We start from the raw sequence: 72089 nt of genomic DNA on the forward strand, positions 1-72089 counted from the left end.
GATAATTCTATATTGGTTGCAGCAAGCAGGATTTCCTTGTTTAAAAAGATATTCACAGAATAATGATCTCCCACAATGACACAGACACTAAAGTGAAGATAAAGTAAAAGAGGAGAAAAGACAGACAGATGAAGCAGTAAAAATCCTAATCACAGTGGCCAATCTTGCTATAATTACTCAGAAAAAAATGTCCAGTGAAGCACCCCATATCTCCTCACTTCCTCTGTCTTTGTGAAAGGAAGCCTCTTCTGTGACAACCCTCCACCCTTCGACAAGACAGAAAAGAACCTGGTGTCCCCCATTCACTGTCCCATGGGTCCTCCCTGATGCCTGAGAGACAGATCATGAAATCTGCCAGAAGAGACAGATTAAATGGGAAATGCGTAAAATGAAAATAAGGAGAAACCAGAACTATAAAATAAGTCAAGTCCATTCAAAAATTACATATGTCACAGCATTTTCTCTCCTGGATAAGAAGTTAGTTGTGTATCAGTGGATCATCAGAAATCATTTGGATTTGCTCCAGTATGTGAGTAATCTTCGTACTTCCTTGCAATGTCAATTCATGCTAGATTTTTTTTCAGATAAATTGGGTACCTAAAGACATATCTAGATGTCCAACGAGATTTTTCAAAAGCCATTTTTCTCTTTTGTTCCATACAACTAAAAAGCCCAAAGTAGCACCCTGGATGTGAAGTTTTTTAAGCAAAAATGCATCAAAAGGGCTAAGAAAGTCAGTGACTGTATTTTTCTTATCTGTAGTTGAAATATACATTTTAAAAATTATAAATAAATATAAAAATTACAAAATATTAAAATATTTAAATAATTAGCTCTATATATTTTACTCTGAAATTTAGACATAGCACACACGATTTCCACCAGTGGAAAAGAAGAGCAAATCGTACCTTCTGGGAGACAACAAGCAGTCTTTCTCTTCAGGCCTTAAGACACAGAGTATGAGATAAGGTGCTGGAAGATGCAAAGATGGACACATTCTGATATATTTCTTCTCGCCTTGCATTAGAGACAGATTATTGTCGGTTCATTGCTATTTTGCAGTATTGTCTTCTTCCATACTGCGGAGCAGCGCTTTGGGGAAAGGAGTATTTTAGATTTAGAACAACATGTTCTTTGGTTTTCCTCATTCGTGTGACCTTGAGATAGTTCCTTCATATTTCTCTGCCTCCGTTTATCTAGAAAACAAAGATGTATTTTACGTTAGTGTTGCATGGAATTAGCCACAGGTGCTCATAAAAGCTTCTAGTTTCATACATTACAAAACCTGCTAGATTCCCTCTAATGTTTCCTTCCTGGAACACCCAAGCAGACCTTGATTGTAGTTATTTCTTCTTCTCTGCTGTTGCCTCCCTCATGCAATAGAATCCCCTTTGCCAAAAAATAACAGGTTTAACTTAGGGTCTGCTGACCAAGTGCACCTGGCACTTAGTTCTGTGACAGAAGAAACGTGTCCTACTCTTGCAATGTACCCACGGTGGGAGAATGCACCATGACTGAGAAAAGTCATGCTAAGAAACAAAGAAGACCCGGGAAACTACAGGCCGGTCAGTCTCACCTCTGTGTCTGGCAAGATCATGGAGCAGATCCTCCTGAAATCCTTGCTAAGGCACATGGAGAATAAAGAAGTGATTGGAAACAGCCAACATGGCTTCACCAAGGGCAAATCGTGCCTGACAAATTTGGTGGCCTTTTACAATACTGCCACAGACTTGGTAGACAAGGGCAGAGCGACTGACGTCATTTACCTGGACTTATGCAAAGCATTTGACACTGTCCCGCACGACATCCTGGTCTCAAAATTGGAAACTCATGGATTCGATGGATGGACCACTCGGTGGATAAGGAACTGGCTGGATGGCCGCATCCAAAGGGTTACAATCAATGGCTCAATGTCCAGGTGGCGGCCAGTAACGAGTGGTGTTCCGCAGGGGTCGGTACTGGGACCAGTACTATTTAACATCTTTGTCGGTGACATGGACAGTGGGATAGAGTGCACCCTCAGCAAGTTTGCTGATGACACCAAGCTCGGCGGCGCAGTTGACACGCTGGAGGGAAGGGATGCCATCCAGAGGGACCTAGACAGGCTGGAGAGGTGGGCTCGTGCAAATTGCATGAAGTTCAACCAAGCCAAGTGCAGGGTCCTGCACCTGGGACGTGGCAACCCCAGGCACAAATACAGGTTGGGTGGAGAATGGCTGGAGAGCAGCCCTGAGGAGAAGGACTTGGGAGTGCTTATGGATGAGAAGCTCAACATGAGCAGGCAGTGTGCACTGGCAGCCCAGAGAGCCAACCGTGTCCTGGGCTGCATCAGGAGAAGTGTGGCCAGCAGGTCTCGCGAGGTGATTCTGCCCCTCTACTCTGCGCTCGTGAGACCCCACCTGGAGTACTGTGTCCAGCTTTGGAGTCCTCAACACAGAAAGGACATGGACCTGTTGGAACGGGTCCAGCGGAGGGCCACGAGGATGATCAGAGGGATGGAGCACCTCTCCTATGAAGACAGGCTGAGAGAGCTGGGGTTGTTCAGCCTGGAGAAGAGAAGGCTCCGGGGAGACCTTATAACAGCCTATCAATACCTGAAGGGAGCCTACAGAAGAGCTGAAGAGGGACTCTTTGTCAGGAAGAGTGGTGACAGGACAAGGGGCAATGGTTTTAAATTGGAAGAGAAGAGATTTAGATTAGATATAAGGAAGAAATTCTTTACAGTGAGGGTGGTGAGGCACTGGAACAGGTTGCCCAGGGAAGTTGTGGATGCCCCATCCCTGGAAGTGTTCAAGGCCAGGCTGGATGGGGCTTTGAGCAACCTGCTCTAGTGAGAGGTGTCCCTGCCCATGGCAGGGGGGTTGGAACTAGATGATCTTTAAGGTCCTTTCCAACTCTAGCCATTCTATGATTCTATGATTCATTCTATGATTCTAAGAAGCCCATGTTTACAGCTCGCATCCATCTCTTGTCACATGATGTACATGGTGCTCCTTTCCGCACTGCCCTGGGAGGATGGGTTTTAAGTTTTGGAAAAGCAGAAGCTTGAGCACTCAGAAGATCTGATCCCAATCCCTGAATCAATAACCTTAGGGTAAAATGAGGTACTTGTTTTAGGAATGGCAGCTCTTAAAGGTGAGGCCAGTCTCTGTGTTTCTCTAGTGTATGGTGTATGTGTCCTTCTTTACAAATTTTGCCATGTTTGATTTTTTATCTGTCAAGAAAATTCTGTGAATTACAGAAGTGTGTTCACTTTTCCTGACCTTTTAAGTATGTTTTGCTTGGATAAACTTTCCAAGCTGTTTCTTCTACACATGTTAAAAACTTGTACAGACATGGGGGAGACAGGCAGGTGATGTGCAGAATGCTGAAAGGTTAAATGGCAGGTGTGCAAAACACTTGTGTGATTTGCAGAATATATGAGAGACAACCATACGTTGTTCTTATTACAAGAAGGAAAGGAGAACAGGAAAATACTCTCACGATCCAATTGTCTGTCGTCTTACTGTAAGGATGACTCATCTGCATTCATTTTTTAGCATTAAACTATTGAACGTTTTTATTCTTTGTGATCCAGGTAGCTGATGACTTTTATCCCTGCATGCTCATATGCATTTCATTTTTCTGTGTTTCACACATCAATAAAGTCATCTAAATATAGCAACTTCAAGTGAAGCTGCGCTGCCAGGAGTTAATGGACAAGCACTGACGTGACCAAAATTAGCTAAATGAGAATTGTTTTGCGGCACCTGAATCCTAAAGGATAGATGCTTACCAAGAAATGGGTAAGCTTTTCCAATCTTTACCCCTTAGCAAGATCCAGTTCAGAGAATCAACCAGCACGAATGAGGCACCATGAGGTGCTCTCTCAAGCTGATGGCATGTGATGGGTTTGCACTGGTTGCTGAGGATGGCCTCTTGCTGTCATAGCGATGACAGGCACACATGAGACAGGTTCCTGTAATGACTATGTAACGCTTTTGTTTCTCAAAGCCTACCCTTGCAATGCAATGAAGTTCCTTGACGCAGAGAGTGTCTCCTGGGACTCACACTGAGTGAAAACTTTCAGATGTGCCCAAGCGTTTGGCAGACGGGGGGCAAGAGCACAGGTAAATCTGTAGCACCCCCCCTCCCCCATCCTGTGGCAAGGTGGTTCACAGCTTAACTGCGCGCTTGTCAAAGGAGTAGCACTACCATGGGCCAAATTTTCACTTCCCTATTTACCTCCTTTCTCAAACATTTGTGAGTGTGCTGAACAGCACAGGCTCTGGCCCACAGGTGCCTTTTGCCCTCTGTGGAAGACCCTTCTGCACGGTGAAAGCTGATAATTTCTTCCTGTCCTCTGTTGCACACATCTTGTCTGAGAGTTATGAATAAATACACAGACCTTTCCTTTTAACAAGTAGCGTGTATTTTTTTAAGAACTCCTGCAGATGCATCTCACTGAATGCCTCTTGGAAAACCAAGTGGATGGAGTCTACCTGCACCATCCTTGTCGACGTGCATGATGAACTCCAGCAGAGGTGTGAGACACGACTGCCCCTTACAGAGGTGTGGTGACTTTTTGTTAATGTTTGGCATTTTTTCCCTTACACGTTGTAGCAAAACCCCCAAAATTAAGTATATTATTATACAGCTATATTCAGGAACAATATATTGTTTGTATTCTCTAATATGGTATGTTGTGTTCACTGATGTGATTCCTCTGCTAGAGACTCTATTAACTCGACTGGCATGGATGCCATGTTTACTCTTTGGTAGCTCCTTAAATGTCCCTTGGAACTGCTGTTAAAAAAATCCACGTAATTAGTTGCTGTTACAATTATTTCTCCTCTCTTTGCATTTCTCTCTCTGCTAATGCAGTAGATGCATACTTTCAGCCATTGCACCTCACTCCAAGGTTACAGGAAAATATTTTTATTGTAGCCTCTCAGTCACCTGTGAAATGAATAATAGAGCCAGAGTCTGCCACTCATGATGAAGTCAACGTGCCAAATCACAGCTTTTCAAAGCTATTTTCTATAGAAAAATTACCATGTTGCCGCAGTACCAAAGTTTCAACTGCAAAGAGCAAACTGTCTTCTTTTAGCCAGGCTGAATGGATGATGTTAGACTCTTGCAGGTGGTGTAATTAGGCAAAAAAAGTCTGCTGTGAAAAAAAAAGACCACTAATGACCTAATGCACACTCCAAATAAGAGATCACATTGGGCACCAAATTGAAAACATGAATTTTTTTTTCTCACATGAACACTGTGTACTATAAAGTACTGAACAATCCTGGGAATAGCAGCTGGATATACTTGTACTCAGGTTCAGACAGAGTATTTGGGTACTGGTGCTCGGGTTAAGGCAGAAGTGTGCTAAAGGGGTGGGTGAAATATGCTGTGCAAAGTAGACCGCCATCCAGTGTTTTGGATGATTTCCTGGAAATGGGTGATCCCCAGCAGAAGAAATGGCCTTTGCATGCCTAGGCAAGTATTCGGGCTGTTACCCTGCCAGATATAGGGATGGGCACAGCGTGGGGACACATATAGAATCATAGAATTGTCTAGCTTGGAAGGGACTTTCAGATCATCTAGTCCCACCATCAACCTAACTGATAAAAACCATCACTAAACCATGCCTCTAAGCACTATGTCAACCCGTCTTTTAAATACCTCCAGGGATGGTGCCTCAACCACTTCCCTGGGCAGCCCATTCCAATGCTTAATAACCCTTATATTAATTATAATATTTGTGTCTTAAAACTGGTAGTTGGGACTACACCTTCAGAGGCACTGACCCAGTTTCCATGGGTTTCCTAAACTCTGAGAACGGCTATTGGACTGAGCTTTGAAGGGTGAAGGTGGAAGAATGACGTATGTGGCTTAGGTAAGAGAAGGCACTAAGTCATCAGTGTTTTCAGTGCTGGGACATTTTGGGGTTTGGGCAGAAGTATCGATGTGGACAACTGACTAAATTTCACAGAAAGGAAGCCTGATGTGCCTCCAAGCTTAGATAAGGGCTGAATGGTAGCTTATAGGATCACTCTACAAGCCTTTGATGCCTTCCTTCTGCAAGTCCCATTTAAAAAGCTCCAACCCTTGTTCAGATTACCTTGTAAACCCTTTGTGCTTTGGTTTCTTTGTCAAATGGGTAGAGTCATATGTATCACCAACGGTAATGTGATTTGAAATGACTGTGGAAAAGGCAAATATGTTTATTCCAGGTGCCTGATGCCAGAACTCAGAAGAGCAGCAAGTGAGACATGCCATAAAAAGGCAGAGCAGAAGGAGGAAATGCAGAATGACACGGGACAGAAGTTAAAAACACTTATAAAACAGGAACTGGCTAAAATAAGGCCAAATTCTGTCTCTCGGCCCTGAAATAAAAATCAGATTCAAATAAGCTTTCATAGTAACAGATTTCTCTTCAAGATTGTGTGAAGATTTCTATGCTAGAGATCAGGAGTTGTGCAAGCGTTTCTTACCAATGCATGTAAGCAACCTGTAAGAACACAAACGTGTTAGATTAAACCTCAAGGCGCCATGTGCTGGGTAATCCACAGAATCACATTAATGGCTGTGTTTACTACAGCCTAGATGACACATGGTGTGCACACGGGTTAGAGAGCTTTCTTTTGGTAAAACGTAAAGAAATGCAAATGCTGTTACTTGGACTGCGCCCAGGGTCTAAGCTCAGCGGCCACATTACCAAGGAATCAACAGTTTTACTGTGGTATGAAGAAAGATCAATTTTAAAGGAAAAAAGTCTTACTGTGGAAGTATACTTAATCAGTGGCACAGTAATGAAGACCATGCTTGAGGGTTTAGCCTGGAGGAGAGAAGACTGAGAAGGGATCTTATCAAGGGTTATCAATATCTAAAGGGCGGGTGTCAAGAGGATGGGGCCAGACTCTTTTCAGTGGTGCCCGGCAACAGGACAAGGGGCAATGGGCACAAACTGGAACACAGGGAATTCCACCTCAACATGAGGAAAAAATTCTTTACTTTGAGGGTGGCAGAGCACTGGAACAGGCTGCCCAGGGAGGTGGTGGAGTCTCCTTCATCTGGAGACATTCAATATCTGCTTGGACACGTTCCTGTGCAACCTGCTCTGGGTGGACCTGCTTTGGCAGGGCGGTTGGACTAGATCATCTCCAGAGATCCCTTCCAACCCCTACAATTCCATGATTCTTGAGTTAAAATGCACTAATAAAAGTAATGGTATAATTTAAAGAACACGCTATCCTCTAAATGGAAAATACAGAGATCCCAGCAAAATAAGATGTTCACTGTAGACATCTCTAGGCCAGCGTCTCCGTTGGCTGTCGTGATCTGCTCACACACAAAACTCTCTGGCCCATATCTCTTTTCTCTGCCTTTCCTCCTTGTACGTCAGCAGAATTACCCTTCAGGCTCACGTCTGACCAGGAGTGGTGTGTCCATGCCCTTCATCACCGTATGACTGGAAAACTTCACTCAGCAGCCCGTGACAGTATTTTTTTTCTGAGAAGCACGGAAACTTAAGCCTGTGATTTCTGAAATACTTGGGCTTTCGGTCGGAAAATTTTCCTGCTCCTTTCCCTTGTAGAGACAAAAGCCCAACATACACAGGCTGTTGTTTTTTTCTTTTTTAAAAAAGGAAGGAGCTGTGCGGGGTGTCGCACCCCACTGGGATACGCCTTGGGAAGAAGGAACCCGGTGCAGCTCAGGAGGCGAGGGAGAGGTGTGACACTGCAGCCCGTCACACCCATCGTGACATGGAGGTGGCACAGGCCGTCGGACCTCTCTACCAGGGGCCCAGGAACACCCGACTGCTCCCCAGCTGTGGGGAAGAGCCATCTTTCCCACATGAAATCATACACATATGTAAGCACGTACTCTAAAGACGTGTAGACGATTAAATTCGTGTAGCCACGCACACACACGACCGTTATACCACAGGCCTATAGGACTGCAGGGACGCCGCAGCTGCCGCCCTCACGACCGCCCCGCCCCCACGGCCACGCGCGCGCCCCGCCCACCGCGCTTCGGGGTGAGTTGTCCCTCGGAGGCCGCCGTGGAGGTCAGGTGAGCGGCGTCACGTGACGGCGGTGGCGGAGGGCGGGGGAGCGGAGCGGAGCGGGGCGCAGCGCAGTATAGTACAGTGCGGCGGCCTTCGGGTGCCCGGGCTACCGGGGCCTGCCGGGCCTTTCCCTCACCCAGCCCTCACCCAGCCCTCACCCGTCGGCGTGCCCCTGGGGTGAGTGAGAGCTGTCCTCCATGGGGGCGGGCGGGGGGTCCCGCGGTCGGGGCCTCTCACGGGGGGTCGTCCCGCGGTCGGGGCCTCTCACGGGGGGTCGTCCCGCGGTCGGGGCCTCTCACGGGGGGTCGTCCCGCGGTCGGGGCCTCTCACGGGGGGCTCTGGCCGGCCCGCGTGAAGGGCTCCGCGGCTTCCCTCAGGGCTTGGGCCCCCCTGGGCCCCTCATGAGGCGGCCGGGTCTGCGAGTCTGTACAGGGAGCGGCAGGACAGGGGCCATGTTCCTTCTCCCTCCTCACTGTACTGCCCCAGGTGCCTCTCGGCTTCTTCGGCTTGTGTGTACTGCTGAAACCCTGTCACCCACCCTGCCCTCCTCTGCGGCTCAAAGGGTACTTAAATAGTGCTGTCCGGGTCATGTCAGAGCTCGGAAACCTTCAGTGGTCATTGAAAGCCATAGTAAACGGTGTCGTCTTAGTGGGTGTATGCTGGCAGAAGTAGTGTCAAAGGGAGGACAGTTCTGCTGCTCCGTTTCCTCGGGGTAGTTCCTTTTTTTTCCTTTTTTTTTTTCTTCCTTTTGTTTGAAGCGTATTTTCAGTCAGTCATTCAAACGAGGTAGGCTTGTTAGGGATGGGGCAGAACATGCCGGTTTGCTCTTGCTTGCTTCTGTAAAGGGAGCCAAAAACGTCCAGAAACAGGCTGCATGGAAAGGCTTGATGCAGTTTAGGTTGTAAAGAATTCCTGCTCCGACTGGGTCTCAAGCTTCTGCAAACACACTTCTTGTTTTGGCATCAAAGTCAGGTGGAGATTAAACCATAAAGAAAGGAGAAAGGAGAAGTGGTGAAGGTCACTGTTTATGGTAATGTAGTATGTTCTGAGGAAGAGCTTTTGTATTTATTTCTGAGTTTGCTTTCTGGACAATGATAATTTGAATTTTCTTGTTAGTCTGTGTAACTTGGTTGTTAATTTACATAACTTGTTCTTTTCTCAAGTTGTTCATGTGTTTCTAATGTCTAAATACTCTTAGACAAATACCTGAACAAAGTCAGTCCTAATGTGTGGGAGTGGCACTGAATTTCAACCCTGATTTGGAAGAAAGACAGCTTCTGTTATCTGCAGGGCTACTTGGACATTGCAGAAGAGTAGTTTTTATTCAAATAACTTTGATTGTTTAAGAGTTTAAAAGACTGGGAGTTATTTAGTAATGGTATATATCTTTTATTTTAGCAAACTTGTGATTTGTTACAGTTTAGCATGTAAATATGGGTTCCTTTTGTTTGTTTCAGGGAAGTCATGTTTTAGATGTTTTACAAAACTTTGATTTCTCAGAATTTTCTCAGTTTTAGGGAATAGAACATGTGAAAGTAGATTTTTCTTTTTATTTCTTTAAGATATTGGACAGATACTCAGCTCTTTAATATTTTAATAAGAGGTCTCAAATCTGACTTGCATTTCTAGGTACACTTTAATTATCAGTTAAGATGGATATCCGAGGTGCTGTAGATGCTGCTGTCCCAACAAACATCATTGCTGCCAAAGCTGCTGAAGTTCGGGCAAACAAAGTGAACTGGCAGTCTTATCTCCAGTAAGTAAAAACTTTTCACTTTTTTTTTTTTCTTTTCTTTCCTTTTCTCTTAGGCGTTAGACTTTTTGGGATTTTGGGTTACACTGGAGTATTAGGTTATAGGGAGGAACAATCTGTCTTGATCCCATGAAAATACTTGGAAAAAGTCTACATTAAATGGAAATGGTTGGTGAAAATTTTCGTATGACTTGTCACAAAAAAGGGAACTATTTTGTGAACGGAATGCTGTAATAACAAGTAATACAAGTTTGCACAAATGTGTGGTAGAACTGTCCATTTTTTTTCTCCTTATCGTTCAAACACTATTCTCAATTTTTTCCTTATTGGACAAATACTGATGTAAGAGAAGTTTACAGTAAGAGTTGTCTTATATGTAGGTATGTTATCTCTATTGCTGAAGTGCCTTATATGAATAAAAGTTGTACTAGCAAAACTGACTGGTAGTCCAGGAAAATAAGCTGCACCTCAGCTAAAGGAAGAATAGTGATGGAGAGCAGTTGAAACAAGTAAATCAGGGAGTAGGCTAAAACAAATACTTGACTCTGTGGAGAGCTGTGCTTGCCATTTCAGACAAGCTCAGAGTTTACTTTGGAAGGTATATAATGGCAGTGGAAATAGTGAAAGAAATATTGTCCAGAGAGCTTATAGTGACAAGCTGAGGGAAATAAATTTGTGCATGAGGTAGGGAACAAGGAGAAGAAACAGACTTTTACTAGTCCTCTGTACTCTGAAGTGTAATGCAGGATTCTTGCATCCCTGCATTCCTCATGACGCGTACCTATGAAGAATATTGGTAAAGTGTAAATTAGTATTATCCCTTGAGGGTCCACATATTACTTCAGTGTTAGTTGCTTTCTAACTGAAGTAGCAGAAATCTTGATGATTCTAGAGGTACAAGCCATGCTGATGATGCTTTGTGATTATTAACATTATATGACTTTGCAGAAGATAAGTTTTTATTCAGATAGCTGTGGTCGCCCCACCTCAAGTACTGTGTCCAGTTTTGGGCCCCTTACCATAAAAAGACACAGAGGCGCTGGAGCAGGCCCAGAGAAGGGCAACGAAGCTGGTGAGGGGTCTGGAGCACCAGTCTTATGAGGAGAGGCTGAGGGAGCTGGGGTTGTTCAGCCTGGAGAAAAGGAAGCTGAGGGGAGACCTTATTGCTCTCTACAGCTACCTGAAAGGAGGGTGTAGAGAGGCGGGGATTGGTCTCTTCTCCCAAGTCACAGGCAATAGGACAAGAGGAAACGGCCTCAAGTTGTGCCAGGGGAGGTTCAGATTGGATATTAGGAAAAATTTTTACACTGAAAGGGTTATTAAGCATTGGAATGGGCTGCCCAGGGAAGTGGTTGAGGCATCATCCCTGGAGGTATTTAGAAGACGGGTTGACATAGTGCTTAGAGACATGGTTTAGTGATGGTTTTTATCAGAGTTAGGGTGTTGGGGTGTTCTCTGTCTGGCGCTGAATAAAGATGGGGGAGTTTTGTTTATTTATCTGTCAGCAAATTTCTATGTAACTTCTTTTGACCAGAAGACAGCGTCGATGGTTCTTTTTCAGATTCTAGATGTAGAATTGGACTCGCTTTACTTCTGGAATCTATGAAAGAAGAATGTACTACTTATTTCCTCTCTTTGATAGATTAGCCAGATTTTGGAGGCTACTGTAGTACATATGGCTAGTGTTTGTGACCCTGTTGTGAGTGTTCAATGCCTGATGTCCTCCGTATGTCAATGACGGTGTGTCCTGTTTATTATTGCACTGAAATGAATGTAATCTTTGTGTCTTGTATTTACTGATAACAGCCTGGCTGTCTGGTTAAAGTAGCTTCAAGGATGAACTTTTACAACAGGATTGTTTGGACGTGATGATGTTTTCGAGGATTTGTTGAAAAGTCAGTTAGTGCAGCTATATTGACTCAGTTCTGGGATGAAGCACACTAGTAATGAGTGGAAACTGCTTTCTTCTGATACACTTGTTAGAGGCAGGTCAGATGGTTTGTTCTGGTCTGTAGAGTAGAAGGAAGATGGGGTGCTGATGGTTTTGAAGGACACTTCTCTTGCTTTCTTCTGAGCTCCTGTTCTGGCAGTCTGCATTAAACTTATGTATAAATATATGGAGGCGTACTTCAAGTCATCAGGCGTTTTTATATTAGAGGAAGGATTTTTGTTTGTTTTCCCTAAGCTAACACATCAACTCAAGCATGACATAATTTGTGTTCCATAAACTATAGATAGCATTTATGTAGCTAGAGAAGTTCACATGAAATTCTGATGAATTTTGTGGTGTTTTTTTTTTTTTTTTTTTTTCAAATCTGGCTGTGACAGTTGTACATGTATAAAGATGCTTTAAAGACTGCATCAGTGGCAACAGCGTTGGAGTCTTGCTCACACAGGAAGGCGTTCTGAAGTTTTCTGCTCTCTATTCTTCGGTGCAAAAGTAAAATGGCTTACTAATAGTGGGTCAGACTCTAGTAGTCTGACTTCTCTTGTAGAGTCAATTTAAGCTAAAGATTAACTGGCATATTGTTTATTCCGTCTCTGAAGGTTATAACAGTAAACTAAACGTCAAACTACGCTAACACACAACTGCTGACTTCTGATGTTTTCTGTGTGTACTGTTGGCACAAAAGTGAAATATTTACCTATTACAGCTGTACACAGTACTGGTTTCCCACTTTGTTCACCGCTCGCTTCAAAATTAGGCTGTGGAAAAAAACGTTTTATTTTTAAATCCTAAAATTTACACTTTCTTTATCTTGAATTCCAGCTAGAATCTGTGTCTGAGGGAGAAGAAAGTAACACAACTTGGAACAGTGGAAGGTGATGTGTAGTTTCTAGCTGCCTTCTGGAAACTAAATGTTGTTTAGGCCATTAGCTCTGCAGAGACTTTCCTGCCTTTGGGTCTTTGGGCTTGTAAATGTTTAGAGGTGTTGATGCCATCTGAAAAATATGGTGCATCGCTGTTGTGTACCATGTGGTTGCTTTCAGCGTTTGCCTCAGGGTGTCAGAATACCTTTGGAGGGTGCATTTTCTTGCTTGAAGCAAGTTTGGTTTTGCTTTCTAAGGGTAGTAAATGACTTCTGTGGAAAAGCGATCTTGTTTCAGACTTTTAACTTGCATCTTACTGCACTGTAGGTTTTCTAGGTATACAACATTTGACAATACTTCATATTTCATCAGCTGAGATACCTGATGGCTGATTTGTACATGGCTTCCCATGTGTCTTTTAAGTACTTTACATATATGTTCATGGATTCTGATGTTAAAACATCTATTTTAGTTTCTGGGGGAATGTTCTAAAGCAGGTTAAATGTCTTGGACTTTAAAAACAAATCTTGTCTTAGAAGAAAGATAGGAGTTTCCTAACTTGTGTGGTTTTTGGCTTTTTTTTTGTTTTGTTTTGTCTTTTAAATTTAGTTCCAGTCTTGCAGGGTACATTCAGTCTGTTTTACTGTTTTAATTTTGTAATGTTAAAGCTGTTGAGCAATTGGATCAAATGAACGTCCTTTAGGTACATGGGAAGTACTGTAGATACTTGGATAAAAGAAATTATGCCTTGACATGATGGCCTCATATGAACTTCATATTTGCTACAGATTTTTTTAAAAAAACCAAACCACCACCAAGCCCCCAAAACTAAAACCAAACAAAAAAACTCCAACTAATCTCTGGAATGACTTTTATTATGTCATTCAAACAATAAAAAGGAACAAGAGCTGATGGAGGAAGTGCATAATAAAAGGAAGGAATCATGGGTTTCTGAGTCATTTTGAGAGAGACCAAGAGGTTTTAAAAAATGGTGGTCTTACAAATTCATGCTTTCTAAGTCTTACACAGCTTCAGTTCACTTTCCTGTAGCTAGTGGTCTCAAAGGCAGGCCTTAGTTTCTCAAGCACAGCACCTTAAAATGTGGTTATAGGACTCCTGGTCTAAACCTGATATATCCAGACAACTGAAGCTCAAAGTGACTCTTACCTGTTGACAAAAGGCTGTATAGACAGATCCTGGAAAATAAGAAATTACATGGCTGTTAGAAAGAGGGATGGAGGGAAGCTTTGATTACTTGAATTGCTTCCCTAAAGGTGCTGAGAAATTCCTGCCTCTTTGAAGAGGGGATAAGGAAAATGCGGTAACAGCATCATGGTAGCCGGAACCCACTGTCTGAGGCTGATCTGCATTTTTGCATGGGTTTTTTTGCACTGGTTGCTAAGGTTTACTACATAGTCAGCTATTTGAATTTTAAAATGAGATGATTAATAGTTTTATTAATTTCAAATTCATCCATTTCCATTAATCAGATGTATGAGATCCTTGATAACATATTAACAACTTGTTTACAAAATTGTCAAATCCCTTGTACTGTTTTGTATGGGTTGGAAAGTATCTTTTTGAATGGCACTTACAAAGCAATAAAGAGTAAACCCTAACTTCTTTTCTTCTCAAGGCAACATTAATCCATGCACTTTTTTCTTTTTTCTTTTTTCTTTCTTTTTTTTTTTTTGGTGGTCTAATGTAGGATGAAGGCAAAAGCTTGAAAGCTCTTTTTCCTTGACAGTTGGCAGAGCTGTTCCAATAGCCTGGCTATAAAGAAGCATATCTCTTCCTAGGCTGAGACTTTTTCCAAGCACTAAAGCTAAAACTTAAAGGTTCACCTTATGTCATCTTTGAAGTGCATCCTAAATCGCAATATTCTTATAAACAGGCAGATCTGGTTACTTTACGTTGATATCATCCACGAGTCCCTGGCTTGGCCAGTGTTGATTGAAACATGAGAGGCTTCTAGTTATGGGTCGTTAAGCCCAGTATTTGTGGTGGATGGATTGTTCTGATCTTTCAACAACTACTTAAATTCATCCTTAAGAGGCAAGAAAAAACACAAGTCAATCTAAAAGGCATATGGTAGCAGCACGGTCATCACTGGCTAATTACTTTTTCATCTATAATTAGTTATGTTTTAGTAGAAATTAATTGAGGACTATCATTTGGTTTATGAATCTTCCATCTAGTAAGTCTTAATTGCCTTTCCTCAGTGCATGTGAGGATATTTCACACAAAGGAGCTAGAATACACGAGTAGTGCATGTGGTACTGTACTATGCATGTTCTTTGCTTGAAAAGTTAATAGGTAAAAGATGACTCTGTGATGGGGCTGTCCTCAAGACATAACCATTTAAATAAGAGTAAAGGTAAGAACCCATTTGTTTCTGTGAGCCAATTATTTAAAACAAAAAAGTGAACATTTCCCATAAGTTTACAAGGGTTGTAAAGGACCACCTCATCGGGGATGGTCTGGAAACTGACCTGGAATATGGAAGAGATGGATTAAAAGAATCCATGCTACATAGCTTTGCAAAGTGGAAGAGGCATTTGACTCAGTGGAAATGTAAGAGGAGATGAGTCTTGGAAATAACTGATGAAACAGAGCAATGTCTAATACTTTCATCTCTTGTGACTTTTGTGTAGATGATGTGCACATTTTTCTTCTTTCTTGAAGCACTCCTGGTATTAACTAGTCACCTATTAAAGTCTTGAATGTTTTCAGGACTACTTGATTTAAAATTAGTTTTCTTACCTGAAGAGTACATGATTATACCATTTTGACAAGTTTTTTATTTGTTTTGATGGTAAGTTTTATATTATAAAAAAACCACCCCCCGTATTCTGCCAGCTCTCCAGCTGAGTCAACAGCTTTCTGAAATAGCACTGATGATGGCAGTAACCCCTTGAATTTTAGGTTAAAGAGAAGATCAAGTAGAGATCTGTTAGCTTATACGTGTCCACAGCAGTTTACTATATCAAGTCCTCTTGCTCTATGTTTGGATGAGCTTACATGTATATCAGTTTTTAAACTACCAGGAAAAGCTGAGATGTTGTAATTGGTGAAAGCTAAAAATGTATTTGGAATCAAGTTCTCTGTAGTCCTTAAAATTCTCTTCAGTGGTTATGGCAAACTCAAAGTAACAATTAATTTTATTTTTCAGCACTTCTTTCAGCTAGGACTAGACTATTATTCATGTTGTGTGTTACAATTTTGGCATGATGTGCTAGCTGTATGTATTTCAGTTCTTACAGCTATTTCCACTGACCATTGTGGTCAGCCTCTGGAAGTTTAGGAATTATTTAGGGAATGCTGTTTAGTGGAGGCGAGGCATAGGGAAGACTTAAGGGAGATTATTCTGTCACTAGTTACAAATTCTTCATATATGAGACATTTTGCAGAAAGGAGCTCTTTGTGTTCTGCTGTGGGATATAGGATTGGTAAAGCAGTACTGTTGAGATAGCAATTCGAAGAAAATAAGGTTGGCTTGGTGGGTTGACCTTGGCTGGCTACCAAGTGCCTACTGGGCTGCTTTATTACTCTCCCTTCATCAAAAGGACAGAGGAAATATGACGAGAGAAGGACAGGGAAATCACTCGGCAATTATCATCATGGGCAAAACACGCTCTACTTGGTGAAATTAAATTAATTTATTGCCAATTAGAGTAGAATAATGAGAATAATGAGAAACAAGAACAAATCTTAAAAAACACCTTCTCCCCGGACCTGTGTTCTTCTCAGGCTCAGCTTCACTCCTGACTTCTCTACCTCCTTGTCCTGAGTGATGCAGGGGGATGGGGAATAGGGTCTGTAGTCGGTTCATCATGCTTTGGTTTTGCTATTCCTTCCTTCTCACGCTGTTCTGCTCCACCACGGGGTCTTGCCCACAGGTTGCAGTCCTTCACAAACTGCACCAGTGTGGGTCCTGTCCCATAGGTGCAGTCCTTCAGGAACTGACTGCTCCAGTGTAGGTCCTCCCATGGGGTCACAGGTCCTGCAAGAAAACCTGTCCACTGTGGGCTCTTCTCCACGGGGTCACAGCTCCTGCCAGGAGCCTGTTCTAGTGTGGGCTTGCCATGGGTTGAAGCTTCCTTTAAGGCATACCTACCTGCTACAGCATGCAGTCCTCCGTTGGCTGCAGGGGGGTATCTGCTCCACTGTTAACCTCCATGGGCTGCCGGGGGACACCTTGCCTCACCATGGTCTTCACCATGGGCTGCAGAGAAATTTCTGCTCCGATGCCTGGAGCACCTCCTTCCCCTCCTTCTTCACTGACTGCAGAGTTGTTCTCACTCTTCTCTCTGGCTGCAGTTGCTGATGCACAGTGACTTTTTCCCCTTTTTAAATGTGTACACACAGAGGCGCTACCACCATCACTGAGTGGCTCAGCCTTGGCCGGTAGTGGGTCCGTCTTGGAGCCAACTGGCCTTGGCTCTGTCAGACACGGAAGCTGCTTCTGGTGCCTTCTCATAGAAGCTGCCCCTGCAGCCACCCCGCTACCCAACTCTTGCCATGTAATCCTAATACAGTTTGAAATAAGTTACTGTTCATGGTGCTTATGGTTTTATATTTTGCTTTTCAGAGGGCAGATGATTTCAGGCGAAGACTGTGAATTTATTCAAAGATTTGAACAGAAAAGAAATCCAGAAGAAAAACAGGAGTTGTTGCAAACAGAAGGCAATCAAGTAACTTTCCTTTCTTTTATTAATCTATCTTTTGAGGAGGAGGATGGAAGGAAATTCTTGTACCAACTCTATTTTAATGTTGCCTATATACACTTAAGATGTTATGGAAGAAGTATAAAACTTGCTATAACCTTTTTTTTTTTCTAGATATAGGTTGGACATTATTTTAAAAACCTATTAAATGATTATTAAATGTCATCTGACTTTGAAGGATTTTGTGGGACAAGCTAGCTCAAATCTTTCCTCATCCCAGTTTACTTAATCATGCACAGTTATACTTGAGTCACTTTTTTTTGAGCTGACCCCCCCCCTCCCAAATTGTATTGTGTGACTGCTATTGAATGGACCATAGTTTGCATAGTGGCAAAAAACATATATGGTGAACACTATATGCCACTATATAATTACAGTGTAGCAGCTCAAGAGTTCCATTTTTCTTTCAGTCTTAGTTGAATGGGGTGAAGGGGAAGGAGGAAGTGTAAACAGTAGTGTTGTGACTGTTCCTGAAATTGTAGAGTTGTTCAGGAGGCAGAAAACAGCTCAAATATGAACAAAGCTTTGTCTACAAGGTATAGGCAGTGAACAGGTAAGAGTGACCTGACTCCCCTCCCTCCCTCCATTCACGTTGCTGAAACTGTTTTATACTGTGTCTAAATTTGTTGGTGTTTTGTCAATTTGCTTGCTGATTCTCCTCACTACCATAAAAAGAGACTTTTCTAATCAGTCTTTCAACAAAGCACCTTGCAGACTTTCACTAGTGAGTACTTGTTATTTCTTTTGAAAGCCATAAAACAATTTGTAAAGAGCTAACGACCCATGTGACAGAAAATTTTCTTTGTCGTGTAATGCCAAATGTATTCATCTCTTATTGCAATTGAATAAGATGTTGGGATGTTCAGTGCTTATGTAAGACTTAACTGTGAATTAATGAGGTCCTGTTTTATATTATCAAAAGGAATGAAGATAATTTCTAATATTAATTTTAATGTCTTTCTTATTTTTCTAGTGTGCTAAAACATTTATAAACTTGATGACTCATATCTCCAAGGAACAGACGGTTCAGTACATTCTGACTATGGTTGATGATATGCTGCAAGTAGGTCAATAACCTATCTTATTTTTAAGTCTTTAAATGCATGCTTGAATGTTAGCCCTTAGCCTAATTCAGGTCTCTTCAGGTGTTTGTCATACTGTATTAAAAATATTCTTTTAAATTTTCAGATCTTGTCTTCAGAAGCTAAATGTTAAGATTAAAGTTGTATGGGTAACTTAGTCTTGTGTAAATATGTTCATATTCTGGAAATAAAACATACCTGTATGACTGACTGTTGGCTCTCAACCATGTTTGATGCAAAACTTAGATGTTAAGGGATGATTTGTGACCTCTGCCCTTTCCTGGATAGGATATGACTTCTAACTTGAAGTTGCTGAAGCTTTTCCTGGAAAGGTGTTTGGCCACCCTCAGCGAGAAGGTGTAGTTTGTGCAGCTTCAGGTATCCAACATAAGTTAGACTGTTTAGGACAGCATGTCCTGAAATTCTCCGTGGTTTATTTATAAAACAGGAACTTTTGATTCAATGAAATGTGTATCTCTTTGTAGCTATGGGATACAGTGACTTATAAGAGTAGGCTATTAAATTTGGTATCTGGACTGCTGTGCTGACCTGGGTAAGTCAAGAGGAGTCTTAATCAGAGATCCTGCTTTTGCATTTCACAGAATCACAGAATATTTTTGGTTGGATGGGACCTTTGAGATAATCGAGTCCAACCAACAACAACAAAAAAAACCAAACCAAAACCCAAAAAAACCCCCCAAAAACCAAACAAACCAAAAAAACCCAAAAAACCAAAACCAAAAAAAAAGCCACCCCAAAAAATCCCAGAACACCAAACACCAAAACCAAAACAAACACCCACAACCACACCCCACACAACCCACAAACAGACACAAACCAACAATCTTGGGCACTAGAGCATGCCCTGAAGTGCCATGTCTACATGTTTCTTAAATACCTCCAGGGATGGCGACTCCACCACCTCCCTGGGCAGGCTGTTCCAGTGCCTGACCACTCTCTCAGTAAAGTCATTCTTCCTGATATCTAATCTAAACCTCCCCTGCCGCAACTTCAGACCATTTCCTCTGGTCCTGTCATTATTCCCTTGGGAGAAGAGGCCAACACCCACCTCTCTGCACCTTCCTTTCAGGTAGTTGTAGAGGGCAATGAGGTCTCCCCTCAGCCTCCTCTTCTCCAAACTAAACATGCCCAGTTCCCTCAGCCTCTCCTCTTATGACTTGTTCTCTAGACCCCTCACCAGCTTGGTGGCTCTCCTCTGGGCATGTTCCAGCACTTCAGTGTCCTTCCTGTAGTGAGGGGCTACACTTCACTCTAATAGACTAAGAGAAAGTAGGCTTCTTCACTCTACCAGGCTAAGAGAAAGTGGTTGAAGTAATGATTTAACAAGATGAGTTGAGTTGTGCAAGTTTTTCTCCTGGTGTTCACATAGAATGTCTGGCTGTTTGACAGTTTCTCTTCTGCTGTTTTATGTTATATTTAATACAAGGTTACAGTGAAATGTGGTGATAACTTAACCACTTAGGCCATTGCTGTAGGAGGTGAACCATGTGAGTTCTCCTTTCAGCAATACATATAAGATGGGGATTAGGTGTTCTTTCAGGCACCTGTCTGCACATTAGAGCCCTGAGTGAGTGCCCTGACTGCTAGAATAATGCTGATGGTGGCAGTTTATTCATGCCCATCTGCAGCTTTGTCACTTTTTGACCCTTTCCTCTCTTCTTTAGATGTACTTTTCTTCAAGTGTGACCCAAATATCAAGAAGAGATGACAGAAGGGAGCCTCAGTGTCATGCCTTGATTAGGACACTGAATTGGGAGTACCTTGATTTGCTTTATGCGTTTGATGACAAACTTTGTCTTAGCGTGTGAGAACTCTGTTTATTATGGCTACTTTTGTGAGGAATGCATCCATGGCCACAGAAATAATCGCTTCATTTGCCCTTCTTTGGAACTTTTTGTGAGTGTTAGTACGTCTTGTTTTGCTTGTGACATTTGCCCATAGCCTATAGCTACAGTATGCGATAGCTGATCCTGTGCTGTGGAATTAGTGCCACACAGGTAAAGGCTTTCACTGGCCCACTCTCGAACAATTGCATTAGTTCTAGGTGGTCATGGAAAGTAGTTTTGGGTAATCTCTTATTTGCCATATTAGTTCTGTCATATGTGTCTTGATAAACATGTTTTCTTGACTTTATGGTTGTGCACTGACGTTTCTGTATTTAGGGCCTTGCCCTGCCACAGAAGTGGCATATGCGGAATTCTTAATGTTAAACATAATGACTTTAAGTTGTCCAGGCTTTATAGTGATACAGGAGAACAGAGATGTCAGTGCACAGTATATATTTCTTTTTGTTTGAAATTGGATGCCTTTTCACTTTAAAAATTCTGCTGCAGCGTCTGAAAGGCTGCGCTGCTCTGTGTGACTTCATTATCCAGGGGTGTCTTGTGTGCAGGTGTCTGCCTGGGATCATCCCAGGGCTACCTAACTCTCCATGCAAGGCTGAAACAAGACTTCTGTTTTCTTTTGGTTGTGTTCAGAGGGTAGAATATGCTGTCAGTCATGTCTTAGGAACCCTTGGTTGTACATTTTCAAGGTGTAAGATTCTTTCCAGAAAGCGGCATATTGGCCATTGACTCCATGACTGTGAGTTTAGTGCAGGGTCTCTGCAGACTGCGCGAGCAGAAGAATCCTCAACAGTGGATATGAAGTCTCCTGTGTTTGCCCAAGTAGTCTTAATTCAGTACGTGCAAAGATTTGAAGTGACAAATTGCTCAAAGATTGAACAGTTGCCTCTCATGGTGGCACTGACTCTTTCAGTAAAATTGTTTTGAGGAAGGATGGTCACTGCGGTTTCATAAGACAAATAGTAGTTGAAAGCTACCTTTGATAGCTGAAACTTGAGAAGTTATTGTAGGTAACATTATCCAGCTTTTGTCTGTGTTTTTAATGACTATCTGTGGTTCTTCCATTACATTTCTGTGCTTTTCTTGGGAGGCTGTAAATATCGTATCAGCTGTGTTTCGAGCACACCAAAAGCCTACCTGGGTGTTTAGGATTATTCCAGCAGTACTACTTATGGGTTTGATCATCGTTCTAAGAAAGATTTCTTTTGGAGGCTGTCAGAAGTGAAATTAATATGGCGACTGCCTTAGAAGAATATCTGCTGTAAATATCTCAGAAAGAAACTGTACTGTTTATTTCTGAGTGTTAACATGCTGGAATCCCTGAGGAAGTATTTCCTATTCTATTCATATGATAAATACTTGGAACAGTTTCTCTGGATTAGTGACCCTGTCACACTGCACGGTCTGTTACTTGTGAAATCTTTAAGACCCTGCACTGTAGTTGGTGCTGGTAGCAGTACCACCCAAGTCAGCTTCATTATGCTTCTTCAGAAATGACAGATGCTAAATTATTCAAGTGTTGACATGAGAGCTTCAGGATTTCCATTTTATCAGTGTAGTCAGTAGCTGCCTAGGAAGGTGCAGCACTACGTATTTCAGGGCCGAAGGCAGTTTTCCACTCCTTCCCTGCACCTTAACAGCAAGCCAGATTAGTTTTCTGATTAACAGCACGTTGAAGTTGTTTCAGCTTTTCTGCTTCCAGACCTGTCTGTCTCCTCCTTACTTATGTTGTAAACTGAACTCACTGATCTAGTTATTGTTGATCTTTTTAGCTAGACTGTGTAGCGTATGTGTTGATGCTAACAGTGATTTATTTGATCGAACTGCCACTTTCTTTCAAACTAGCCCTCACAGAGTGGAGGCTCTCCAACAAGGCACTGTGTTACACAGATCTTATTCTTTTTTTACTTATTTCATAGTTTGAACAGCAAATTTTGAGAGGATTTTTGAGTGCTTTTGGACACATGCCATATAGAACATTAATCATTGTAAGGGTTATGACTGTCAGATAACTAGTGACACCTGACCTTCCCCAGTCAGTGATGAGGACAGCAATCTCCAGCCAATGTGGTGCAGTAACATTGGTCCTTTCAGTGAAGGGTTGGTTCCAACTCTGATGCTCGGTAAGACGCCAGTGTTTGGATCATGGATACATACAGGTTATTTTGTGCGTAACGGATTACATTCCAGCAAGCAGGCTTGCCTAGCTGATTCTTTGTCTGTAAAATTACTAATAGGGTGCTGAATTGATGGAGGAAAGCCCTTCAGCCAGGGGAGTTTGAAAATTAAATTCATTGGGTAGTGGAGGCTGAGATACTATTCTCATGTGAGTTTCAGTGTTTCAAATGGTTTTACCTTCCTTGATAGGAGTTGTATACTTTGTTGTAATAGCTTGACTTCAATGGGAGACTTCTTTTTAGAATGAAAGCTTACTATTCACCAGGCTAGAAATTATATGGAAATGCTGGGGAAAAGCAAGAATCCAGGTATTTGATTTTTCTGGAAGACTGTCTATATTGTAGGCTATTAGGAAATAGCAGAGCTCCTCTTTCTCCTTGAGGTTTGCATGGCCTTTTCTCTGGTCTGCTTTAAGGAGAACCATAATAGCTGCTTTTCACGGTGGTTATTAGGTGAAATGCTTGAAGAAACTGTGCGTGGCACTTGTTCAGGTACTTGTGGTCTCTTGTTCAGCCTAGAAGCCATGGAGAACAGACTTCTGGTGACTGTGTCCTCTCTGAGGTATGCAGGTTGCCTGAGATAACAGCTCAACCAGTTGTAGCCTCATCTGGGAGAGAAGAGCTCTCTCCTCATTGAGAGGAATGAAGAGACAGGACTAGTTTACATCTCTGAAGTTTCACTTGTAGCACACGCAGCCACGTTGAACAACAGGCTTTTGTGTGGAAGTAGCAATATGTGGAAAACTTTGTATGGACTTCATTCAAGCATAATTGATTGGGTGAGGAGTGGTGTTCCTCTGGGAAATGGCAGTATTTAGCTAGTCTCTCGTTTCTCTCATTTTGCTTGCTTCATCAAAAGGATATACCCAGTTTTACTCAAGCAGATGTTGGACTACTGAGATATAACTAGGGTTTCAAAGTTTGCTTCCTCCTGGCCCAAATTTCTAGCCTTAATGTTGGAATGCTGAAATGAACTGTATCCACAAGTAACTGTCAAAATGAAAAATTTCCATGGGCTGTTACGGTGTCAGGACACACTCTGATAATGTATGCCAGCATAATGAGGAGTAAATACCTACTTTATGTTGAATGCTTTTACAAGTCTCTGATCTTTTCCTTTCTCCCAATATTTACAGGAAAATCACCAGCGTGTTTGTATCTTCTTTGATTATGCAAAACGTGGTAAAAACACTGCGTGGTCCTATTTTCTGCCGATGTTGAATCGACAAGATCTTTTCACTGTTCATATGGTAAGTTTTAAATGAACCGGTCTCTGAAGTTGGTAGAGAAAAATGCCAGTTTTGTTTTCCTTTAGAAGAATTTGGAGTTTGAAGCTAAACTACTGCCCGGACTGGAAAGTTTTCCTCTTGCAGTCTGAGTCATTCTTAATACAAGCTTCACTTGACCACATTTTAGATAGAAAAGTTACATTGTTTATTGGCATTGTTTTTTCTGGAGATTTGAGCAGGTTTTAAAGGCTCAGAAAAGCAAGGATTTTAGAATTATTTAAGCACAGTAAGACATGACTAGAAAAATAACTTTTGTCACAACTGCCATGCTGTACAAATATTAGAATTTAAATTCTCATACTGTGAAAGAGAAATAGATTTACCTTGATGAACCTTATTCTCTCCTGCTCAAACTACTATAATGCTACTTGAAATCTGCTTAAAATGGTTTGTAAGCATACTGGGGAAGAAATAATTTCTGCTGTTGTGGTGGGTTGACCCTGGCTGACAGGAAAGGAGGTTGTAGAGAGGCGGGGGTCGGTCTCTTCTCCCAAGTCACATGCGATAGGACAAGAGGAAATGGCCTCAAATTGCACCAAGGGAAGTTTAGATTGGATATTATGGAAAATTTTTACACTGCAACGGTTATTAAGCATTGGAACGGGCTGCCCAGGGAAGTGGTTGAGTCCCTGTCCCTGGAGGTATTTAAAAGACGGGTTGACATAGTGCTTGGACATATGGTTTAGTGATGGTTTTTGTCAGTGTTAGGTTGATGATTGGACTAGATGATCTGAAAGGTCCTTTCCAACAGAGGCAATTCTGTGATTCTATGAAAGCCCCCACCCAGTTGCTTGCACAGTCCCCCACAGCGGGACTGGGGAGAGAATTGGGAAGCCAGAAGCGAGAAAACTCATGGGTTGAGATAAAGACAGTTTAGTAAGTGAAGGGGGGAAAAAAGGGAGGAGGGTAGGAACCCAAAATAAATCCACCAAAAAGAAGTGATGCAAAAGCAATCACACAACACTAGTAGACCGATGCCTAGCCAGTATATCTCTTTGGTCAAGCTGTCCTGGCTGTGTCCCTCTCAGCCTCTTGGCCCCCCCTGCCCCCTCCTGCCTACTCACTGCAAGTGTAGAGTCAGAAACAGAGAAGTCCTTGATGTTGTGTGAGCGTGGCTCAGCAACAGCTAAACCATTGGTGTGTTATCAGCACTGGGTTTTGGTCACCAGTCTAAACCACAGCATCATATGGGCTGCTATGAAGAAAATTAAATCTATTCCAGCCAAACCTAGTATGACTACTTGCATTGTATGGTATCTGCTGTGCTTCGAGCCACTGAGTGCTGCTGGTGTATGTGGAGTAACTTTTCTGGAATTTTTAATATTCTTCTGTCATCTGTGGTGAGAACCAGCCGTTTCATCTCAGCAATTTTTTTTTTCCTTGTGGGAGGAAAAATACGTTTGTATTACTGTAAATTCCTAATGGAGACCATAGTTTCTACCAATAAAACTTGTATTATGGCTTGAAAAGGGAGAAAAGTGCATGGCTACGAATTGTTCTTCACTGCATATGTTTATGCTGGCATGGTGTGGTAGAATCAAATCCGGACTGCGTTATGCCGTGGTGGCAGTACTGGTACAAGGAATTTCAGGCAAGTCGTGCTGTTTACCCTTAGGTGTGGCCAGTGGGACTGTGTGTGTGGCTGTGCTGTGACCTGGATAGTCACCTGGCCTGTTTTCAAGAAAAATGTCAGGCTTGATTGTAGTGTGTGTGGTGTGGTTTTTTTTTTTTTTTTAAATTTGACTGATTAATTGCAGGGCTGTGGAATCAGGTTTTACTTGGTGTGGGTGATGGAGGAGGCTGTTGGGGGATTTTTGGTTGGGGTGTGTGTGGTTTTCTGTAAAATCGCAGTCTAAGCAAACTTGGACAGTATTGACTTGTCAAGTGTTTAGGCAAAGTGTAATTTTTCGACCCTTGCAGTGCAGATGAATTAGTCTCCTTGGAATGGTGGCTTTCAAAGGTATAGTATGGAAATTTCTATGTGCAGTATTTCTCTGCTCACAGATGTGTTATTTGGATATTGTTTTCTTTAGGTACTGCAAAAATACACAACTTTACAAGTCACAGAGAACCTCATGTGACACAAATCCACTTTAAAACACTGTTTGCTCCCTTATTATGCCTTTTTAATACTCTTTGTGCATACATTTTTTTTTCTTTAAAGCACATGAATGTTTTCAAAACTAAGTTTTAGGTTTGTGGTGGTTTTGTAGTGTTGGGTTTTTTTCTTCCTTCCTATACACACTGGGAGACTTTATGCAGATGCAGTGATGTGGCATCAAGACAGATAAAAAAACTTGTCCCCTGTGTCCAGGCTTAAATTCTTCTTGCCATGGTCTCTCATTCAGGGGTCAGACAGCAGTTTTAACTCAAGAGCACGGTAAACTAGAGATCTAATACCTCATGATTTAAAGCTGAAGGGATTTTTATAGGATTACTTGGCTGCATTCAGAAGTGCATTTGATGCATTTCAGTGTGGAGATTGTTGTCCCAGGCTCTTGTAATCCCTCTAGAAATCAGTGGTGGTAGTGCTGCACATCTGAATGCAGTGTAGCGGAAAGATGTCTGGAATAGTCTCCTTGCCGCATCACAGAGCTGTACGCAGGGAAACGAACCCCTCCTTCAGTAGTTTCTTGGTTAGACTGCCTCTTTATATATAAAATGACTCAAATCTTCTTGAAAATAAGCTGCAGGCTGCAATGCAGTTACTTCAAACGTTATTTGGAAAGGCTGACACAGAAATATGGTCTGCTATACCTGGTCTAGTGGGAGGTGTCCCTGCCCATGGCAAGGGGGGGTTGGAACTCGTTGATCTTTAGGTCCCTTCCAACCCAAACCATTCTATGATTCTATGAAATATACTCGTTATGTATGTTCTTGTGCCATGGGCATCATGAAAGTTCTTTAGCCGACTACGTTTTTACTCCTCAACTTCATTCTTAAATTCTACCTTTTCTTTCGGTTTTCTGGTCTTCTTTTTCTGGGTTTCTCCCTTCTTGAAGGTGACTTGCTTCAGTTTAAGTACAAAAAAACTTTAATACTTTGCAGTCATTTGTGTTGGCATATGCCATAGTTGCTTAAATAAGTAAGCCTGCTCATGTATGTGTTAGGCCATTAAGTGTCTTACTGTTGATGGGTTTCTGACTGAAATGGTGTCCTACAGCAGTAGCCCATTGATAGCTCCCCTCCATTCCCTTCCAAGTTCTTCGTTGGTGCCTTGTGAGCTTCATCAGCTACAGGTGTCTGATAGCAGTATGAAAATACACCAGTTCCGAGGAAGTAGAAGTAGCAGAATGCTGAAGAAAAAATTACTGGGCATGAGGACTCCCCTACATAAAAACCAGGCAGATTTCTGTAAGGTGCCATCTTCTACCTCAACTTGGTTTCTAGAGCTTGCAGGACTTCACACTGAATTCTGAAATTCTGAATGCTGCATTTGAAAAATATGTTTATTGCATTCTTTTTTCAGGCAGCAAGAATTATTGCCAAACTGGCTGCCTGGGGGAGGGAACTTATGGAAGGCAGTGATTTGAATTACTATTTCAACTGGATTAAAACTCAGCTCAGTTCACAGGTAAAAAGCTATTTCTGTTTAAACATTACACTAATTTTGGAAACTTTTTTTCAAGAATATGAATGTACAGATGTGGAAAAGAGGTATGTTTTAATTTTAAAAAAGAAAACTAAAATTTTACTTTCTCATTTTTAAAACTAAATATCCTTTATTCAAACACAGTTTTTAACTTAATATTTCATGTTTTCTGTTCTAGTCCTTGAAATGTAAATTAAACAAAAAATAAGGCTTTTTGCCTTTTCTGTTGGTTAACATTGTTTTTTCTTCTGGACACTGAGAAAACATGCGATGACAGTTTTTGTCTCCTTGGATTGTTCTGTTTCTCAGAGCTTTTTGCTGGGAAGAAAAATCACATGGCAGCAGGAAGTGGATATCAAAACTTTTTTCCAGGTTACCGTAATACAATGTATTTATTTTTAGTCAAGTCTCTTCAAATTAAATAAATCCTGACTTATTTGGACATTTTTTTTATGGCATTAGCTCAGTATGATGTGCTTACTGCTGGCTTGTCTGTGAAAGATGAATCATTCTCCTTTGTATTCATTTTTGGAGATTTTCCCTTCAATCCTTATCAAAACCCAGTGATTTCTTATTCTCTAAGGTAGAGTTGCAGCAAAAGTGGATTCTGGAGAGCAAAGAATCATTCAGTAGGTTTATTAACGGTATATTTTTCATAGTTTTCCAAACTGGGTTTATTAAAAAGGGATTTTATTTTTTTTTCTTTGAAAGAAGAGTCTTGAAGTTGTAATTTCCTTCAGAAAGATTCAAGAGAACAGTTTTCAAATTCTAAGATGAAGCTGAATATGTCTTGAGTAAATACACACTTAAAATAAATAAATAAATAAAATTAAATCTTGATTTACCAGGATCAGCTCCAAGCATATTCTTCTAGACATGATGGTATGTGTGTGAAATAACTACAATATATTATTAGAATATATTGACCAGGAAAAGATTCTAATAGATTCTTGATATTTTCTTTTTATGACTAGAGAGATTGGAGAATTGAAAGAAACTTGGTAACAACTGTTCTGTAAGGGTGAAGGACAACTCTGATTTGAGACTCTTTTTTTTGTTTCCCCTAGAAACTACGTGGCTCTGTGGAAGCAGGAGCAGTCTCCACAAGCGATGTGAGTATATCTTTGAAATCGGTCAATTTGCTGGTTTGGGCTTGTGATACCCACTCCTTGGATTGAGGTGCAGAGCCGTACTGGTGTCAGTAATAGAAAGTACTTGGAATCAGAACTGTACGACAACAGAGGGCCAGGTGATGGCGCCAAGAAACAAAAGTATTTTTAAAAGACTGATTTCACAGAAAATCCTGACAGTGGAAGTACGTATTTTACAAATTGGTTTTGGTCAAAACTGTAGATGTATCTAGCATTCTCTTTGTTAAAACTTGAAAAAACTGTATGCAATTAATTTAATACTTGAACAACGCTCTCTGTTTAGCACTGAACTTGGCTTTGTAGAAGAAACCCGAGATTGCCCCTCAGTCTCTGTAGCATGAAATTACAAGAGTAAGCTGTAAGCTTTTCATATTTGAATAGCTTGAATTCAGGGGAAAATGGATTGTCCTATTTGCATCAGTATTTACTTATGCTGAATTTCATGTCCCTATAACGGCTGTTGAGCTTGGAGATGAACTGTGGCAGTGCAGCAAACACAAGGGATCATCATAACTGGATTTTCTGTTTTGTTGTGGCACAATGGGGTGGTTTATCATAGCTTTTGAATGTGGAGTAGAATTCAATTTGATCTTTTGTTCCTTTTGCAACCTGAAAGTGTTTACAGTTTTTCAGAAGACTTAAATATGAATCTGGATTTCTTTTTTTTTTTTTTTCTTCTAAATGTAGTCATGGCTTTAGAGAAAAGCCTCTGAATTACCACCTGACTGGGGTTTAAAATAGAAAAGTTGGAAGACAGCTATGCGTGACCATGGATAGGGGGTAAAATTACAGACTGAGCATAGAAGTTGAAGTATTTCAGTGTTCCTTGTGCAGTTCTGTGTGCTATACTGTTAGGTTTTGTCAGGCTGACAGCCCTCGGTCATATAGCTGTAAAAAAGTAAATAGTTTACAGCACTCAACACAACTTGTTATGGAGCTGTGAGCTCTTTTAACTTGCTTAGAAATCTTTGTTGTACTGTAGCACCGCGTGGATGTACCACCAAACCGCTGCAGGGTCTCAAAGCAGCTGAACTGATAGTGCAGATATGTGCTAGGATAATTAAGTTGGGTAAGCATTGCCTTGACTTTGTTAGTGTTCTGATTTCAGATCCAGCTTGTGCAGGATTTCCAAGCAGGTCCGGACTAATTTATTTCAGAGTAAATTAGAGAGGCAGTTGTAGCATTTTACACAGGAAATGAGGGCTGGGAGCTATTATGAAATTTCAATTATAATAGTGTTGGAAGAGAATACTTTTATGACAGACTCTTTTTAAAAAGAAAGCTCCAAGTTCGGTAGTACACAAGTTGGTGATGCAGATAAATGAATATGTTATTTGGGGAGGGAGGGCTGTCTGTGTGTTTATAGCTGTTTTATTTGCATGGTGTGTGAGAGCGAATACCTACCCAGGGAAATGAATGTTCTGTATGATGTTTTGGGCCTGGATGTTCAGACTCAGTTTTTACATAAAGGTCTTAATCTCTGAGAGACACAGAATGAATTAATCTTTATTTTAAATTCTGTTTATTGTCTTTTCTCTTTTCTCTTCATGTGGGATTGCCTAACGTCTTTATTACGTGTTTGAAAGGTTTGACCTTGTATTATGTGAGTGACCTACCATAAGACTTTCAAGACACTTAATAAAGAAAGGCTTATAGGAAAAAAAAACCCCAACATTTTATTAGCAGCATATCTGAGTATTACTGAAGATAATACCAATAGTTGAACAAGGAGAGAAAAAAATGCCACTTTTGTTGTACTTTGGAATTTTTCTGTTGCTGTAGTGGGAGTGATGATGTGTTGACCAAACCCCATTTTTGAGCTGCAGCCCATCATATGTGTTACTGCACAGAAAATATGTACTTTTAGAGATGAAAACCTGTTTAATGATTCTGGTTTTGTGACTCATAGGGGAGTCTGAATGAAAATAGAATTCAGTGGTGCATTTTTCAGCGTTTTCTTGATGGGAAACTTTTAGTCTTACTATTCTTTTCTTAGCACAGTATGCTGTGCTGAGCTTTTAATGAAAGGAAGAAAAAAAAATAAAAATGCAGAGCTAAACTTTGAGGATGGTTTTGCATACTTATTTTTCTAATGGTAATTTTTTTGTATAAATATACATCTCATTATGATAAGCATGGTACTTACTGTGTGGCACATGCATAGGAAAATACAATTGTAATGACACCACTGCTGTTTTGAGCTGGAAAATGGGAGTAGGAAGACCCTGAGCTCAAGATTCCTTTTTCTATGATGACCACAAGCGAACTTCTTCAAGCTTGGTAACCGGTTTGCTGGTTTATTTCCCAAAGTTTACTCAATGGAATAACAACTGACTCTGTGGATGGCAGGGCTCTGGCAGTATAATCAAACAGAAGGCAGCCTGCGTTCATAGATGCTGAAAGTTGGCATGTTCAAATGGGCTATAGAAATCTGTTATGGTAATGTAAAATGGTATTACTTGCATAATGCTTTCCTATTCAGAACTCTTCTCCATTTATAATTTGCTTCTCACCTTTTCTTGTGAGGTGTGTTTTTTTTTTTTTTTTTTTTTTTTAAATAGAGGGATGTAAGGCATTATAAGAGCAAGCCTGTTTAACCTGGAAGTCATGCTGAAGAAATGTGTGTTGAAGTATGCCTATAAAGCCCGGTTTGTAAAACTGAACTTCCGTACTTAACTACCTAACTCTTCTTGTAAGAAGTGATGTGTTCTTCTTTTTGCCCAGAGTTCCCAGTATGTACAATGTGTTGCTGGATGTCTGCAGCTGATGCTCAGGGTCAATGAATATCGCTTTGCGTGGGTAGAAGCAGATGGAGTAAATTGGTGAGCATTTATTTCAATTTATATGGATATACTTGCACTTACAATAGCACGTTCCCCACTGACCTGTTTTGGAATAGAACTCTCTTGCAAAAGACAGCTGCTCAATTTGAGTGCAAAACCTATTTGTTTTTAAATATTAACGCAGTCAAATAGACAAATGAAACTTGCAGATATAAGTACCAATGTTGAGGCTTTAATGCTACTTTACTCTTCATGAGGAACTGCTTAAATAAGTATCCAAAGGGGAATACAGCCATTTGTCTTCAGGTGAAGATGCTCTGGTTTTTATTTAATAGATCAAGGACTAAAAAAATGAGTTTCTGCTAATATTCCTTGTCTTTCAGCTTGGAGTTGTTCAGTCTGAAAATATCAGTGAAAGGAGAAGCATGTTCTAGAGCTAAGCTCAATTTTTCTTTTTTCTACATATGACTTCAAGTATGTCATTCTTTTATCCAGCTTCTCTTCGTAAATAGTTCTGCATGAGGCTAGGATTTTGTCACTCATCTTCTTTAAAAAATGCTTGTCTATAGTGGCTTTTCTGCCATGTGTGCCTCTATTGGGGATGGTGACTATATGATTTGCGCTTTAAGAAAAAATATCCCTGTACTCTGAAATGGAGAAAAGTCCGTTGCCAGTGAAGTGAAAGTTCAAAAGATGTTCACGTGTGTCAGGATGACACTATTGAAACAAACTTTTTCACCAAGCTTTTTAATAAACTATTAAAGCATTACAATAAGCCCTCATTTCAAGAAGTTTGAATTTGTCTTAGTTTTGATAGCAATGATCTTCAAAGTAGTTAATTATTCTTTTAAACTGCGTTAGCTTTTTTGGAATGGACTTGTAAATGGCTTATTAAATTTTCGAAACTTCAGCTGAACAAAGCTTCTGTGTGATTTCTTCTTGGAGATCTTGTGATTTTATTTCTTCTCTAGCAGTTCTTTGTATATCTGTGATGTGTTATATGTATAAGCTGTTTTCTGGGAACTCTCTTGTTAAATAATGACTACTACAGGTCATTTCAGACACTCCTGGGGAGAGATAAAATTAAGGAAATGAGTCCAATTTGTGTAGATTTTGCTCTATCTGTTTACTCCTCCTTTTTCTTAACTCTGAAGGAGTAGCTCTGTGTTTCTGTTCCTCCTAGAATGACAAATAATGCTCTAAGCATGTCAGTAGAAAAAGAGTCTTGGTGAGCCTAAAGATGGATACAGTACCACATCAGCTCACATGGGAGAAGCTGCTTTATGGCTGTAAGGCTAAGGAGGAAATAACTACATCTTTGAAAGCTGGCTTTCTGAACAAGCTGCTTGTACAGTGATAAATACTGGTGCAGGATACTGTGGTGTATACTCATCCTCAGCAGCTCTTTCCAATTAGTTTCTGCTAACCCTTTCTTTTAATGTTTCAGGGTGGATAAATGCAATCTATGCAGTCATTATTTAAAAACTAGATGTATACTATGTTAATTTTTCAGTATCATGGGGGTCTTGAGCAACAAATGCGGCTTCCAGCTTCAGTATCAGATGATTTTCTGTGTGTGGCTGCTGGCATTTAGTCCTCAAATGTGTGAATATCTCCGTCGGTATAATATTGTTCCAGTGCTGTCGGATATTCTTCAGGAATCTGTCAAAGAGAAAGTAACTAGAATCATCCTTGCAGCATTTCGGGTAAGCGTCCTTTGACTCCAGTCGCGCTGCACTTCTCTCTCAAACGACTAGGTCTCAGATATTGGTGATGCACAGCTGTTTCTGCTAGACTGTATCAGCAAACTGGATTGAAAGCTTAATTCTCTTTTTTTTTTTCCTTTTGTGAACTGAATTTTGCTACAGGTAATAGACATACTATTACAAATAATAGAGGTCTGCCATTCAATGTCTTCTTAAAATAAGGTTGACTAAAAAAAGCTATGTTAGCACAGGCACTAGCCATCTCCCTTCTTTAGTTAAAGATTCTTTTTTCTGCTGGCACTAGTGTAAAACACTGTGGTTACTAACGCATGATAAATTTTGCCTTAAGAAGCTTTGATTAAAAATATTATATTAAACATGCATATGTTTGTCCAACTAAGTGACTTAGAAATTATTTTTATCTACTGGTCCAAAAATCTTTTCTTGGAGGCTGTGTCAAGATGAATGAGAATATTCATGTAAAAGTGGTTGACTTATTGTGTCCACTTCACCTGAAGATCACTGGTCCTAGATAATTTGGAATAACTGAGGTTTGTTTTCATTGTGAGAGTACCAATTTGTGTTCATGGATGCTAACTGTGCGTGTGCACGTAGTTTTGTGTACGTGCTTGTTAAGTGTCCTGTATATAATACAGGAATGTTATAGCAACTTGTAATCCTGTTTTAAAACAGGATTTGTATTCTGAGTAGGAGGAGTAGATTTTAGAAACAGAGAAGACAAAAATGAAACCAAGTGCTTTTAATAAATAAAGGCTAAGAGAGAATAAGATGGTTCTGTTTCAGGCTTTGGGGAAAGTAGCTATTTTCTTTCTCCAACGTTAAAGAGTAATGTTGGTGACAAACTGGCAGCCAGGAAAAAATAGATTAGAAATTAGACGTCAGAGCTGTGAGTTCTGAAGCAAAATTAAAATAGATAGCAAAGGCAAAATACCCCTTTTCCTGTGTGAGAGGCCACAATGTCAGTTCATGGGGAAAAAAAATAAATATGTGAATTGCATAAAGGATGAGGCTTGGTGATTCCCCAGATCATCTCGACTGCCTGTGTCTTACTGAAGGTATGCTATGAGTCTTGACAACTTGCATACATCTTCTCTGATACTTGATTTCTGCTTATTTGACCTGTTTCACCTCTGGCAAATTAATTGCCTGCACCCTGAATATGTAATTGTAATGTAATTTTTTTTCCATAAAGTAACAGGTATTGGGTACTTCTGTCTACTTTGAATCAATTAATTTCTCTCTTTACCTATTAAAATTTTTTTTCCTCATTTTTTCATACTTTTGTCTCTTATGTCTGTTTCCTGCCTATAACTTATTTTGTACCTTAAGATTTTTTTTTTTAATCACTGAGTAGTTTATTGATACATTCTAGTTAATCATATGTTCCTGTTTGTACTTTACTAACATACCTTTTCAATTTCACTGTGAAAAGCTTGAATGTCTCACTATAGTATGGGATAGTAATAATATTTGGAGTAGGTTCCACATCTGCCTATAATTCTCTTAACTGGAAGTTCTTTGGAAACTTTATCTACCTGCTTCTTCAACTTGTTGAGTTTTGTCTTTTAAGATTCATTACTTGTTCTTTTACTCTCGTTAGAACTTTTAACTCTTAAGTAATTTAACATTACTTTCTGTAAATTACCTTTTACTTATGAGTTCTCTCACTGAAAAAGAAACAGTTTTTTTTGCTGATTAAAGTTAATTGTATGTGGCCACTAAAAGCAGTAATATGTCTTATTTTCAGTATGCAAGTTTTAACATTTACTTGCAGTGCTCTGCCTCACTAATATGATGTCTGTCTTAGAAACCTTAAATGTAATGGTTCTGTGACATGAATGAGTGATGTAGTCAAATTCCTTCTTATGGTTTTATTGCTTATTTCTATGAGCACATGTTCTGTTTGTTAAGGACTTTGTATTTTATATGGAATTCCTGTTTTCAGCTTTATCAAAAAGTGCAGGTGGCTAGTTCAGATTGAACAACATAATTTGAATCTGATTAAATTGAATAGAAATGTAATGAATAAATGACATGGGAATTTGACTGTTAGATTCTATGCTTATAGTTCCAGTCTTACCAACAAGCTTCTGTTTGAATAAAAATGTCTAGTTGGAATATTCCCAAATTCAAAGGAAGCTGATCTAATCCAGATGGTAACTCCTGAGTCTGAAAGATGACTTCAGGTTGTTTTGGGTTTTTTTCTTTTTGAGACTTTCCTGCTTTGTGCTATTGCTGCACCAAAAGCTGAAATGATAATCCCAGATAATAGTTGTTTATGTCAGAGTCTCTGGATTTGGGACATAAGCCTGCCCTTTTTCTTTGAATAGTCATTGTAATCAGCCCGATTGGATGTGGAATATGATCAAAGCAGGTGAATTAATATTTTCTGGTGTTGAAGGTTTCATACCGTCTAGGAGGAAAAAGGCTAAGTGACCTAAACTTGAATGCAGTGTTGGTTATGCTTTTCGGCACGTTATACTTCTTTGGAGAGATTATTTTTGGAAGTGGTCAATTCTGTCACTTACTAAATCAAAATGTGCCAATAAGAATTTCTTAAAATATCACTTTATTTCCAAGTAGTCTGTTCTTAAAACAAACAAAATAAATTTTTTACTTCCCTAGAATTTGTTAGAGAAGTCTACTGAGAGAGAAACTCGCCAAGAATATGCTCTTGCCATGATTCAGTGTAAAGTTTTAAAGCAGCTAGAGAATTTGGATCAGCAGAAATATGATGATGAAGACATAAGTGAAGATATCAAATTTCTACTGGACAAGCTTGGGGAGAGCGTGCAGGACCTTAGGTATGCCTTGCAGTGTGAACTTTAAAAAAAAAAATGCAATTATATGAACGTTGGTAAAATTCTGTTCTTTTTTAAGGCTAAATAAGATACAGAATTATGATACATAAATGCTAGTTGATAAGGTAGAGCACACAGATGCTGGTTGTATATAAAAGTTTTTCCTATTCTAAGTGAGTATTTACAGGCTGAATAGAAAATAAATCTTCACTTCTGGGTATGTGATCTTTGTAACTGCTAGATTGTTAAAGGACTTCAGAGGGATCTTATAGGAGTTCCGGTTGAAGCTGAAAACTTCCTGATTAGAATACATTTTGCTGTCCAGATAAACTCAAGTTTCTGCTACTGTTTACCAAATTTCCAAATGTGATTGTGTAGCTTGAATTTTTCCTCTTTTTTTTTTTTCTTTTTTTTCTTCCCCTTCTTCAAGAATTGTATTTTGGGGTGGATGGAAGGGTATGTTTTTCTGTTGTGTTTCCTTATTTTTGAAGTGTTGAACTTTGAGGCAGGGAACAGGTCTCGTGCTCTGCAGAGAGCTGACTTCCAAATGCGTCATATCAAGTTGTGCTCCAGCTTTGTCTTGCTGGGAACAGGCTTGGGCACACAGTTCAAACTCTGCTTATAGACACTTAGCCAGTATTTCATTTGGGTGTTTTGTGTTGCAGCTCCTTTGATGAGTACAGTTCTGAGCTCAAGTCAGGCAGACTGGAGTGGAGTCCTGTACACAAGTCTGAGAAATTTTGGCGGGAGAATGCTGTAAGACTAAATGAGAAGAATTATGAACTACTCAAGTAAGTTTTCAAGTTTGGAATGACATAATTCTTTAATATTTTCTGTGTTTAACTGGACCTGTATAGAATCAAAGAATGGTTGGAGTTGGAAGGGACCTTAAAGATCATTGAGTTCCAACCCCCCTGCCTGTTGAAGGGAAACATGACAGACAGCCCCAGAGTGGCCAGAGGGAAGGGTCCAGCCTGCAGAAAGGAGTGTCAGTCTCTCTGAGCATCAGACAGGAGAAACGTCGTTTCATAGGAACACATTGAGTGCCTTCCCCAAAGCTCAGTATCTCTGAGCTTTTTTTTTCTTGGAGGTCCTCTGTATCATAGAATCACAGAATGGTTTGGGTTGGAAGGGACCTCAAAGATCATCAAGTTCCAACCCCCCTGCCATGGGCAGGGACACCTCCCACTAGAGCAGGTTGCTCAAAGCCCCATCCAGCCTGGCCTTAAACACTTCCAGGGATGGGGCATCCACAACTTCCCTGGGCAACCTGTTCCAGTGTCTCACCACTCTCACTGCTTCCTGATACCTAATCTAAATCTCCCCTCTTTCAGTTTAGACCCATTTCCCCTCATCCGTGTCTCTCCAGTTTAACAGACCAGGATGTTGTGCAGGACAGTGTCAAATGCTTTGCATAAGTCCAGGTAGATGATGTCTGTTGCTCTCCCCTTGTCTACCAATGCTGTAGCGCATTCGTAGAAGGCCACCAAATTTCTCAAGCATGATTTGCCCTTTGTGAAGCCACGTTGGCTGTCACTGATCACCTCCGTATCTGTTTTGCTGGTAGCTGTTTTCCACTAAAACTGATTAAATTACTTAATTAAAAAATGCAGACAATATTAAGAGTTGAGAAACTGTTTTCTTACAGCTCTGTATTTCTGTTCATGCTAAGAAAATAACTAGTACATGAAACTGGAGTCAATTACAGGGTATATCTTTCATCATCTCAGTCTTTGAGTTAGGACAGAACTGCTTTTTAGATCACAAGAGTTGACTGAACAAGTGATGTTTTTGAGATCAAGTTGATGGTCTTGAACTGAGAGAAGTTCACAGTTGTACAGACCAAAGAACGTGGTGTGTTGCTTTGTTCTTAACTGCTGGGATGCCTTTTAATTTTTAAATAACTCTGTATAACAGTATTCTGCATAAAATTCTGCCCGTTTTGTCTTTCTATCCTGTATTGAGCAAGGCTACTGCTGAAAGGTGAGGGGAAGAATAGAGTTGGTGAAAGGCTGATAGATAACAGGCTTGTCCTACCCCCTTTGCTGGGTCACAAGCAGCGTGGCCCTACCACGTTCTGAATCCCGCAGTGCAGGATGCTGCATGCAGGAGCTGGGAACAGCACGCGAGCATCACTGGGGTCTGTTGTATAACAGCATCTGTTGACCCTGTGTAGGCTTTGTGCTTGTGTCCCACTCTTGTCTCAGTCTATAGATATTTATATGGTTGGTTAGTACAGCTTTTCTTGATCTCAAAACTCTTGGTCTTGAAACCAATGTGTAAAAAAGAGGAGATTTTTTTTTTAAACCTTGGTTATAGGTATTTGTGGATGCAGCTTACTAAACTTACTCTGTTGAATGCTTTTAATAATTCTGTTAATTAGGGCAGGATCTCCATTGTTTCAAGTGCAACTGCGCATTTGGAAAAAGTTCTATTCAAGCTTTGCTCTTTGGGTGACTTGTAAAACGTTTTTATGGTTACAGGATTTGTTATCTTAAGTTATCAGTGATTAAAAAAAAAACCAACAACCAAACAACAAAAACAAGAATGAGGAAAACCCAAACCAAACCCTGGAACTTGATTGTTTCAAATCCTTTCCTAGAATCCTGACAAAACTTCTTGAGGTTTCTGATGACCCACAAGTGCTGGCTGTAGCTGCTCATGATGTGGGAGAATATGTACGACACTATCCCCGTGGGAAACGGTAAGAAAAATGCCAATATGTTGGTACTCAAGAGAGTAGCTCGAATATATATTTTGCCTGTGGCTTTTTTGCTTATTTATATTAAAATATGCTAACATAGAGATAGCAGGTTATGCTTAAGTTCAATTCACTGGGAAGGTGAGAATGCACAAAATAGATCAGATGGGAAAATACAAACTAGGTCTTTGACTTAATAAATTTTAGTGCCTCTTAACAGTGAAGGGAACCTATGCCTACAGAAGTCTTGAATAAGATGTTTAGACTAAAGCAGAGGACATGCATGAGAAGAAATTAGAGGAGCTACCAAGATGTTTTTAGCCTCTGTTATGACTATTGGGCTTTATTTGTTTGGTTTACAGTAGGGAGGGACTATTTCAACAACGATTAAGTATTTTGTGACTTAAGATTACCAAGACAAGTTTTTTCTCACAAAAAATTGCTATTTAATTTCAGTGATGTTGTCACAGATTCAGTTACCACTCTTCGAGCTACACAAATACACATTTCAGTGAAAGTGTTAATATTTATTGTAAACCTGAATTCCTGTCAAAATACACCGACAGACATTGCTATACTTTCTTGTTTTGTTTTGTTGTAAAAACATATAAGTAAAGATGTTTGTTTGCTGAGTAATTGCATCTTGCAGGCAAGGAGACCGCTGAAGCAGACAGAGGCCTTTGGTTTTTGCAGGAATCATGCTCGTCAGTCACCTGAAGGGACATGTGACTTAATTTTTGTAGCAAAGAAGTGGTCTGTTCCTGGTTTCTGCATAGGGTTTAGTGGGGAAGATGAGAATGGTCTTCTACGCTTGTTGGGAATTCCGTGAACACTTTGTGTGCAGACTGCTGTCTTGACAGCAGAATCACAAACAATAGACTGAAACTTTATGCCATGTATGTGCTAGAAAGATTTCTTCACTCTAGGAAGATTCACAGCCCTTGTAGTCTTGTAAGCAACTGGAACTGAAGATATTTTTAGAGTATTGGAACAAATTAACTGTTTTCTAGGTCCATTGAGAAAGGTCAGAGGTGTTCATTGTGTACCACTTGTACTGAACAGTGCTGTTTATTTGCTAATCATCTCCCGTGTCTTCCAATAGAGATTTATAACAACCGGTATTTGGAGAAGAGGCAAGATATCCTCCAGTAAGGTGGAAACTCATACTGCTGCCTGCAAGAGGCACAGCTGAAGGGCTGATACTGGTTGCTCCTACTTTGATCTGCCCGTTTGCCATGATCTTTAAACATGTTGCACACATCTACTCAAATGTGGCATAATACTTGGACTAGTATGGCCATGCAGTTGCTGGACCAAAGCTATGAAGTTGGATAAGTGGATGAACAGGACCTGTATCTCTTAGTCTGTAGCTGGGAAAACATACTGCTGGTGGGACCATAGCTCTGCTCAGCTGCCAGGTTGTTAAACCTGTTCAGCCTTCAAAAGGAGTGGTCATCAGCATCGGTGGTCCTAGATACTGTTCTAACCCACATTCTTGTATCAAATTCTAATACTTTAGCTGCTTTCTGCTTACAGACTTGACTTATTTAGCTTTCAGTTCCGATGGACAAACCAAAATGTTTCAATCTCTTTTAATTTTTCTTTTAAAGAATTTCCTTTGTAATCCAGTGTTGTATTCTTACTAAGTATTACTTCAGCAATTTTAGGATTGAACCTTAAGGTTCAGTCGAGGACTGTGTGTCAGTTTCCATGTAATAGTCCATTTTTTACCATGATGGTTTTTGATATATAGTCATCTACTGCTCCCACGCCTGGTTGGCATTTCACACTCTCATTGCATGACTCACTTTGAGAATGGATGCTATTTGTTGGTTTAGAAGAATAGGAGAATTCAAACGTCTTAAATACTTCTGTTTCCTTGAAGTGTTTATCCTCTACTCTTAACTGGATTGTCCTTCAGCCTTCGAAGGTTGTAGAGGCGACTTAGAACCTAAAACTTCTTGAGTTTACCTGCTGTGCACAGCAGTGACCTAGTTCTGGCTAACCTTTCCCTTTGTACGACAAAGGAGTTATTTCATAGAATCAGAGAATGTTTTTGGTTGGAAGGGACCTTAAAGATCATCTAGTTCTGCCCCCGCCCCCCCCTCCCCTGCCCTGGGCAGGGACACCTCCCACTAGACTAGTTTGTTAAACTAAATACTACATTTTTGCTTGGCTGTTCTCTTATGTCATCTTAAATAATTTTAACTTGCCTTTAAAATTGCATATTGTGGACCAAGTTCTCAAGGCAGTAGCACCGAGGGCTTCTAATGAGGCTCACTAACATGCATTTTCTGGTAATGTAACAGCATAAATAAAGTACGGCATTGGTGTTTCCTGTCACAGAAAACAAACGCTGGCTAAACATCAGCCTCCAGTAAAACTTCCACTTGGCCCAAGGGTTACTGCTGTGCAAGGTCAACGCTTTCAGTCACCTGAATGCCGTGAACATGAGTTTTACATTTTCATTTCTTCTCTTTCAGAGTGATTGAACAACTTGGTGGTAAACAGCTGGTAATGAACCACATGCATCATGAAGACCAGCAAGTTCGTTATAATGCACTACTGGCTGTGCAGAAGCTGATGGTTCATAACTGGTATGTGAAGATTATTTAACATACTACTAACAGTAAAAAATATTGGGCTGTGGAGGGAGGATTCAAGACAGTAGATTTCTTTAAGGGGGGATTAATATTTTAATATGATAAGACTGTAGTTCTTAAATGATAGAGCAATATGATGCTGGTGGCCGGTCACGAGTGGTGTGCCTCAGGGCTCAGTGTTAGGACCATTTCTGTTTAATGTCTTTATTGATGATCTTGACAAGGACATAGGGTGTATCATCAGCAAGTTCGCAGATGACACCAAGTTAAGCAGGAGTGTTGATTCCCAGGAGGATAGGGAAGCTCTACAGAGAGACCTAGATAGATTGGATCATTGGGCCAACATCAATGGCATGAGTTTCAACAAGGGCAAGTGCCAGGTTCTGCACTTGGGCCACAATAACCCCAAGCAGCGCTACAGGCTTGGGGAAGTGTGGCTGGAAAGCTGCCTGGAAGAAAGAGACCTGGGGGTTCTAATTGACAAGCGGCTGAATGTGAGCCGGCAGTGTGCTCAGGTGGCCAAGAAAGCCAACGGCATCCTGGCTTGTATTAGAAACAGTGTGACCAGCAGAAGCAGGGAGGTGATTGTGCCCCTGTACTCAGCACTGGTGAGGCCACACCTGGAGTATTGTGTCCAGTTTTGGGCACCTCAATACAAGAGAGATATCGAGGTGCTGGAGCGAGTGCAGAGGAGGGCAACGAAGCTGGTGAAGGGCCTGGAAAACAAATCCTATGAAGATCAGTTGAAGAAGCTGGGACTGTTTAGTATGAGGAAGAGGAGGCTGAGGGGAGAGACCTCATCACTCTCTACAACTACTTGAAAGGACACTGTAGAGAGGTTGGTGCTGGTCTCTTCGCACAGGTAATTAATGACAGAACAAGAGGGAATGGCTTCAAGCTCCAGCAGGGTAGGTTTAGACTGAACATTAGGAAAGAATTTTTCACAGAAAGAGTGGTCGGGCATTGGAATAGGCTGCCCAGGGAGGTGGTTGAGTCACCATCCCTGGATGTGTTTAAGAGACGTTTAGATGTGGTGTTGGGGGATATGACATAGGGGAGGACTTTGTAGTGTAGGGTAGATGGTTGGACTCGATGATCCCAAGGGTCTTTTCCAACCTGGATGATTCTATGATTCTATGCTGATGTGTGAGATATTAGCTAGCTTTTCTGTATATTTTTCTTGTAGTTGAATTGAGTACCTTGACCTTACATGATTGAATGTCACATGAGTAATTCACTCAAACAATATATTTTTAACTTATTTGGACTGCTTAGTATTTAATACAAGCTGTAATTTAGGCTTGCAAAACTGCAGTCTTCAAAATGTTAAGGATGTGTGTAGGTATTTTAGCAAGCTTACTTAATCTCAGCTGGAGGAATCAGTAGCTTGATGGACTTGTAAGAGTTGATGTTTCACATACTTAATTGGCAGTTGCCTTGCAAAGTGTGTGCCTGACCATTCTTTTGCATTGTTGTTCTTTGCTCTAGTCTTTCCCCCAACTCTATGCTGTTATTTTTCTGTTGCTGTTTTATGGGGTGCAAGTATAATTTTTCTTGAGCTGTTGGAGTAGCAGAAGTTTATGGGCTGGCAAGTTAGATGAAGTTGAAAATTGCTCGCTGGAGTCTCTTTCATCAATTGCTGAGAATAGCATTTGAAATGAGGTTTTTCTTTCATTGTTTAGAGAAATAGTTAGAGAACTAGTTAACAAAGTTCCAAAACCCCTGAAGTCCTGGTGTGTTCTGCCACAGAAGTGGCTGGTGGGTGATGCTGCCTTTCCAACAGAGCACAGGACCTTTATAGTGAAGCATTGAAGGGCTGAATTTGTGAAAAACTTCAGTGTTCATGTAACAAGTTCGTATAACTTGCCAAACTAATTAGGTATGCTAAGCGTGGAGAGTTAAAAATACTAATTAGGAGTTCTTAATCTGGTTATTAATTATGATTTCACTAAAGCTTATGTTTCCGATTTGGCATTAGAGAAAGATGAAGTACAATAGTACATCTGAGTACTTCGGAACATAGATGTTGAGGTACAAACAACTAATTTTATTTTGAACTTAACCTTTTATTTCTGAAAAGCTTGGTGCTTGGAAGCACCTGTAACTTTTGTCAGTGTTTTTTTGCTTCTGACAGATTGTGATCTTTTTGAAATAGAGAGCAGTAATGATGCTAACGGTGTGAAAGTGGTAGGGGAACAAGGTTTATCATTCTTACACGTTGTTTAAGTCACTTGATGTAGAAGACAGACTAGCAAGACTGATAACAAAAAAAAAAAAACCCACACCAAACTCCTGTCCCCTCTCTCTGCAGTGTTTCTTCTGTAAAACAAAGCTAGTTTCCCCCCTTTTCTTCTGAAGAATGTGGGTTTTAACTCTTGTGCATGTTATAATATTAATTTTATCCTGCTTCCTCCCTCTCTCATACTGTGGAAACCTTCTGTAGCACAGAAAAACTTACATGTTTAAATAACTTACTGTGACAAATCCAGAGTTAACATTCTCCACCTGTAAGGAGGACTTTGGACTTGAATTTCTGAGTGTGTGGTGAGGGAGACTAAATGTGTGGTGGTGTGCAACCTAATTTTGGGGCAGAATTGTATGTTACGCTTCACCCTGCTTCTCAGTTTGGTGATACGCTTCTTTTCTTGCAATGCTGTTTGTATACATTTGAAGGATTCTGAGTATTATAAAGTGGCCATAGCTAAATAGAGGTTACAGTGTGGAAGACTTAGTTGCTGAATTTACATTCTGCAGGGGGGACAGGTCTTATTTCATGTGTGTTCTGATGTCTTGAAAATGCGGTAATAAAAATATAAAACTCCAGTCTTTCTCTAGCAGAAACCTCACTGGTAGCAAAAGTTTTCTTGGATGCCTAACTTGGTTTTTTCTCACTTTCAACTTAAGCGAACTAATTTTAAAAACATCACATCTGGTCTTCTAGATTTGTCTTGTTCTTTTAATGTCATGAACATTTCTGTGCCTGGTTTTCACAGTTTGTGAACCTTTAGACTTGAGACTGAGAGATTGCAATTACATCTAGTGTCAGATCTTCAGAGGTGTCAGTATAAAGGATCTGTTTAAGTTAGTGCCATTTTCAGATTCATACTGTCTTCAGGGAATATGTTCCTGTATAATTCTTACTGGAACAAGCCTCTGGGACACATTGTCCTTGGCTCGTATTTGCCAAAGCAGCGTTCCCCCTGGAATGGACATCAGATAGCTTGAGCTAAGGAAATGACATATCATTTGTATGTGGGAAGCTTGATCTGTCTCTGTATGGATCTGGCTTTTGATGTGTGTCAGAAGCTCTTCTGTTTCATAGCTTGTGTGGGGAGAAGAGAAAGCAGAGTCCCCTGCTGCACCCCCACGGTGCAGTTCAAGTGCCTACTTGTTTACCTTTGCTATGCCATAAGATGGATTAGTCGCCCACTTCAAGGTTTTGCTTACCTTGCTCTCCAGAGCCGGGGAAACGATAAGCATTTCCCACCTTTCTTCCACGTGTTTTGGAATTCCAATTTCACTCAAAGCAATTGTGGCTTTTTTTTTTTTTTTCCCTTGAATTTAATTGACATGGAACATCTCTGCATTAGTATCTGTGACACATGCATGGCAGAGGTAGTCAGGCTTTTCCTAGATCTGGGGGCTAAGGGAGGGATGGGTGAGAAAGTAAGGGCTTGCTGTGTGGAGTTGAGGCTTGGTACAAGTGCTGTGCCTGAAGCAGCGGAGCAAGGAAAACTTCTGGTACCTGAACTGAGGGAGAGTCACGGGGCAGCTGAAGTGGTATTCTGTTTAAAACACACCTGTATCATTAGACTGCTCATAACTCAACTTGGAGACAATTAACTCCTAAGTAATTTGAATAGTTCATTACAGGCTGCGCCACTGGCTTTTCCTTAGGGGTTTTAAAGTCGGGGATAAATGAGGGGGAATCAGACTGTCAGGCATTCCATTCAATGGTGAAATAGATTGGCAAAAGCAGTTACTGCTGTCAGCTTTTCAGATGAGGTAAGTTCAGGTGAAATATTCCAGTTACATTTGCATGTTAAATGATCGTGCACTTGATGAAGCAGGGAGTGAAGGTATCTTTTTAGTATCACTTAATGTCTTTAAATGGTAATTTATCCAGTGTTTTAATCTCACTTGAACTAACCGTATTAGTTGTGGCACCCCATGCTGATGGTAAAAATCTGTTATTGGCAGATGGGGGGGTTTGGCGTGGCATTGATGGTGCATATTTTTGTGTGTCCTGTTTAATTTGTGCTTTAGCTATGTATGAGAAACATCATCTCCTTATTCCTTGTCTTTGCCGGTGTTCAGAGGCAATACCCTACTTGATCGTTTTAGTATTAGTAACTGGTTTTAGGAATGTAATGCTGGTTGCAGTGATGTTTTTAATGATGCAGACTTTAAAAGAATCGAATCAAAATCAAAAGAATCAAAGTTCTAAGTGGACAGCAGTTACATCAATTTAAAGAAACTCAATATGTTAATCTCTGCAGATGAAGCATGTGCCTTTCATGTGCTTCACGGCACAAAATTTTACTGAACTTCAGGAATGGGGTGTTGTGACTCAAAGCACCTACAATTAGAAGCCCAAGTTCCTTCTACAAGTCATAGAATGGTTGGGGTTAGAAGGGACCTTAAAGATCACCTAGTTGGAGGATGCTAAACGACGGGAGTTAGGATGCGTCATTGATGCACAATCAAGTATGGTCTTGGAAGTAAAATTAATAAACAGCATACTGAATGAAGCAACAAATTCAGATAAGCTTTGAATATGCAACAGATTCATATATGATTTTTCAGAGTGCACATCCCAGACAAAATTACTTGCTTTCTATCTTTTAAAATGACTAGCAATGCAGAGAGACATTAAAAAATCTGAAACTGCCTAGGATGTGCAGTATGCTATATTTAGAACCTGTTGCTCTGTAGAGTTAGCATGGAACATTTGGCACTTATCACTATTCTTCTTTGGTATAAACTTCGTTCTCCAAAGCCCATGTATCTCCTAAGATAACTTCTGTGTGTTGCTTGCTTTTGGTAGTGGGAAGTGAAGGTGTAATGATAGTTAACTTGCAGCCATGAAGTTTGCTGCCCCCCTGGCCTTTTTTTTCCCATCCCAACACTCAGAGATGTAATGCTTAATAAAGTAGGCATAAATCTAGGAAACAATGCCTACATGGTAATGCAGTCCACTGTATTTATTTATCCTGTTTCTTAGACTTCATCATCAATACAATTCCTTTTTAGTAGTTAACAGAAGTTAACAAACTGAAAAGTCTGAGGAGATAAATTGTGTCCCTGATAAAAAAATTTCCTTTTTAAGAGGACAGTTCCTAGCTAGAATGAGACAAGTTAGGCAAAAATCCAATTAGTTATAGGCATGCTTGGCATCTAGTATGAGTGTTCCATCTTTTTATTTGAACATAAATATGTATTCTTGTAAAGCTTCATTCCATTCAGGTAAGGACTGTGGTTTGTATCGTGTGTGTGCTCTCTGGGATTTCACCCTCCGATCGTGTTATCTGTCTTGAGATCTGCACTGTTCTTAAAACACACTTTAATATTTCTAGAGCTTCTGTTAATGTGGAACAAATATTTTGCAAATATCAAACATCCTGCTCAGTCTGCATTTTCTTTTTTTCAAATGAATTGTTCATTTTCATGTACTGTGCTGGAAAAACAAGTAGAAATAACTTGATAGTTTCACTTCTGATTAGTGTTGCTTTAGAGATTGGATTTCCTGATAAGAGATCACATTTAACTGAATTCTATGTCAGTCATTCTGAAATATTCTGTGCAAAATTAAAGCTCTTAAGTGTTGAAAGCATTTTTGCTTGCTGTTCATTCTGGCGACTAAATCTTCTGATTAAAACCACTTTCAAACCAAGTTGCATGGTTCAGTCAAGTAGGTTCTTTTTAATTCACAGAATGGCTCTGTGTGTTAGCTTATAGTGCATCTTATAAGCAAAAATGACTTATACCTTGTCTCCCTAATAGAAAGGAATATATTAAATTGAATTTCATAGATTTTTCTTTTAAAATCTAATAAAATGTTTGAGTAATGGCCTTGTCATAGGAGCTCATTGATCTGCTGTTTCTTTATAGCTTGCATGTAAAATTGTGAACTGGAAGACTAGAATTAATCTTGCAAAAAATGGACAAAATCTCTCTGAAGGGAAACTGCTGAATGAAAAGGAGGTTCTTGCAGTGTCTCTCTGTCAACAAATCCAGGTCATTAGACCCATAGTAGAAATACAACGTAAAGATGGTTGTTCAAAGCCCCATCCAGCCTGGCCTTGAACACCTCCAGGGATGGGGCATCCACAACTTCCCTGGGCAGCCTGTTCCAGTGCCGCACCACCCTGAGAGTGGAAAATTTCTTCCTAATATCTAATCTAAATTGTATCTTTATGATTTGTCTGTAACAATGTGTGTTGGCAATGTCTTTTGAGTTGCTTGAGTCATGTAGCAGACTTTTTATTGTAGCTGTATTACACTTCAGTACTCTTTCATAAAGGGAAGAATTTGTTTAGAACTAGCTTTTCATTTTCACTTTCAAAAGCATGGGACGCTAGGTTTATGTTTAAATAGAGAAAAATAAAATCAATACTTTTATATTGTTCTTTGTCAAAGGAAAGCATTCTGCCTCTTGGGAAATTCAATCTGCTAAAATAAGCTAGAAATTACGTATGTTCAAGATGGTCAAATAGTTTTTTGGATAACAAATCTTTAATAAATTGGATTTAAGCAAGATTTAAGATAAATGTTGTTAAAAAAGAGAGAATAGGAAAATTTCATCCTTTCTTTCTTCTATGCTTTATCTACCTCTCTTCCCTTGCCTGTCAAAAAGAATTATTTTCAGTTTTCCTTAAAGGACGGGTAAATCTAGAATTTGGAGTATAACACTAAAAGCTTAAACTGCAAAGCTTGTTCCTTTTAGTATGTGACCTCTAGAAATCTGTTGAAACCTTAAAACTTTCCCATCTGTCATAGGTTACAGAATCACAGAATCTTCTTGGTTGGAAGGGACCTTTGAGATCATCGAGTCCAACCACAAAAAAACAAAACAAAACAACCCCCACAAAAACAACAACAACAAAAAACAACCAAAACAACAACAACAAAAACAAACAAACAAAAAACCCACAAAAAACCACAAACAAACAAAAAACCCACAAAAAACCACAAACAAACACCAACACCAAAACCAAACCAAAACAAACACCCACAACCACACCCCACCCCACCCACAAACAGACACAAACCAACAGTCTCGGGCACTGGAGCATGCCCTGAAGTGCCATGTCTACATGTTCCTTCAATACCTCCAGGGATGGCGACTCCACCACCTCCTTGGGCAGGCTGTGCCAGTGCCTGACCACTCTCTCAGTAAAGTCATTCTTCCTAATATCTAATCTAAACCTCCCCTGCCACAACCTCAGACCATTTCCTCTGGTCCTGTCATTATTCCCTTGGGAGAAGAGGCCAACACCCACCTCTCTACACCCTCCTTTCAGGTAGTTGTAGAGGGCAATGAGGTCCCCCCTCAGCCTCCTCTTCTCCAAACTAAACATGCCCAGTTCCCTCAGCCTCTGCTCATATGACTTGTTCTCTAGACCCCTCACCAGCTTGGTGGCTTCTCCCCTGGACATGCTCCAGCACTTCAATGTCCTTCTTGCAGTGAGGGGCCCAGAACTGAACACAGTACTCAAGGGGAGGCCTCACCAGGGCCGAGTACAGAAACACCATCACTTCCCTATTCCTGATACAGGCCAGGATGCCGTTGGCCTTCTTGGCCACCTGGGCACACTGCTGGCTCATGTTCAGCCGGCTGTCCATCAACACCCCCACATCCTTTTCTGCTGGGCAGCTTTCCAGCCACTCTTCCCCAAGCCTGTAGCGTTGCCTGAGATTGCTGTGACTGAAAGGCAGGACCCGGCACTTGGCTTTATTAAACCTCATCCCACTGGCCTTGGCCCATTGATCCAACCTGTCCAGGTCCCTCTGTAGAGCCTTCTGACCCTCAGGCAGATCAACACTCCCACCTAGTTTGGTGTTATCTGCAAACTTAAAACAACTTAGGTTGTTGTTGACAATTGTCCTTTGCTCAAGCTGAAAATGAGTATAAAATTTTCAGGTAAGGTCTTGAGCCAGGAGGTTGCAATTATCTCCTGATATTTCCGTGCTCGCTGAATTGGATGGCTTGTGTGTTGGATCAGTTTCTTGTGCTTTTTCGTAAAAGACTTTTAAGCATTTGTTGCTATTACTGTGACACTTAAGTTTATCTAAGCTTGAGGGTGTCAGTGTCTCTCATATGCCAGCACAACCAATTAAATTAAACTGAATGAAGCAACAAATTGGGAATAAGGATTTGAGATGAAAAAAATTTGTTTATTCGCCTCTAAGTTTCCTTTTCTTCTTCAAAAAAGCCTTTTGGATACCACAGAAAATGTGTGGTTTAACGATTAGGCCTGAAAAGGGGAAATTGCTAGAGTGGAAGGAATCTCACTTGATTATTCTAATATGAATGAAAAGATTAATTTGCATATGGAAATTACTTATGCCTCACTGTCAGACTTCTGAATGACGAAGGAAGTGAGAAAATGCAGTGTTTCAAGTTTTGTTGATCTGAGAAATGGAGGATTTTGTATTTACTCTCCAAAGTGATGTACTACACTTGCATGTTTTGATGCTTGTCCACAACACAGCAGTAATATTTTGTGCTCCTGTAAATTTATACTGAATCGTTTCATGTCTGAATGCAGTTAACTGTAAATGCAAGCTTGTCTGGACCAGCTTTGTCTGCTTTGTAATAAGGATGATTTTATGTTGAAGGAAGTCAGAAGGGGGCTAAAACTACCTTTATAAAGGTCTTTCTGTTCCAGGGTGAGGAAAACGGTCAAAGTGGAACTTCTTGTTCTGAAGAGCAAAACTCGCAAATTTGAACTTCCAAGTTACTTGAGCCTTTGCTCGATGAACTTGAGAACGTTTACTACTTCTGCCTGGTTTTTGAAATGTTATATACAATAATACAATGCCTACTCAAGGTAAAAGGCAGCTTTCTAGTGGAAAGAATTGGTGATTGAATTTGTTGTTGGCCAGGACAGTATTTTGCTCCTTTTGCACAACTTTGTACTTGAATTTTGTACATCTTGTGGAAAGCATATTGAGCGACACCCTGCAGATCTGCTCTGCCTGGTCAGAAGGGAGTAATGGTATTACTTGTAAGATTGTGTACTGAAAGACAATGGGTATGTAGGCCCCAAAGATATGTCAAATAAATGATAGCAGGATGTGTTTTGTCTTAGTCTCGAATAGGAGCTCATCGGGCACACGTGCATTTCTGCCAGTAGTGGCCATATTTGTATGTTGTATACTTTCTCTTCTGAGTTTTAACCATCTTAGAAACTGGATGTGCTTGCAAAAGACCAACCACAATGACTTTGTTATAGTAAAGGTGGTCGTCTTCTGCAGTTGTGAAGGAAAGACTAAGAAAGTAAGTTTAAAATAGGGAGAAGCAGTCCAACTCATGGGTTTGTAGCTTATTTTAAAAATCGAGTCTCATTACTTTCCCTTGAAGTGTGCATCTCTAATCTGTCAGATGCTGGTTTGAATATTTTGTGATTTGTCATCTTGTTGACAAGATCTGCCCTACAGTGCAATGTGTTGAATGCTTGCATTCTTAGAGGTAGTTTTAATTTTGTGGGGTAAACAAGAATTCTAAAATCACAGTTTTTCTCAAGATTTAACTAAGTAACGGTGCAGGATAAAAAAAAAAAATCTTAGACGCTTGATTTGTAATAGCATACTGATAGACTCTGTGTCCAATTTATGCATGAAGACTGAATCTTACAGTACTACTTAACCTTCTGCTGTGATGAAATACCAGGATGTAAAAAACATAATTGAATCTTTTTATCCTTTTAGTATGTATTTTAGCAGAGGGAGAACAGCAGCCTATTGAAGCTATTCTTGGTAGTTTTGAGTTTTGGTGGAAGATGGGAGGGAGAAGTGACCAAAGGCTGGCAGAATAACCTATCAGTCTGCTCTCCTAAGGCTGCACGTGAAAGCTTCGTGCTGAGAAGCTGCCGAAGTCCCTCCTATCAGTCTCTTACCAATCCCTCTCATCATCTAACATAGACCATACAAGAACTTGTCCTAGGTTAACCAGTGACACTCAGCTGGAAATGATTACCAGTGAATTTTCTTTTTAGTTCTTAAAACAGCAGGTGGGACAAGGTTTTTGCATTTCAGTGGCCCTTGGTGGTGGCTACAGAAGTGATGGGCTAGGGACAGTATGGGGTTTTTCACCTGGGTTTGCAGCGTGGCAGTGCAGAGCAGTAACTGCAGATACTCACTCTGTGTGGGGGAATGGGTGCTTTTCCTTGTCCCTGGACTAAAACCTCACACCTCCAAATGAATGACTAAAATAGAAGGTTTTGTAGGGAAGGTACTGTCCTGCCTACTGTATCACCTTAGAAGTTGAATGTATCTGTTAAGGCACTAAGTACTTACAAAATATGCTACGGCTGTGCCTTCTCAGAGATTTTTGCTGAATGCACTGTATTATGGTTGGATTTTAGTAAGCCTTGAGCATGTGTCTGAACCACTGTAAGCTGTGCAATACTTGTACTGTTACGGATTATTAGCTTGATTGATTTTCCGACTTCTAAGTAATTGCATAGGAATTTCACATTCAAAATGGTTCACGTGTGCTTTAAGAATAAGTAACTTTGCAGGCTTGTGATACTGTGAGCACAGCCATGTATGCAGCCTCAGTTGCCTTTGAGGCTGGATGTTAGACAAGAAACCCTAGAATCAGTACATGAAAATAGGCATGAAACAGAGAGAAAAAAAAACACAAACAAAAACCACTGAGGGAGCAGAAGGAGGTTTGAGTTTGGAAGCCTTTCCGTAGTTGCTGGCCGTGTTTTTTGGATGGCTGTTAAATCTTGTTTATTTTGGTGGAACATTTTGAGTCCTGCAAAACCACAAGAGAGCAGCTCATTTCCTTCTTTGCCATCAGGTGTCTCTGCTTTGAGGGTGATGATGTACCTATTATGATCAAGAGTTGTACCTATTGAGTGCAGCCCAAGCGTTAAAATACTATGATCCTGCAGCAACACCTGATAAAGCTCTGAAGGAAGAGGCTAAACCATAATGTATAACTCAGCATATAAAAGATGCGTTATTTTCTTTGCTAGTGGAGCTTGAAGTTAACATTGTACTTTACAGGAATTTTGCTTTTCTAGCTACTTACCTATAAAACTGAGGAAAGTTCTGTTGAGTGATACAGTTGTGATGCTAATCTTCATTGTGCGATAGGAAATATAATGCATAGGGAATAGCTGTTCCACAGGACACTGAGCTGAAAACTTACACATTTTTGAAACGTGTGATTAGAACTGGTTTTTTTCTTTTTAAATAAAGCAAAAGTGCATACCCTTGAGTTAGGTTCTCTTTTTTAAAAGACTTCATTCTAAACATCATTTCTCCGAACTGCTTCTAATGTTTAACCTGTGTAGGTTGAAATACCTGTGTAGTGAGGAAAAACTGTGGTGCTAAGTGTATGATCAGCAATGGAAAAAGAACGCCTATGTTTCACAGGTCCTAAAACCTCTCTTTCAGCTGATACAGTGATATAATTCTTGAAGTTTATTTTCTCTAACAAGCAACAGCCCAGATATTACTAAAGGCCTCTTTCAGCTTCTTTGTGTTTCTGTGAAGTGTTGAGCTGCTTTCACAGGAGACAGTGAAAGATGGGAACATTCAGAAGAATTGTGCACTGTTTTTCCATAGAATTTAGATACTGTTGCTCAAAGCAATGCTAAGAATTTGGTGTTTGTTACAGTGTAGAGAGGACAAGTATAAAATAAGTGACATAGTGCACTTCAAAATACAGATGAGGAAAACACGTCAAAGAAATTGTTGGTGTACAGTGGGCCTGGCTTGGATATCTTTTCTTTCTTCCAACTTGAAAGTATAGTTCTTCAGTCAGTGTCTATTTTTCTAGCCTGTGGGTTAAATTGCCGGTATGTCCATCGCTATTACTTGTGCTCATGCAGCTGGGTTATAGGAAGAGATCCTTTTAAATACCACAGTTTCTAATATGTATTACCACAGTTTCTAATATGTATATTCAGCAAGAAAAATCTGTGGACTTTGTGGGTGTTCTGTAACAGCTGCCAAGGCTTCTAAATATTACCACTGGGCTTTTTCTTTTTCCAGACAGTTTGATGTTCAGTTTATACTTTATTTTCAGAGGGATAGATGACGGATACCTAAAGCTTAGGTACTCTCCTAGTAGCTCCAGTTGACTATCGAATATTAGTAGACATTATTTGAAGGAATAATTTTAAACTTAAAGCTTCTTCCTCTTTCTCTACTTCATACTTCCCACTACTGTCCTACTCCCCACATTCCAGAATGTTGCTCAATCTACTTTTTTGTTGTGTTTCAGGGAATACCTTGGAAAGCAGTTGCAGTCAGAACAACCTCAAACGGCCACCGCCCGGAGCTGAACACTCCCATCAATTCATGCTTATAACTACAGTATGTTTGTCTTTAAATTACTGTCAAGGAAACACTGAAATCACATGTTCTTTGCCTGATACTAGCGCATAAACTTTCCAGCTTTCCTCCAGTGTTGTTGGCTTAGTAAAAATTTGTTTGTTCAACTAGTTCTGATGATTATGGCTATTAGCTTCCTGTTATATTCTGAATGTATATGAGGAAATGTGGCTAATATATTGCATTTGTTTTATGTATTTATTCTCATAATAAAGAATGTTATTAAAGGATATTCATTCCATGTTATAATTAGCCTAGAAAAACTGTTCTTTTAGTGGGTTAACAGTGCTGTTGCTTTCCAAGAAAATCAAGTAGTCCCTATATGTCTCCAGGCAAATTAATAAAGCTTTGACTTGGTGTTCTGTGGGAAATGCAATAGCCTGAGAAATGCTGATTATCAGTAATAAAATATATGCCACATCTCAAAACAGTGTTAAAATTGTATATACAAGCAAATATGTGAGGGTTTTTTGGGGTGGGGAACTTCTCTCTTGTTAGAGATGACATTAAAAAATCTGGACATGAGAAGAGGAAAAGAAAATGAACATGCCTCTAATGAAAATTGATACACTTAAGATTATTAGATGAGCTGTATAAGATCAATGTTAAGGCTGTAGATCATGATCAAGTTGTTTTTTTTGGTGGTTTTTTGTTTTTTAATAACAAATGTATAGTAACTGATGAACTTGGAATTTCATGGAGTGTTTTCATTATTGAAAATACTTGTAAATGTTAGGGTTCTGGTGTCATTCTAAAATCCATTGTATTTTCTTAACAGCCAAATTATTTGGCTTAGTATAAATCTTTCCTGTGTTTTGTAGCTCCTGGTAGTAAAAACAATGTAAGCATCAATAAATCAAAGATGATATTGGATTGGCACATGAAAACAGTCTTGTTGCATATATAGGAGTATGGCTCCAGGCACATACAATGCTAAGCAGTTAATATTCTTGTGATTCGTTTTTAGAATGGAAAAAAAAAAAAATAGAGATGAGAGAACATGGCTTTCTTTGATAGCCTTGTGTGGTGCAAGTCTATGAGGAAGCTTAGGGTACTTTGTCATCAAGTAAAAAAACCAATTAGGGAAAACTTTTCTTACCCAGTCTGGATTTTCATCATATATAACTGAAATTTGACCACTGTTGCAATGGAGAGAGAGAAGCCTTTTAGGGGATGACAGTTTGATTGTATCTTGGCCTGCTTAACTAAAATTGGATTGTGTAAATTAATCACTGTTGCTTACTTGGGCATATAGGAGGACAGATGCTGAAGCCTGAAGAGCATTAAACTGACTTTAGTTGGAGTGAGGGTTATCTGAATGGCTCTTATCTCAGCGCTGCACGTTCCCACAGTGTTGAGGGATACTGGTGGTGTGGGAAGCTGCTGGGGGAGCAAGGTGCACCTATGCTGCCGTTGTTATCTTGGGACAGTTGAATGCTCTTGAAGTATATATATAGGTTAGGAGTGGATCTTCTGGAAAGCACTACTGAGGAAAAGGATCTGGGAGTCCTGGTGGACAGCAAACTTTCCATGAGCCAGCAATGTGCCCTTGTTGCCAAGAGGGGCAATGGGATCCTGGGCTGCCTAGGGAAGAGTGTGGCCAGTAGGTCGAGGGAGGTCATTCTCCCCCTCTGCTCTGCACTGGTGAGACCACAACTGGAATACTGCATCCAGTTCTGGGCTCCCCAATTCAAGAAGGATAGGGAACTACTGGAAAGAGTCCAACGTAGGGCAACGAAGATGATTAAGGGATTGGAGCATCTCCCTTATGAGGAAAGGCTCAAAGAGCTGGGGCTCTTTAGCCTGGAGAAGAGAAGGCTGAGGGGAGACCTTATCTATGTTTGCAAGTACCTAAAGGGTGGGTTGAAGGATGATGGAGCCAGACTCTTTTCAGTGGTTGCCAGCGATAGGACGAGGGGCAACGGGCACAAGCTGGAACATAGGAAGTTCTGTTTAAATATGAGGAGAAACTTCTTTAGGGTGAGGGTGACAGAGCCCTGGAACAGGCTGCCCAGGGAGGGTGTGGATTCCCCTCCTCTGGCGATTTTCAAGACCCACCTTGATGCAGTCCTGAGTAATGTGCTCTGGCAATCCTGCTTTAACAGGGGACTTGGACTAGATGATCTCTAGAAGGTCCCTTCCAACTCTGACAATTCCGTGATTCTGTGATTATATCTCTAGGTCTTCCCTGCTTTTCACACTTTGCATCACACAATGGTGTCGGTGCATGAATCATAGAATGGTTTGGGTTAGAAGGGACCTTAAAGATCATCAAGTTCCAACCCCCCTGCCATGGGCAGGGAGGTTCTCCTCCAATAAAGCTAAACTGCAGGACATGTCCTGTGTGTCTTGGCTGCTTGGCAAGTGTTCAGTCCACCAGACCAGGTAAGATTTTGTTTGAAGTATGGCCCTTTGAAGTGCATGCAGAGTGAAAGCTGGGTTCTGAGCGCCGAATGTCCTGCTCTACAAGTCAGATTCTCATGTCACGCTTCTTGCCAATGTAAACATCGCCCAAGACTTACCTTGAAGATTCTGTAAAGGGTTGGTCCTGTGGTTACAGCTGTAATGTTGGGCACAAGAACCATGACAGGGCTTTAATGTGGTGTTTCGTTGTCTGAAGGGAACACTGAAGCAGTGTGTGGTAAGGGGATTTGGGTTTGAGTTGTACAAGTACAGGCAATGAATGCTACTGATGGCAACCCCTCGTATTTTTTGGGAGCTAGAAACAACCAAGTTATTCATAACACAAATCAAAATTGCTTACAGGGGTTGGGTTGTGCCGAAACATCTAAATGTGTTTGTGTATTATAGAGATAAATTCTCCTCTCTATTGCTTTGCTAATTTTACTCTGTGCAGTTTAATTCTTCATTGTGTGGTCTGTTTCCAAGCTATGTGGTACCTGGCGTTCTCCTCCATTTAGTTAGAAATCTGTTGGAGGTGGAAAAACGTATTTAAAGAAATGAAGGTGATTTTTCACTTATATCAGTGTGCAGTGTTGATACTCTGGTGCCCATGGAACCTGAAAGCCATGAGATTTCCAGCCCCTGATCGTAACATTCAGGTGGCTCAAGGGTTGTGATCTCAGGGAGTTCATGCCAACAACTGTACAGTAAGAAGCCTCAGTAAGAACTCGGGGTGGTGGGATTATGAAGGATCTTTCTGTGCAGCTGGTAATTTGGACTGTGAAGTTGCCAGAGCTGAGATTTCTGCAGAAGTTGAAGCACTTGCCGTGTCCTGGAGGTCCTGGGGAATCTTGGCATAGCGGGGAGCTGCAGACCGGTTTCTAGCTGTAGATTCTCCATCTCCTGTCCTATGGCAGGTCTATACTTGTAGGTGCTGGAAGGCCTTGGATTCATGATCCCAAGAGAGAAAATGGGGCAGAGCTGTCTTGGAACTTCTAACCTCTGAAATCAGGAAACTCAACCAAAAGCTTTTGTTGAATTTCAGCTAATTCATAAAACTTTCTACTGCATTTGGTTTTTGTCTGACAAGTTATAATTAGCTTTAGCTTTTGCTACTGAGCACCATTTCTACTCATTCTCTTAAAATCTGGCACGGGGCAGGTGGGCAGGTTCCATGGTGGCAGACTGAACGCCTCAGGGCATGTGATGACAGCGTGGGCAGAGCTCGGTGTTAGGAGGAGAAGTGTGTGCCAGCAGCTTCCTTCCTTCCCTCTGGTGACATGAAGATTGAGAGATGAATGGAGACTGGCTGCCATGATGACTAACTTCCCTCTAAAGCGAGGAGATAGTTACCTTCCTCCAAATTACGGTAATCAATCTTTATGATTTTTTTTTTTTTTTTCAATTTTCCCAATTTTGGTTTTCACTCTCTGGCTGCATCCAGGAATAAACAAACTCTGTTTATTTTCCTGTAATGAAAGGAACTGAGTCTTTGAAATCTTTTTAAGCTGGCTAAAGTTTTGCATTTGAGGTTTCTTTGTTTCTTTTGTTTTTCATGATACATCTGCTTAAGTGATTTCCTTCAAACTTTGTTCTCGGTCTGAAATCTAAATGAAAATAAATTTGAATAAGTGCAAGATGCAGCAACTGTGAAAAGAATTTAAACCTGTCACGATGTAATGCAGGAGGGATGGAGGGGAAACATGACGAAGAGCAGTCCTGACATCTGGAACTAAAGCAGGAAAACACTTTAATCATATGCTTAGTGCGTGTTTGTTATTCCCACAAGGCATTTGAGATCTTCAGGCCTGCAGCTGGATGAAGAGGAGGCCGGATCTTGGTCTTGGCCAGTGTGAGCTACTCTGCTAGAAGGAAACCAGGGCTGAGCTGGAGACGGGCTGCCTGGGTCCTGGATGTACCACACTGTGTCCAACCTCTCCTCAATAGCTCATCAGAGCTGCAGAAGCGTCTTTGTGTTCCTGCATGATCAAATGACAATTGCCAACAATTTCTAATGCTTGATCTACTGGGTCAATGTTTTCTTTGGTGAAAATGACGTGCTAATTTTAGCCCAGTAAGTGACAGGGTCTGAAGCAATCCTTTTGACTCATCTCTGTCCTAAAGCTTTTACTCTTTCCTTCGGCAGCTTCTGCAGAGTAGTTGGGAGTTGTCTTTTTAGAACCACGTGCTGCATCAACGTCAAGAAACTCAGCTAGCGCTCTCCCGATGCTCAGGTATGTTATTACCTCGGTTTTATTTGCTTCCCCTTAGACTCCAAAATGATTATTCAAAAAATCTGAACTGCTGCTGAAATTTTCAAATGGCCAAGGGTATCATCATTCTAATACCACAGAAAGCAGCAGTCTCGCTTGCAAATGTTAGGTGTAGCATTTGGGGAGTTACCTGGGAACTCCTCTTACCTTGGGGTATACATATTTCATTGGTAGAGCCCGTTCTGAGGTGCATCAGCCATTGCTGAACACAAATGATGTGCTGAAAACTGTCGGTGTCCTTTAAGAATATTTTTCATGACCTGCCCCTTGTCTTACTGCTGCTTGTAAGTTAAATCGCTGTACAGTAAGGAGCATGATAAAAACCAGAAATGAAATAGTGAGTGACTGTTATGCACAGTGTCTTGTTTCTCTTACTTGGTTGTATCCAAGAATATTTTTGTGCTATGGGAACTTAATTTTTCCTGGGGGAAAACTTAAAACGGGGAAAAAACCCCAACACCCTCTTCATATAAAAGTGGGCAGTGGGAAAATAATTATTATTATTTTTTTCATCTGATAATCTTACAGACTTTCCCAGAAGTGCACAATTTGTCCCTCTGTGAAAACTAAATCTGCAGAAGGGAACAATTAAGTTTTTCATGAGTCATCTTTGGTGCCTTTGTGTGCATATTCATGATACAATTTTTTCAAGGTTCTTCAGTCAGTTTGCCGTGGCTGGATTCTGTGTAGAGACAAAACCATCAAGCTGAAAATTTAAATAATTTTTTCAGTGTCATCATAAGCTATTTTAAAAAGGCTGCACACATCCAGCTCTGCCAAAAAATGGGCAAAGAAGTTGGGTACCCAGTTGTGGCGATGACAGTTAAAACCTATTGTTTCAGAAATCACAGAACTGCTACAGTATCAGATTATTTTGTAGCAAGAAAACATGAGAAATTGCAGGCTTGTAGGTCTTTGTTCTCTAGATAACTTCCATGAGAAGGAGGTGTGCAAAACAACCCTATTCTGTCAGGTTCAGGTGGCTGAAATACAGCTTCGGATTATGAGTCTTGCAGTGTGGGGATCACAGTGAATGGGTTTGGAAGCATGCAAACCCCAGGGCAAGAGACTTTGGTCATCAATTAAAAAGATGAAATAATTTTGACGTGACATTTACTGAGTTGAAAAATAACCTTTAGAAATGTTCTTTTTTGCTTTTACGATTTTTATTTTCAGTGTTGCAACATTTTTTTTTTTTTTTTTTTGACTAGGAGATCACAGGATATTTTATTCTTAAAGCATTTACAAAGAATCACTGTATTTGGCTTCCTCAGCTAGTGCACTTAAACTGAGCTGATCCTTTCCTATCCATATATACAGGCATGAGACCCCTGGTGGGATACTGAAATCCATCTTGGATGTCTTCAATTGGTGAAGTCCTTTTACAGAAAAAATTCTTAGTGCAAAGTGCACAAATTGTACCTTCCGTTGTATTTCTGAATGTCACTCCTCTCTCAGATGGCACTAAGAACCGAAAGACTTCCAATTCTAAGAGTGATTAGACTATAACACAGAAAGAATTAGTATTTCCCAATTTAAATGCATTGTGGTACTACATCAAGCAAATGCTGGATGAGACCTAGAATAAGGGAAATGTATTAGAAAAACTTAGTTATCTGTCTCTGGTAAGAAAGAGTTATTTATACTTCTTCTGTCTTGTTTTATTTTACCTGTTTTCGTTATACATTCCAGTTCAAGTTCTGTCAAATACCATTTCTAAAGGAAGAGTCAAGATTTTTATCCTATTGAGAACAATCTAGCAGGCCTCTTTAAGTCCAGATCACTTTTTTTTCCCCATTTATAGACATTACATTTCCTAAATTTTATCCTCCCTGATTTAATATGCATTGTCCTGATTTTTTCTTTTTTCCCCCTAAGAAACCTGGAATGGGATGAAACCTTCCCCTAAAGAGAATGCATTAAGCTCCTTAGATTTTGTTTCTAAGGAAGTTTCCATTTCCTAACTTTAATTTTATTAGGCTATCTGAATATCCTTTGGTCCGGAACAAAGCTGAGCCTATATTTCAGGGCTTTGAGTGCTCTGCAGGGACTAGGCACTGTAACTTCTTTACAGCAGCCTGTTTGTCCTGTTGTGCCACCTTGCCCTTTCTGGAGATGAAAGGGATTCTGTTGAAGATTCCAGCAATCTTCATTTTTTTAAACCTTTTTTTCCTAATCCAGTATAGTAATTGATAATTTTGATGAGAATCTTGTGATGCAACTTGGTGTGGAGGATAAGTAGTCGATTATTCTATCAAACCGCTGAGATCTTTTTCATCCTCTGTTCTCCATCCTGTGTCCTTGCTCTTAACACAGTCTGAATTCCCCATCAGCTGGTTCATTGCGTGAGAAAAAAGTCTTCAGTCATGTACAATTGCATCTCTTGCACATAGATGAACCTCTGGTCTTATCTGGCTTTCCTTTCTTTTATGTAATCTTTGTTTGGTGCCTTTTTCCCCCCCATCCCTTCTTTCTGCCTCTTTATTCTGAAGTGTTGCAAGACTGGTTTTGGGGTTTTTTTTTTTTCTCCTTCACCTGATGCCTCTTTAGTGACATAATTAACGACCATTTTTGTCAGGTGTTTTTATTTTAACTGTAGATACTGAATTAACTGTTCTCCATTTCCTCAAAGTTGCATATGAACTCCATTTCCAGATCCAACTTTAGTCTTCAGCTACTCAAAGCTGTATCCAGGGAAAACCTCTTGTGTGTGCCTGTTCAAAACTATTAGGCAGAACTTCTCTCTATAGCTATCTTCACCGGGTCTTTTTCAGTGCTGCCTCAGTTGCCATCACTATCCATTCTTCCCCCTCGCCCTTTTTCTTTTTGAACAGTAAAGACTATTCATTCCTTGTTTTTTAAAGTCTCTTGCAAATTTTTATGTTGTTTATGCAGATGTGGATTTCTAAGTTTGTGTTTTGAAGACATGGAGATGTTTTTTCTACAGCAATGGGGATCTCTCCATCTCCATCTCTCCATGTCCATCTCTCCCTGGCTGTGACACTACAGCTTCGGGTTAGCATAGTTTAAATTTTGGCTCTTCTGTTGCTTAAGTGTTGTAGACAGATACAGCAAATCACAATTTGGGTTAAAAAAAAGCCAATTCATACTCTGGAGTAATCCTAGATCACCAGAGACAATGAATATAATACCTGAAATCAAGAGGTTCTTAAAATATTCCTCTCCACCCCAAGATGACTTGAGAAGCAGATGTTGGAAAATGATGATTCTGAAGAGCATATTCTTGAAGACCTTTTTCATGTAGTGCTTGTAACAGAAGTATTTTATATTCACTCTGGTCAAACCTCACAAGATCCAGGCTCTGCAGTACCAGCAGCACGATACTTGAAATTTAATTTGTGTGCCTTGGGCTCCATAGCCTGACAGAATTAGGTAATGTGTACTCAATTTAAAACAAAACACTGAAATAAAGCAATAATAACAATGTAATACAAAGGTAACTTTTTTTCTTATCAGTGTCCTTTTTTCCATAAATCAGGAACAGCGAAGTGTAAACCCCTTCGGGAGAAACACTCTGAAACTCTCCATTGCAGCTCATGTAGGTGATGCTAATAATTTATGCAAAAGCAAGTTAAATCTTAGTCTTTGTCAAAATAGACTGTGCCATCTACTCCTCCCTCTGCTCAGTGTCTTGAGCCCTATTTCATTTGAAATGCCTGCGGTGCAACATCTCTAGCTGTTTGCTTCTCCTGTGCGCCCAATCTGAATTCCACAGAAGTAATTGAACTGGGGACATTGGTCAGGTAAATGGATTCCAAACGAGATCAGTAAATGGAGGATGATTTCTCAAGCTCCACTTCAGCTGTCAATGGCTTGTATGGCCTTGCATGAGATGTAAAAGAGTTTATTCGGATGCCTTTTCCCCTCGGCTCTGTAGACAGACAGCTACCACCTTGCTTACTTTAGAAGAAACCAACAAATAAAACCCTTTGGGAACATATGCTGAGGTTTCAGTGTAGTGCACGTGTAGCAGTTGTTTTGCTGTTCTGAATGCAGCTAACCCTGCTTCCATGCTGTGTCTTGATACAAATGCTGACACGTAGGGCAGTGAAGAATTTCTTGCTGTTCCCACTTAACCTTTTGGCTTTCTGGAAGACAGGCAAAGCAGCAGAAGGGGCTGCATGGCTTGTGCTGAATATATATTTCATTGCTGTCAATTCGTTTCCTCCTGTGAGCCGACCTACAGCTTCATTTTTCTCTTTTCTACCATATCCACAGGAAAACCTGCTCCCCCCCAAGGCATAAACAGCAGGCAAGCCGGGAGAGGTAATATTTCCTCCTGGTGTAGTTATGGCTAAACAGCTCCACGCAGTTTTTCCAGAGGTGAGAGTTGTTTGTACTCCCTTTAAAGCTGCTTTTCCTTAATCTCGATTCTATTATGTGAAGCTGTTAGAAATTGCAGATAAAACTTGTCATTTTATGAAGTGGTAGGCAAGCTATTTCTGACCTGAAGTGCCTCAGGAACGAGTGAAATAGAGCCAGAGCCGATCAGATGATGCTTCTGAGACTTACTCGAGGGGCTGGTAATAGTCTTGTGGCTCTCTGCCTTTAGGCTGGCGCGTGCACCGTGCCTGAGAGGACATAATTCACCTCTATGGCAGCAGGAGGAGCAGGTTGGGTTGTGCAGGTAAGTCTCTGGCAGCAAAAAAAATCTCTGGCAGCAAAAAAATCTGTGGAACTAAAGGGTGCTGCTGGGTTTCCATAGCCTGGCCGGGGAGTTGCAGCAGGGGGGCACACGGCTGAAGGGGCCTCGGGAATAACCCAGGTCCATGTGATGCTGAGGTTTGGGTGCTGGGTGGTGGTACTGGCGGGAAATGTGTAGCTGCCTCTAGCTTCTGCCCGGATTCCTGTTTGGTAAGTTCACGTTTTCGAAGCCCCACTGTCCTGATTGAGTTCCTGGTATTGGTCTTTCACAAGTTAAACTGATGCTTTACATGCCCGAAGCATTATGTGTAGCCATTTCTGGTTTAGCTTCTCTAAATCTTCGGGAATTTCCTTATGGTAAACATTACTTTGGCAAAAATGCATGCCCTTCTGCTATCATTTTTGAAAATGAGTGTCTGGTAAATACTAAGAGGTGACCAAAGTAGAGGACAGCTGGTGCTTTTTCTCAGGACGACTTTGCAGTAAAGGAGTTTATTAAAGATTGCAATACTATCAGGAGCTCCTGTCTAGCATAACTAACTTAGTGACACTGCTTAATTAAAGCGGTGCTTGGGAATGCTATTTAATCATCACTATTGCAGCCCAGGATTTGTAATAAGCCCAAGAGGCCAAACAAAAGCGATCTGCGTTCTGATGCAATTTGTTATGAAAATAGTTGGTTGTACACCTTGCAGACAGAGCGGGCTCCACAGCTAACTTGCGTTGTCACCTTCCTTCCGAGGCATGGCATCAAGAGATAACTGTTTAATATTAAATGAGAAGGTTTTCATGAGAAGGGCCCAGCTTTTTTAGCAGAGGCCATGAGCAGTGCAGGGCTTTGCTTGGTAACCCCATACTCCCCAGGCCACTGCGGCAGCTGGAGCAGGGCATCGGTGAGGGACCTGCTGTTGAGCTGCACTGGTGGATTTGCCCTGGCATGAAAGTCATTCTTGTTTTCATCCCTTTTAAAGGCTAATTCGGTGATCTGGCTTCCCTGGGCAGATCTTTGCAGAGACCTCTCCTGAACCAGAGCATTGCGGCCGGTGCAAGTGTCTGCGCACAGGGTGATGTTGCAGCAGGGAATGGAGAAGGTTTGTGCTGGCAGAGGGGAGGGCTCTGAAGAAAATCTATTCCCCCATGGATTTTTCCTAGGGCTTAACCAGTATCCCTGAAAGGCTGTGATTCCTTTATATTGTGGAAGCAGAGCATTGTCTCATGATTATAGAAAAGGTTCAGAAAAGAACAGCAAAGGCCTGGCTTGTTGGTTCTGGTCCCACATTCTCAGAGGCTGCAATATTCATTTCTTTTGTCTTAATGTCAGTTGTGTTTCTTGCTCCTACTCTTCCTTTTGGGAGACTGGACCAGAAACCCTGTCCTTTGATGGCTGTAAACCTTCTTGCTTCCAGATTCACTGAAGCTATAGTAAGAATATTATAACTTATCTTTGTGCTGATATTTTCCTATAGCTACTTAACTGGCAATAACTCTCCCCCTTGAAGACCTCCCAAAGTCACTTAGAAAGCAATTACTTAGAAATGCTGTTACCTCTGTCTCATAGAATCACAGAATGGTTGGAGTTGGAAGGGACCTTAAAGATGATCAAGTTCTAACCCCCCTGCCATGGGCAGAGACACCTCCCACTAGAGCAGGTTGCTCAAAGCCCCATCCAGCCTGGCCTTGAACACCTCCAGGGAGAAGTGGAGAAGTCTCCAGTAGGTCCTAGTAATATTGTAAAGTCCACTGTCTTTTTCAAGTCAGAATGCAGAAAACAATTAAGAGCACCAGAAGCCTAGTGTATTGGAAGTGTTAGAAAGTCCTGATAATGTTCTTCACATCTGTGTTAGAGGGAACAGGTTTATGAGGCATGGGCTGTATCTGTTATCTGTAATGGAGCTGACACCGCCTCACACAAACAAAATCTTAAGCATGAAGAGCACAGGCAGAACTAATGAGCTGGTGTATAACTGGAGCCTTAATTACCGAGCCGATATGCTGCGTTTCTATTTTCTTTGCCAGGTCAGACTCGTGGCTTTCTGGGGAAGGCTGCAGTATATATCTAAATTTAAAAAATGCCTTCATTAAGCTGTTTACGCAAACACTTTTTTTTGTTGTTTTTCACTTTTAGAGGGGAGCAAAACAGCTTTTGTAAACGTGGTACTTCATAATTAACTTTTGTCTGAGTCTGCTGGTTTGACTTGTTTCTCGCACAGAATGAACTGCCCTATGATATGACGATACACTTCTTGTGTGTTGTTACCTGAATTTGTTTTTTCTCTTGCATTCAAAGAACCATGTCGTCAAATATGTCAACCTTCACTTCCCCCTTAACCATCCTAAGTCATTCAGGTGTTATTTACTACTGCATTACTCCGTTCCCATGGTAACGTTCTCTTGAAGATAATGGGGAAAGTCACTTCTGTTGTCTCAAAATCTCTTTCCCCAAAGCTGCTTTCCTTCCTTGAATAGTTTCCCCAAAGCTGTTTTCCTTCTTTAAATAGTTTTTTTCTGATGTAAGTGCTGTGATCTTCTGTTAATGTCATACAGGTATTCTTGTTTCATCAGTGTCTTTGTAGCGGCCTTATAATTTATTTGGTGGGTAACAAGATGAAGATATGAGGGGAATCACAGAATGATACGGGGTTGGAAGGGACCTCTGGAGATCATCTAGTCCAACACCCCTGCCAAAGCAGGACCTCCTAGAGCAGGTTACACAGGAACTTGTCCAGGTGGGTTTTGAAAGTCTCCAAAGGAGGAGACTCCACCACCTCCCTGGGAAGCCTGTTCCAGTGCTCTGCCACCCTCAAAGTAAAGAAATTCCTCCTCATGTTTAGATGGAATTTCTTATGTTCAAGTTTGTGCCCATTTCCTCTTGTCCTGTCACTGGGCACCACTGAAAAAAGACTGGCCCTTCCTCTTGAAACCCACCCTTTAAGTATTTATATGTGTTGATCAGATTCCCCCTCAGCCTTCTCTTCTCCAAGATATGTAGCGTTAAGTGGGCGTTCAATCACAGATTGAAAATTCCGTGCCACCTTACTTATTAATCAGCTGGTCCTTGTTGGCGGTGTCACTTGGTGGTGGCACTAGGTGCCTTCCCTATGCTGACCCATTTCATGTCACCATGAAAGCTGTGCAACACTATTTGGGTTCCACCCCTCCTCCCCGTGACATTTCAGCCATTTGTTCTGTTTGGCCTTTGCTGGTTGGTATCTCAAAACACGGCCCAACGTAACCTAATTCTTGACTGCAGGGAATGAGCACCATCTGTGTTCCTGATGAGGATAGCTAGTATAATACTATAAAACCTTGTAAGGCTTTGGAAGATTATTGAATGTAAGGGTAGAATTTTTTTTTTACGTGTTGCTAATTTTGTTAGCAGATAGGATGAAGTCTTTCAGCTTTCTTTAGTTCTGTAGATAAGAAGAGGTTAACTTCTGCTTGCGAGACTTAAACTTCTAACATGTTTTCCTGAAGTGCGGGACTGTTTGTGCGTGTGTGTAGCTACATAACAAGCTCTAATTAAGAGGATTTGCAGTCGTCTTCCTGAGCTGATTTGCTCTGAAATATTTCCAAAGTTTAACAGGCTGATTGTTAATGCAGCATGAATTTTTTTGTGTGTGTGTGTATTTTTAAAGAACTTGTTTGGATGATGAGCTGTTAGTGACTTGTTTACCTTAACTAAATTGCTTAGGTCTTGCGGTATTGGTAACTACTCTGAGCATGATACCAACTACCCGGTACACTTACCTTAAAAGGAGATAATTAATAGCCATTGAACTAATGATGCAAACATGAGGGTCTCCAAGAGAGTGAACTGGGGGCTGGAGGGTTCCCAGTCTGAAATTGTAGTCAGCATCTTTGGGTGGTTGTAGTTTATATCTAGATCCAAGCGGGCAGTGGAGCTGAGGCTGGAAACAGATTGTTTCTTGATGCATTACCCTCTACCTTACACAGAAAGTCAAATATTGCGGCAGAGGATGGGACAAAGTAGTCTGAGCACTTGTTATAGACACAAAAGACAGAGGTTATAGCTCTCTTAGTGAATCAGCTGCTCCAGCAAAGCAGATGGAGAAACTTCCCAAGAGCACTAGGCTGATGGTCACAATACCCATCTGGAGAGAGATACCTGGTTTCAAGGTGACATTTCAAATTAGGCAGATGATGAGGTATTTGAACATGAGTATTCTCAACCAGAATGAGTACCCAAACCGTTATTCTGAGGCTTGCAGATTTTTCCATTTAGACTTACGTTCCTAAATAGCTTAAATGCTTTTCAGAGTTAATGGGAACTCCCCATAACTAGAACAGAAATTTAATCTAGCCAGGCAAAGTTGATTTCATCTTATATGGCAATATAAGTTAATCCACTTAACACCTGGATAAGAGATGGCTCTCATGCACACAGAAGAGCTGATATAATATTATCTTGATTTTTAATGTAGCGGTTTATTGTTTCTCTCTAAAACTCACTGTAAAATTTCATCCACTTAGACAGAAACAGTATTCAGTGGATAACTACAGAATTTATTGGATTTATTGAGATGAATTTTGCTCATAAAATACCTACAAGCAGCTTGTGATTCCATCAGGGTTATTTGTTCTTTAATTTGACTTAATTTTCTGTTTAGAACTGGGGTTTGTTCCCCTTTGTTATTGTTGGCAGCAGTTATGTGATTAACTGATGCCATCATTTTGAGCTAGATGAGCTGCTGTAATTACATAAGTCACAATCTATCACTTATATATCTTGACTGGAGGAAAACAGCTTTGTAATTAGGAGAAAAAGTGGAGGCTATGGGATGGGGAGAAGGGTTTGACTCTTGGGGAGCAACAGCAAATGAAGAGGATCAGGAAACTTCTTGACCAAAGCATTATCTAAAATGTCAGTCCCAGATGCAATAGCTTATTTTTGTATCTGTTCTGAGTTCAGATGTGAAATGAAATCTTCTTTTGCAAATTATTTATATTACAGTAGTTTCTCCCTGCCCCAATGGGGGCTGTTGCCCTTTTTGCTAGGCATTGTGCACGCTAAGAGCATCTTTCTTGTTTGCCTGAAATAGGGCCCATCATCCCATATGTGCTGTATTATCTGCAGAGCCTTAGTGGTTTAAATGTTTAGCACTATTATTTATAATTATAACTTGAGTATGTGCAGCGGGTTGCTTTCTTCTGGGAAGCAGGCGTAAAAGAAACGTGATTGCATTCAAGACAGTCATTTACTACTCAGCCTCCTTCTTTAGGTGTATAAAATACAGCATAAGATGAATTACCAGAAGTTATGGACAATGACAAATGTTTATTTGTTGAATTAGTTTGGTAAACTTGACTGGTCTCAGTATCAGGAGGGAAAAACACGTGTTCTGATAATTTTTGGTTATCGTACGCTTTTCCCTGTGAGTAGCTGTCTGGCTTTTTGTGGGAAGAGATGTCAGCTCTGCAGCCATTGTGCTTACAAGATTATAATAATCTGTAAGCAGAAATCCTTAATGTGCTTTCTTGCAAATCTGTGAGCTGTTTCACCTTTTAGGTTACAAAACAGCACCTTCTCCCTTATTATGTAGTCTCTGACTGAGTGTGACTTGAGTCCGAACAGATGGACTTGGATGCTCAGCTCCTGAGTTTTGCTGTGAGTCTTCATGAGCTGAGCAAAGCCAACAGAGGGGAGCATAGAATGGTTTGGGTTGGGAGGGACCTTAAAGATCATCCAGTCCAACCCCCCTGCCATGGGCAGGGACACCTCCCACTAGACCAGATTGCTCAAAACCCCATCCACAACTTCTCTGGGAAATGTCATGCTCAGGTCCCACACTATCCAATACATCCTCATTAACCACGCACCCCCTTCCCCCTTCCCATCCAGATATCATTCCATTAATCTATGGAACGGCCCTGTAAAATGTCTGTAAAATGTCCACAAAATACTGACAATACTCCATACTGACAATGAGGTCTCCCTGGAGCCTTTTGCATTTTTAATTCCAGAATTTCTACGATATTTTATGATCTGAATTGTACAGGCAAGGGAATAAGGGTTTTGCCAGTGTTCTGCAGGCTTTGCTGTGCCTGGTTTATCCCATCCTTCTGAGAGTGTATCTGTGCTTGGCTTTTTAAAGGGAATAAGCTATGGTTGCCCAAGAAAATGGGTGTCTGCAGCATCCTAAATCCTAATATTTTCTGAAAGAGCTGTTGGAGCAGAGCTCCTGTTCGGCTGCAGAAAGATCAACATCTATGGAAACAGCAGGTGTTTTTTCACAACTCTTTGAAACAAGGCAGACAATTGGCACCTAAGAGCTAAGGTCAAAAAGAGAATTGAATCCTCTGCACATATCTTTAGTGGTGGCTTCATTTGCATCTGTACAATGAGCTGTATAATCTGCTTGTTACTGGGGGACTATGTGGGGTTTTTTTGGTTTTTGGTTTTTTTTAAGGCTGAAGCCCTATTATCTCTGTCTCTTCAGTGATACAGAAAATCACTAATAACAAAGGTAAAATGAACAACTCTCTGTGGTGTCCGAGCAATATAATTTTTATTTAGTCTCCAATACCCATCCCTGGCTTTCTGTTCTGGAAAGGACGGTTCTGCCTCTTCAGTTTACTCATTTGCCAATTAAAACCTAGTTGGCTATCATAAAAAATACCGAAGTTCCCTATAGCTCTTCACAGAATTGTTTTTGCTTTTGCTCTCTGTCATGGGGAGTCCAGTGTTAGGGAGCGATGTTTACTTCAAGTTATTTGTTGAGTTTTCAGTGCTTTTGAAGCAAGTGCATTTATCCATAGTTTTTGGGGTTTAGATCACTTGTTATTACAAATGAGTACTCTAAAGCTTAAACTTTGTTCTCTGAAGGCTGACTGAATTAAGAGAAGAAAGTAGATAAATTATTTGTAAGAACAGCAATCCATCGTATAGTAAAAGAGTATAATTTTCTTGCTTTAAACTTTATGTTCCTCTTAAGCCTTCTTTCTTATGAATTAGGTAAAGTAAAAATGAGTAACTGTTATTCAGCCTTAAGCATTTAGGTCTCAAGGACAGTCTGGGAATGCTAGATGGCAGAGGTTTGTTGAAACACTACCACTTTGTTGCTCATGTTCAAATACAGACAGAAAAGGGATGCTGGCACATCATTTTTACCTGGTCAGCTCCCAAGTATTCTCTTAAGTAGAATGAGAGAATAAGAATAAACAGTAAATTTTTTTCTTAATTTGGTCCTGCTGAAGGTACAGGAACAATGATGAATAAACCATCTAACAACTTGGAAGAACAGGTTTATCCAAACAAGTTATTTCTTTTTTTTTTTTTTTTTTCCTTTTATTAACAGATAGAAAAACAAGAACAGAGAAAAAAGCAAAGAACTGCTTAATGGGAAATTTAAATATATAGCTACCACGTAAATTTTGAAAGATAATTTACGATCTGAATTTCAGAATGAAGTAGGCTAGCATGTGAAGACCACCATGGACTTCAAACTGCATGGAAGGATCATGTTATTTCTGTAAATATTATTTGGCAAAAAGGTTCTATTTGCTCTCTATTTTGTGCAGTACTTTGCCAACATGATTTAAAGCTCATTTAATGCAAGAGCAAGGGTTATCACTCCTTTGCTATGTTTTAATTTCTGTCTTCAATCTCCTTCAAAATGCAGTTCCCCAAAACATAGTTCTCTAATGTTCCCTTAATATAGTTTATCCAACCCAAATACCTGAGAGAAGATATTCCTCAGTTTCTAGCTATTGCTGCTGTGTATGAAAGGCTCATGTGTTCTTGACGTGTAGAGTCAGCCACAATTTAGCACTGCACAAAAAACCCTGGAGAGTGAAATCAACAGAATTATTTTGTTAGTATAAAACCAATTAAATGAGACATCAAGATAAAGGCTGTAATGATGAAGGCATAGCAAAAATCCAGGGATACAGAAGAATTCCAAAAGAGGAGAGACAAGATGCCCTAGGAAGCTGTGATTGTGGCAGAAATGCCTAGGACATGCTTTGTCTGAGCATGTACAGTCTGAGCTCTTTCTGTGCAAGCACAGAAAGCAGTGGCTGACAGCCTGGCAGTGCCATGGACCTTGAGCCATGGCCAAGGGGGAGCCTGCTGGGAACATGTGGGGATTGACTTGATGACTAAAGGTGTCAAAAACGTTTGCAGAGCGCATCCATACCTGCTTGAGCAACAGTTCTTCAAAGCAGAATAGGAGGATGCGCTACCTCTCCAGGAGACGCAGCAGACACAGGTGTGTGTGCACACGTCTGGCATTAGATGCGTAACGTGCACGAGTGTGCAACGTGTCATTTCATGGCACGTCGACTATTCATGTCATTTTGTGCTTGTGCGCCTAACTCAGAAGGAAGACATGCTTCTTACCTGTTTGTTTAGGCAAAGGAGTGGTGGATGGCGGTGGAGAAGTGTTTTCCCTCAGTTGAAGCAAAGTAGATTCCCAGGGCTAGGCAGCAGCACGTGAATTAGTTGTGTGGTGTCTGTGCCTGCCTGTTGCTCTGGGTCAGTGTCTCGGGGCGCGGGGGGTGTAAAATAAGGTTCCCTTAGAGTGTGTGCAGACATTGGCTTTTCTCTGCGTGGAGGCTGAGCTCCAGGGTCCCCGGAGCACTGTGAGCAAGCAGAACAAGCAGGGAGCTGGTGTCACAGGTGGGATGACAGTCTACAACCCTGTTTTTTCAAATTTTACAGAGGCATAATTTCTCATTTCCTTGCTTTACATGGGCTCTAAATTATGTGGAAATGAGAGGGTGAAAAGCGTATCACCTCTTTCATAAGGTCAGGTTAGAAGAAACATCCGTGACATCAGATTAATAGTACTTCAAAGGAGAGGTTTAACGAACGCGTGCTGGGCTGCTCTTCATATGTGCAGGAGGGGAGAGTTAGCATAATGAGACTTGTGGGCTTTTTAAATGATGAAAGGTATGTTTGTGACTGAGCAATGGCCAATTATTTTAAAGATGAAAAGAAGGTGTATTAATAAAAATGATTTTTTAAAAAAAATAAAAATCAGGGAAATTGGGATTTAAAGATATTTTGTCTTTCTCTGTTCAATAGCGCATCAGTGGTTGTTA

General features: G+C 40.6%; 1 protein-coding gene across 1 annotated transcript; it reads left to right on the plus strand.

Moving 5' to 3' along the window:
• The first annotated feature begins 8064 nt into the window (after positions 1 to 8064).
• On the plus strand, positions 8065 to 54567 carry ATP6V1H (ATPase H+ transporting V1 subunit H). The gene is made up of 14 exons (XM_074146176.1): positions 8065 to 8224; positions 9677 to 9803; positions 17203 to 17305; positions 18312 to 18401; positions 23599 to 23712; positions 27221 to 27325; positions 28411 to 28455; positions 31219 to 31316; positions 32791 to 32983; positions 35630 to 35808; positions 36471 to 36596; positions 38408 to 38509; positions 40990 to 41103; positions 53576 to 54567. Exons 2-14 carry the CDS (start codon positions 9700 to 9702, stop codon positions 53634 to 53636), a joined length of 1434 nt encoding a protein of 477 aa, XP_074002277.1. The 5' UTR covers positions 8065 to 8224; positions 9677 to 9699; the 3' UTR covers positions 53637 to 54567.
• Positions 54568 to 72089: the final 17522 nt, after the last annotated feature.

This window comes from Numenius arquata, chromosome 4, assembly GCF_964106895.1.
Source record: "Numenius arquata chromosome 4, bNumArq3.hap1.1, whole genome shotgun sequence".
Lineage (NCBI taxonomy): Eukaryota > Metazoa > Chordata > Aves > Charadriiformes > Scolopacidae > Numenius > Numenius arquata.

What these genes read in the sequence shown, in the direction of transcription:
- ATP6V1H (XM_074146176.1), top strand. Translation starts at nt 9,700, where the DNA reads ATGGATATCCGAGGTGCTGTAGATGCTGCTGTCCCAACAAACATCATT. An exon ending in TGCAAACAGAAGGCAATCAA is followed by an intron (nt 17,306 to 18,311) that starts GTAACTTTCCTT and finishes TTATTTTTCTAG; the next exon opens with TGTGCTAAAACATTTATAAA. An exon ending in TCATCCTTGCAGCATTTCGG is followed by an intron (nt 32,984 to 35,629) that starts GTAAGCGTCCTT and finishes TTACTTCCCTAG; the next exon opens with AATTTGTTAGAGAAGTCTAC.